This window comes from Ursus arctos, unplaced genomic scaffold, assembly GCF_023065955.2.
Source record: "Ursus arctos isolate Adak ecotype North America unplaced genomic scaffold, UrsArc2.0 scaffold_7, whole genome shotgun sequence".
Taxonomy (NCBI): Eukaryota; Metazoa; Chordata; class Mammalia; order Carnivora; family Ursidae; genus Ursus; species Ursus arctos.
Window position 1 is genome coordinate 30,581,639 of NW_026623089.1, and position 62,751 is coordinate 30,644,389.

The 62,751-nt window shown below is 45.2% G+C and overlaps 2 protein-coding genes and 1 non-coding gene across 4 annotated transcripts; 2 read left to right on the plus strand and 1 right to left on the minus strand.

Annotated features, from left to right (window-relative positions):
* Positions 1-4,720: 4,720 nt before the first annotated feature.
* OPALIN (oligodendrocytic myelin paranodal and inner loop protein) lies at positions 4,721-11,924 on the plus strand. Its single transcript, XM_026493765.4, has 5 exons — positions 4,721-4,777; positions 6,840-6,875; positions 8,136-8,255; positions 9,560-9,616; positions 11,696-11,924. The coding sequence occupies exons 1-5, from the start codon at positions 4,721-4,723 to the stop codon at positions 11,870-11,872; spliced, it is 447 nt and encodes a 148-aa protein (XP_026349550.2). The 3' UTR covers positions 11,873-11,924.
* Positions 11,925-13,982: 2,058 nt separating this feature from the next.
* On the minus strand, positions 13,983-42,042 carry DNTT (DNA nucleotidylexotransferase). Of its 2 annotated transcripts, none has more exons than XM_044382560.1 (11): positions 41,840-42,042; positions 31,429-31,606; positions 30,580-30,708; positions 29,251-29,421; positions 28,260-28,331; positions 26,921-27,044; positions 24,965-25,097; positions 23,817-23,925; positions 19,401-19,646; positions 15,992-16,072; positions 13,983-14,069 (listed from the first exon to the last, which is right to left on the minus strand). In XM_044382560.1, exons 1-11 carry the CDS (start codon positions 42,040-42,042, stop codon positions 13,983-13,985), a joined length of 1,533 nt encoding a protein of 510 aa, XP_044238495.1. The 2 variants fall into 2 exon arrangements, with proteins under 2 accessions (XP_044238495.1, XP_044238494.1); XM_044382559.1 differs by having other exon boundaries at positions 15,992-16,075.
* Positions 42,043-58,701: 16,659 nt separating this feature from the next.
* On the plus strand, positions 58,702-58,805 carry LOC113252575 (U6 spliceosomal RNA). The gene has a single exon (XR_003314928.1). It is a non-coding gene; the product is annotated as a U6 spliceosomal RNA (small nuclear RNA).
* The last annotated feature ends 3,946 nt before the right edge of the window (positions 58,806-62,751 follow it).

Here is a 62,751-nt window from a genome sequence, read left to right on the forward strand (position 1 = left end):
ACTTGGCCAGTGGACCACTGACTAGAAGCCTTAGCAATTCTCCTAAAGGAATAATCTGTCCATGGGAGGGAGAGGTGGTGGTCAGGGGTTGTAAAGTAAACAGAGTCAACAAGGACCTCACTGGCCATAGCCACCACAGACAGCCTAGCCAGAGGGGTGGGGTCCATGCCCTAGAGTCCCTCGGTGCAGCGCCCAGGGACAGGTGGGGTTCTATGCCCACACAGCAAAATTAGAGGCACACTCCGTACCAGCTGTGCTGATTTCACTAGTCATTATAAACTTTATTAGCCCCACTTTACAGATTGAGACCGAGACTGGAAGACGTTACTTTACTTGCCTAAGACCATGCGGCGTCCACAACTGCAGCTAAGGCGTTGAACACGGGCCTGTCTGAACTCTTGTCTCCATGACCTCCAGACAGCAGGACGTTGGCAGAAACATCACCATGGAGTCTTGGGAACCGGAAGCCCCGTGAAGCACAGAGCACAGGCCATGTGGCTCTTGCTTGGTACGGTATCCTCGGGCCTGGAGCCCAGCACCCCACATCCATTTTTCCAGTACCACCTGCCTGCACACACAGTGCCCCTGTGCCTTCCGTGATCCAAGCCCCAAACCCTGGAGTCAGCTTCCTTCTGCACATTTTACTCCACTGTCAGATCTCACCACCTCTACTGCACAGTAAGTCACAAACCCATTCACTGCTCTCCATTTCCCCTGCCCCTGTCCCGGGGCGGCCACCATCAGCGCTCACTCGCACGCTGCCGCCGGGCTCTGGGTTGACACCCTACCTACCCTTGTAAACCCGGCCTTCACAGGGAAGCCAGGCGATCCTCGTCAACATCACCTAGCGCCTGCTTGCACTTAGACTCGTGAAAGACGTCCCACTGCTGGACGATGGAGATCTCACCGTGCCCTGCCATGCTCGCCCCATCCGGCCCCTAGCTCACTCTGTCTGTTGTTGTTGTTAAGACATTCTGTTTGCTTATTTCCAGTGCAGTTAACATACCATGTTATAGCAGTTTGAGGAGTACGATAGAGCGATTCAACAATTCTGTACATCACTCAGTGCTCATCATGGTAAGTGTGCTCTTAATCCCCATCACCTGTTTCACCCATCCCCCACCCCCTGTCCCCCAGGAGCCACCAGTTTGTTCTTGATAGTGAAGACTCTGTTTTTTCATTTGTCTCTTTTTTTCTTTGTTCGTTTGTTTTCTTTCTGTAACTTACTCCTTTTGACGTCACTCTCCTGGTTTATGTTGCTTTAGGGACACACACATCCTTCCGGGCTGTGCCTGCTTCAGCCCTAGAGCTTTGCATACACTGTTCCCTCTGCCTGGGACCCTCTTCTCTTTCACACACATCTTAAGTGTCATCTCTCAGGGGCATCGAAAGCAACAGTTTCCCCATCATTCCGATCACTCCGTCTGCTCCTCTCCTAGAGGGTCTCATGTGTTCTGATTGGGGTCCACCTGCACTTGCTGGAACGTAATACACTCACCAAGAGCTGGGGCCTCGTTTGTCTTCATCGCCAAGGCCCAGAACCCTGCCCAGAAAACCACTTGACATATAGAAAGTGCCAGAAAGATTTGTTGAATCATGATGAATACATTCATTTAAGTGATCAGATTTATCAGTCATAATTCTGTTGTTTTGTTGACACAGGACTCCGGTTCCCTCACTGTTTTAAAGAAGGAAATTGCTAACAAAGACTTCATGAAAAACATAAAGCAGTCCCTGTCAGCGGCTTCCTCCAGCTCTACGAGGGTCCGCACTCAAAATGTGAGAACAGAAAGGGGGTGAGGCCAAACTCCCCGGCAGGCAGCTCATGGACCAGGGAGTGTGTTCACTGGGGCAGCTGCAGCCCTGCCTCAAGCGCAGAGCGGGCTCCAGCACCCATCACGCAGGCATCTTCTGTGTTGATGCCATTGGTGTGCTGACCCCGCGGCTGCAGGGACCACGGTCCACACGGAAGCCAGCCGTGGGGGAGGGTGCGGCCAGCCTCAGCCTGTGAAGCCCATTGTTTCTGAAGAGCTGCCGGCCACAGAAGCCACCAAGCTCTCGAGCCAGGCTTGGGCTCTTTGCTGAGATGGCGGTGTAGCTGAGGAAGGAGCCTGGAAAGTAAGAGGAGAAAAAGAAAACAAAGAGGATAGGTGATGGGGCCATCCGCAGTGGCCGTGAAGCGGGGCACCGTCTCCCTGCGGGGTGGGCAGACGACTCGGCTACTCCCCTGACCATAAATGGCTTGGCCAGAGCTCTCATGGAGCCACCCCTTGCCATGTCACCCTGGCTGTCCCAGCTGCATGCTCGTACAAATGTGAGACACAAGCCAACAACGCCTGCAAGAAAGGAGCTCACTGAGGGCGGTGTTTGGAGAAGGTTCTTGGGAGGCTGTCAGAAATGGTGAGTAGGCTAGTATCTTTTCTCACCCTAACCTTCCATTCTCGCTATAAAAAACAACTCCCCGGCATTTAAAGTTCACATCTCCTCACGCAAATGCGACTGTACTGTCGGGACTATGACTTCAAGGGGCTTGGTTTTTTATTATTATCCTATATGCAAAATGCTAATCATTAAAACAATTCTCATCTAATATTTGCTCATCTTATCTTTTATTTTAATATTAAGGTTTTGTTTTTAAAACCTCACATACAACAAGGGCGCAAAGTAGATGCTTCGGCTTATTCCATTTCCCCGTTGAGGCAGCGGGTGTGATCCACGCCTTTATCCTCATTTGCTCAGTCCGCCTTCCATTACGCGATCAGCAACCTAGATACTCAGAAGTTGCATTGGAAACTTTCCGATTTTTTCTACTGACTTGTGACACATATTTGGGTGTGAATCCAATGAAGTTTGCTAAGTTAGAAGAGGCTTCTGAGGTTCCTTTATTAAAGAGATTATGAGAAAGAGTTGAATTCCGGCTTTGGAGTTAGGAAGATCCGTGATCTAACCAGACCCAGACCACTTACTAGCAGCCTGTCTTGCTCTCAGTCCCCACACCCACGATGCAGGGATGATAGCAATCCCGATTGGGGCGGTCATGCATGCGGTGTCTGACACACGGCGTCCCCTCAGTCACAGTGAGTAATTATCCTCTCTCTTCTGCCTTCCCCTCGCATATGGCAAGCTCATAATGAGGGACACTTGGCCACTGAGATCCTCACGTGCCTTTAGAAGTGTTATGTAGATATGAGGTCGTGCTTAGACTAGCAAGCAGTGTATCGTAGCAAATCCCGTACTTGGAATGTTGCCAATCTATGCACGAAAATCCATCCATAAGAACCTCCCAAGTGGCTTCCTTGTGCCTTTGCTCCGTGCTGGCCGGGCCACGAAGAATATGACGTCGTGTGACTCCCTTCACACACCCCTGCACACCTAGAATAGTTTACAGTTCGGAAGGAGCTAGATGTTGTTCCCTTTGGGCTTCTGGGCAGGGCGGGTTAACATTATCCCTGTTTTGAGCCTGGGAAAACAGATTTGCTGCAAGGAAATGGGGACCAGAGACTCTGAGTCACTTTTCCAAGGCCACACAGCTCTTAAGTGACTGGGTCTGGACTGGAATCTGGAGCAGGTGACTCCAAGGCCAGGGCTGCCTCTCCACCCAGCTGCCTCTCTAAAGGACACCGCCTCCGATTCTCCCTGCCCAAATTGATGTGATGTTTTTCTCTCCACGAGAGCACTGGAGCGTTATTTCTACAAAATATGAATGTCTTTCTGAAATTGGCCAAAATCTTCGTCATCCAGATATTGATAAACAGCACATGCAATGGCCCACTTGTTGCCTCTCCCCCTCTTCTGCTGTCCCCCCAAAGGGAGCTTTGTCTCGGGCCTGCTGACATCAGTACCCAGTATTCACGGATGAGATAAGGCTCTGGGCAGCTGTGTTCCATACAGTGACCACCAAGTGTCCTTGCAGCATCTGTGGGCTTGGTTGGTGTTAGCACGAGGGACAGTGTTTGGGTCCCTTGAGCAAGAAGCCCCTGACCCAAGGTGGCCCAGATATTCCTCTTGCTCTAACATTATCCTAGAAGACTATCTATCTTGGTGTCAGTAAAGAGCAGCCTGGGAAGACTGGCCTCGGCTAGCCCAAAATGCAGTGACGGGAGATGGGGACAGGGAAGAGGAGGGAGGCCCCGGAGGCTCTGCGCAGGCTAATGATTTGGTGCCCCATGGAGCTCACGACCTTTCAATATTGACTCCGTATTTGGGGGAGAGGTGAGGCTGGGTGCGGAGTGAGCTCCAACAAGAACACCTGCTCCGAACCCCCTCCCAGGAGCGCGGGCCTGAGAAGGACAAGGCTTCTGTGCGTGCTGAGTCTGAGACACAGGCTCTGGGCTGGGGCAGAGCTGTCAGGACAACAGAGGAGAGGGTAACCCTCTACAGAGGACCCCTTGTGGCCCTTACTTCCTACCCCAAGCAGAAAGTACCAAATACTTCTAAACTCTCACCAGTCCCTCCGTCAAAGGAGTTCTGGGGAAAAACAACTTTCAGCCCTTTGCTGAATGTCTAATACAGTCTGGGTTGGGACCCGTCAGGCAATCACTGGCTGGCCCCTTCACCCGGCCCTGGCTGGGGATCTGAGGAGGGGAGAGGGGCCGAGACTGGGAGCAGAGGTTGGGGTTTGACTGAGCCTGTGGAATCAGTGAATTTTCCTATGAGCCTCCAGGGTGCGTGTCATTTGGGAGAGGGGTCAGGAGCCTGACTGACCATTCCCAGAGCGTTCATGTTTCCTTCTCTCCTCCAGAGTTTCTCCCTGAACTTCACACTGCCGGCCAACACGGTAAGTGCTGCAGGCCCCAGTCACGGGGCAAGTCGGCCACTTGCCTGGGGTGGGGGGTGAGGATGAGGCAGCAGAGCTCCTTCACTTGGACCTCATGCTGAGGGCTGAGTTGCAGGTTTTCAAAGGCACTTATGAACAGTTGTGGGGGGAAGGTGCTGAGACAAATGTTTTCAATTATAAAAATTATAAATAAACATTATGAAAGTAAAATAGAAAAAAAAATCAAAACACCTAAACGCCGATCAGCAGAAAACGCTGGTATCGCTCCTTCTAGTCTTGTTTCACTTTATGTGTATTTTGACTTCACATATATTTTGACATTTGTTGTCTCTGTACCATTGTGTTCTTATTCTACATATGATCTTATATAGATTTCATGATAAATATTTTCCATCAGCCCTTATAACCATACTGAGAATAGTCACATGGTATTCCTTCAAGTGAATTATTTCTTTAATCAATTAGCCACAATTAGAAATAACTTTGAGATAAAAATAATTATAGCTAAATCCTTGTCTGCATTTAAGGTGATTTCTTTAGTCCATGTTCTAGAAGGGGCGTTGTTGGGTCAACAAGAATGGACATACTAATGCCTTAAGTATGGCATTTAGTCCCAAGTCAGATGGAGACTGTCACTTGCGGAAGGCAGAGAGTTTCCGTCCATAGCTGATCTTCTGTTTTCTGCTCTCATGTTGTGTAGAGATAACACAGCCAGGTGGTTTCCTGACCCGTAGTGCTGCTATGATTGAGCTAGGCATTTTCCTGGCTCGGCTTTTTAGTGGGTTTGGCTGTGTTACATTGTTATTCAAAGACCATAGACTGAACCTACCTGGTAGGAGGCTGCCTAAGTCACTGATCACATTTTACTCGGGGGCAAAGTCCTGGAGAGAGCAGAAAGGGGCCACCTTATGACTCATTTCTGCCTCTGATGCCCACTGCTGGATGCCCGGGATCCCTGTCCCTCCACTCCCCTGGCATCCCCTCCACCCTCCAGGTAGAGCCCTGCCTTCGGAATCTCCCTGGCTTGCTCTCCTCCCTGCTTCAGCCTCCGACTATTGTCCTCACACCAACTCCCCTATCCTTCTCTGTACCTGTCAAAACCTTTTGCTATGGTCCCTGCTGGAACATTCCCCCTGACTGCTTGAACTCAGCAGGTCTGTAGAGACCCCAGGTTCTGTCTTATCCTGGCTTGGCCTATGCTATGACAGTAACTCAGAGAAGCTCAGGGCAGCAGAGGTGAGCGGGGATGAGAGGGAAGCCCCTATGATGCTAGTACATCACCTTCTGTAACGCCTTCTCCGTTAATAGCCCTTTTCTCTGTGCCCTCCTCCCTTTGGACCTGTGTAGGGCAAGCAACCATCCCGATTTGTCTGGGACTGTCTGGTTTTAGCAGCACACATCCTATATCTTGGGCAAGTTCTCTGGATGGTTGGTCATCCTATCTGGCAGTTACATTCTACTGCATAACCCTTCCCTTTTGGGGACAGTTACATTCTACTGCATAACCCTTCCCTTTTGGGGACAGCTGGGTGGCTCAGTCAGTGAAGCGGCCTGCCCTTGATTTCGGCTTCCGTCCTGAGATCGGGCCCTGGGTCAGACTCCACGCTCAGTGGGGATCCTGCTTCACAATTCTCTCTCTCCCTCTGCCCCTGCCCCTGCTCGCTCTCGTGTGCTTGCTCTCTCTCTGAAATAAATAAATGGAACTTAGAAAAAAAATAATAACCCTTCCCTTTTGGTACAGCTGAATGACCGGAATGCCGGTGCCCTGGGAAGTAGGAAAGAGTTGAATACCTGGCTCATCAGAGCCTGTCTGCAGGGGGGTTTGGAACCAGGGTACATATGCAAGTCGGTCTCTGCTGAGCCATACTGAACTGTCAAGTACAAAGACTGGGTTGGCATGCTGCATTTGGTAACAGAAGGTGGTATAGACCACTGGTGAAGAGCGTGGACCCTGGATCCACCACTTAGGGCATTTAGGCATTATAGCTTAACCTTGGACGGGCTGTTTGTATAATGTGCACTGTGTGATTTTGTTTTATTAAGATGTTCTTTTTCCAAACAGACTTCCTCCCCACCTGCTACAAGTGGGAAAGAAGCAGTAAGTATATCACCACATTATGAGCCTTGGTTTGGTCACTTATAAAACGGGAATAATAATGCGCTAGCCATTTCCTACCTTAGTTTTGAGGAGTTAAGTTCAATACGTGAATTGTCACCAAACACAGAATCTGGCTCAAAATTATTCTTACGACCAACTCAGCTCAAAAATGAGGGAGAGCGTGCAGAAATCACAGGCAATTTTCAGAGTCTTAAGCAGAGAAGGCTAGATATAAAAGAGTACATACTTTTCATGTCCATCAAGGTGATGCTGGAAAACAAAAACAAAACTAGTCTACGGTGACAGTTCAGGACAGTGGTTACATGTGCCGTTGCTGGAAGGGAGTGTGGGACAGCTTCTGGGGTCCCGGCCATGTTTTGTGTCTTCATCTGGTTAGCTACATGGGTTCCACATGTGAAAAGTCACCCAGCTATATATTTATAATTTATATACTTCTCTGTATGTATGTTATATATGAGAGTTGAGCGTTCGTAAGGATTCTGCAGATTATCTTTGATTTTTCCATGTAATCTACAAATCTGAAAATTTAGGTGGAGACAAGCATGGCTGTTTCCACTCAAATCAAAGCAAAATGGAAATTGGAAAATTAATTGCTTAATGCATATAGTGCAAATAAGTGTAAACATTCACATCAAAATGATGCGGGGTATAACTTTTTACTTTTTGCCAAACTGATAAGTTAAAATTGTATCTAATCATTGCAATGAATTGTTTCTTGGCTTTTGGTATGTTAATGAGACATCTGTATTTCTGTTCATAGGAATGGCCTGTGCATATCTTTTGCCCATTTTCCTACTGGATTATCACCCTTTTCCCATTGGTTTAAACTATGTAAATTAAGTCTTATGACATGAATCATTTGTCATGTATATTGCAGATATCTTTTCTTTTTTTTTTTTAAAGATTTTATTTATTTATTCGACAGAGATAGAGACAGCCAGTGAGAGAGGGAACACAAGCAGGGGGAGTGGGAAAGGAAGAAGCAGGCTCATAGCAGAGGAGCCTGATGCAGGGCGTGATCCCATAACGCCGGGATCACGCCCTGAGCCGAAGGCAGATGCTTAACCGCTGTGCCACCCAGGCGCCCCTGCAGATATCTTTTCAATAGTATTTTATTAATCCTTTGATTTTGTATATGACACTTAGAGGCTATGCAGTTTTTGTTTTGTTTTATTTTTAATCAACTGAACTTTCCCTTTATTCTTGGAGAACCTGACTCTGTCCTTCTCTCTGTGCCAGGACTGTGGGCCCTCTCTTGGATTAGCAGCAGGAATCCCGTCCCTGGTGGCCACAGCCCTGCTGGTGGCTTTACTATTTACACTGATCCGGCGAAGAAGAAGCATCAATGAGTCCACCGAGGTGATTAGCAAGCTCCATTGGGTCTGGCTGTGTTGGCAGGAATCAGTATTTCAGTGAACTGGCTTTGGGCTGAGTGTGTCAGGATCTGAATCTGTTTCCCGGGGACATGATAGTGGACGTTCCTACCCCTCAATTTCTATCTCAGACTCATGATACTATACTCCGGGCAGAGCTGATCTGTCACCCAGCCTTCACTTTAGGAGATCCCGTGGCCACAAGGATGGTATTTGGGGGTGGCAAAAAGTGGCCGTGGAGAGGAATGGATGTTACCATGGCAAATGCACGTCTGTAATGTGGGTGTGTTTTCTAAAGTCAAGGAGAAAAGGGCCCAAGCTTCCTAAAGAGAGTGGGGACAATCTCAGGAAAGGTAGGAGACAACCAGGTGCTGAGGGGTCTATGGTGGGGATAGGCCCACAAGTATGTGGCTCTGTTTATCTTAGCCCTTTCTCTACATAGGAACACAGATTGGTCACGAGGGAATCTACCATCCCCACCACTCCAAATGCTGGATTGCTCTGGAAACCAGGCTCAGAATTCAAAGGCCACCCAGACAATATCCAAGAGGTTTCTCTAGTTGGAATACAACTGTGTTGTGTGGACTCTGGGTTCTAATTCTATCCTCTATGAACGATCCTGGTTGTTCTCATAGTGATAAACATTAACAGGAAATAGACAACCTAGGCTTTACCCCTGGCTCTGCCACTTGATGATTTACATGATCCTGAGCAAGTGACTTCACATTTTCTGTGCCTTGGTTAGTTCTACTCCAGAATAGGAGTCATAAAAACTACCCTCCCTATTTTAGGAGGTAGGGAGGATGTACTGAGATCATGGTTGTAAAGACGTGTTGACAAGCTGTAAACTTTAAGCATATTAAGATGTACTGTGGTTGTTGTTGGTGTCATTTCTTTAAGTCATAGTTTCTTAACCTTTGGTGCACTTTAAAAATCATCTAGAAAGCTACCAAAAATACCAGTCACCAAAACCAGTTACATCAGTATCTCTGGACAAGAGATCTGTGGCATGGAGAATTCAATATGGCCAACCTCATTTGATCCCTACTCCTACCCACTTCTCCCCACTGTCAATCCTGGATTATTTTTGAAGTAACTTACAATGGTATTTCTCATTTATGAATTTTTGGGGGCGTAATTATTATCTGTTTGCTTGCTTTGTTTTGTTTTTAAAGCTTTCTAGTGATTCTTATGTGCATGCAGATTTAAGAACCACTGATTTTAATCATGGTCAAGGGCAAACGTTGTGACCCTTCATTTCTTCTTCATTTCTTATTTTTACCAACTTAGGAAAGTGAGAGGCCATGTGAAATTTCAGAAATCTATGACAATCCCAAGATCGCTGAGGTAAGAACTCTTGGTTAAAATCACTGTATATCAATAGGGCCCCTTGGTGGCTCAGTTGGCTTAGCATCTGACTCTTGGTTTTGGCTCAGATTCTGATCTCAGGGTCATTCGTGAGATCGAGCCCCACATCAGGCTCCATGCTCATCGGGGAGTTTGCTTGAGATTCTCTCTCTCCCTCTCCAACTCCCCCTCCTCACTGTGCTGTCTCTCTCTCAAATAAATAAATAAATCTTTTTTTTTTTAAAGATTTTATTTATTTATTCGACAGAGATAGAGACAGCCAGCGAGAGAGGGAACACAAGCAGGGGGAGTGGGAGAGGAAGAAGCAGGCTCATAGCGGAAGAGCCTGATATGGGGCTCGATCCCATAACGCCAGGATCACTCCCTGAGCTGAAAGCAGGCGCTTAACCGCTGTGCCACCCAGGCGCCCCTAAATAAATCTTTTTTAAAAATCACTGTATATCATTGATAAGTGAAAGCTAAGGGTTTTTAAGCCTTCTATGTACAGGAGAAGTACAGTGTGAACACCTGTGGGAAAGAGGCAACCCAATGAAGCTCAGGCACAAAGGAGGTTCTCACTATTTTTAATTGATTGGGTAGGAATCCAAGGTTGATTTAATATTAGAAAATCAATTTAATATTATTTATTTCATGGACAAATTAAAAGAGAAAAATTGTGTGACCATCTCAACAGGAGAAGACAGTCTAAAAAAGTTAAACAGTCACTTGTGATGTGAACTCTTAGCAAACTAAACATAGAATAGGAACTTCCTTAACCTGAAAGACGACATCTTTTTTAAAAAGTTACAGCAAACATCATACCAAAAGGTAAAATGTTAATGAATTCTCTTTAAAATCAGAAACAAAACAAGGATACTTTAGGTCCTAGTCAATGCAGTACGATAAGAAAAAGAAGTAGAAATTAACTCAATAGGGGAAATCCTTTCACACTGTATATGTATAATCAAATAATCACATCATATTCTTTGAGCATCTTATAATCTTATTTGTCAATTATACGTCAGTACAGATTAAAATAAGAAAAAGAAGAAGAAAGTATAAGATTGGGAAAGAAGAAATAAAACTGTAATTTTTTGCAGATGATATGCTTATCTACATAGAAAAGCCCATTATCTACAGATAAATTATTAGAATTAAGGAGAGATTTTAACAAGTTTCCTGCATATGATAAAGTAGTTTGCATTTCCAAAAATTAATAACAACCACTTAGAAAAAGTAATTTAAAAAAATACCACTTTGTAGTGGTAGTTAAAATATGTAGAATGCTAAGGAAAAGTCTAACAAAAACTGTAACCCCTTTGTAATGAATAATAAAACTTCAGTAAAAGATATTAAATAAGACCTAAATCATGGGAGTTACATGCCAAGCTCCTGGATAGGAAGACTCAAGGGCATAAAGATGTCAAACAACCTCACACCAATCTATAGGATAAATGCAATTCCAATATAAATCCCAACAGATTTTTTTCATGGAACTCAATAAGATGCTCCTAAAATCTATATGGAAGAAGGCAGAAAACTTTTTTTAAAGTAATAACAAACAGAACAAATAGAAAACAAATAGGAAGATGGTACATTTAAACTCAACCATATCAGCGACTTCATTAAATATAAATTGTCTAAATACCCCAATTAAGAGGCAGAGATATAAAAATCAAAAAAGTTTTTATCAGTTTGGATATAAAAACAAGATCCAAGTATATACTGCCTGCAAAAACTCACTTTAAATATAAAGACACTAATAGATTAAAGGTAAAAGGAATGAAAAAGGAACACCACGCTAACATTCAACAGAAAGAGTGGAGTGGCCAGAAAAAATCTGCCAAGGCATTAAACTTGGCAATTGTAGGCCTCTCCTCATTTGTTTTCTGTCTCTCAAGGATTACATCCTCCTTTGCGTGATGTCCAGTGTCTTGAAAACTATTGTTTTAAGTGGTTTTTTTTTTTCTGACTTTTGGTTGTTTCAGGTGGGAAGGTAAATCTGGTTGCTGTTGCTTCATTGTGGCCAGAAGCAGAAGTCTTTGCTTTAATTTTGAAAAACCTGTTTGTTTTCTCAAGAATCCTAGGAGGTCACCCACACATGAGAAGAATACGATGGGAGCAGAAGGAGCCCACGTGTATGTGAAGACTGTAGCCGGAAGCGAGGAGCCCATGCATGACACTTACCGTCCTACTGTCGAAATGGAGAGAAGGAGGGGATTGTGGTGGCTTATGCCCAGACTGAGCCTGGAATGATGCCGTTTGGTCAAGGAGCAGATCTAGAGCTGGAACAGAGCTGAAAACCCAGGGATCTGTGCTCGGAGTGAGGAGAGATGTCAAGCCACTTCTTAATCCAAATTTCCTTTGCAGATCTGGAAAACTTTTGGGTTTGTTTATCTCTGTAGATGACAGAGCTAAGGGTTCATTCCAACACTCAGATCTTGTTGTTTAATAAGCAGTGAAGCACCAAGTGAGGTCCAGAAGGAGCCCTTTGATCCTAGTCTTGACCTATACTTTTCTTTATGATTTTGGGAAAGGGGCTTGATTTCTGCGTGTCTTGCCTTATCATCTTTTTTCCGCATCTCTTTTCTCAAAAAAACCCCAAAACCCATCACACCTGGCTTCCATGGGAAGGCTGGCCAGGACTAGAATGGTGCAAGTTGGGATATAAATAAAACTTGGAGGGGATGTATGAGGGGAAGCAATTTCTTATTTCTGAACATCTCAAGGTAGAGATCATGGGGAGTCATATGTCCCCTGACCGCAGGGGTAGCACATAGCTGATCATTCAGGGCTCCCATTTGTGTCTGTGACCAGAGAGTACTCAAGGAAGGTGATTCTGCAACAGACTGTGTGTGTTGAGGGTGAATAGGGTGGAGCGAAGGCAAGGGTTGTTCCAAGAGATTATTAGAAACTAGGGCTATATCCACTTTGTGAGAGTGGAGAGAAAGGCCTCCAGTGCACTCTCCAGGAAGAAAGAGCAAGAAGACCCTCAGTGGCTGAACACAGGACCAGAGGGGTGGGCTAAGCCGCAATTCCTTGCCATCTGAGGAAAGTCTGTGGACAGCACCAGCTGGCTCAGGTCAGGCCTTCACGATTGCTTCTGTGAGGAGGCTTCGAGGAGTGCTGGTTCCCTCGTGCAGGGAGAGCCACTGCGAACAAGCAGGGTCTCCTAGTGGGAGAAGTGGATCCACAGCATCTCAGGAGCCACCCACCAACTCCACTTTCATACACCATGGAGGCATTTCTTTCTCACATCAGGGCTCTGATTGCTCAAAAACATGTCCCCTCTTCTTCAAATAACTAAGAACAAGTTCCACGAACCCAGTCAATTACTGCCACCTGCCCACATGTGCTCTCAAAGCTGCCTCCCTTACCTTGGGTGTCCTAAGATGAAAAGACCAAGAGAGAGCATCTCCCTGAGAGAGAAAGGGCCACTAAGATCCAGAAGGAGTCTGAGAGATAGCAAACAGGGGAGATATTCCTTTGGCATTTAGGAAATTGTACTTCTGAGTGAAGGCAGGGGGAATATACCCCATGTGTGGCCTTGTGCCAGGATGCCGAGGGAACAGCTCCATGGGGACAGGGAGAGGGGACTATGACCTGAGCAGAGTGGGTCAAGAGTTAGTACCCCATTCTCCAAAAGCTCCGGAAGGGACCCAGAACCCCCTCCAGAATCTCTGATCTTCTAGTTAAACCTGTTTCTGTCCTCGAGATAAATCTTCAACTCTTCATTTTTTCATTTTGTTACATTTTTGTTTAGAATATTTTATAGTATTTCAGTGAACAACAAGACTCCACCATCTTGTTTCCTCCTATTTTTATTGCAAATATACAGTATCTCAGCTACATTGTGGGCAAAGTGGGCTCTGATGAGCTTCCCTGGATACAAGCCACCAATTTCAACATCATTTCTATGGAAAAATGCATTGTGAATTCTAAGCAACAGTCATATAAATGGCCTACTCCTGGAGCATAACCCATTACCAGGTGCTGCCTTATCACGTTTCCGAAACTATTTCTTTTTTTTTTTTTTAAGATTTTATTTATTTATTCGACAGAGATAGAGACAGCCAGCGAGAGAGGGAACACAAGCAGGGGGAGTGGAAGAGGAAGAAGCAGGCTCATAGTGAAAGAGCCTGATGTGGGGCTTGATCCCATAAGGCTGGGATCACGCCCTGAGCCGAAGGCAGACGCTTAACTGCTGTGCCACCCAGGCGCCCCTCCAAAACTATTTCTAAAAGCAATCTGCATTTCAATAAGGCTTAAAGAATCTCATAGTTTCCTAAGGCATCTTTACTATAATATGAAGTATAATTTATTCAACCTGGAAAAAAAAGAGCTGAAAAAAAGTTGACAACTTTTTCTAGGCATTTCTTTCCCATGGTTCAAGGTAATCCAATCCCAGATGTGCAAAAATTTCTTCTTCACTTTCTGCTTTGAGGAATATTTTCTGAAAATATAAAAAGAAATATGTGCATTCAGATATTTTTAAACATCTCAATGCTGACATAGTGAAAGTTTTACTTATAAATTGTCTTGGCGAATGAATTACTACCAAAACATAATTCCCTGCTTCTGAGTATAAAAAGTCATCTTAATGACTTTTTTTTAATCTTAAATGACTTTTGTAATTTCTATATTTTCCCACCCAAAAATAGAATATTTCATAGACTAAGGTAAAATTATGACAACCTTACATATTTAGCTACAGGCATTTGGTATTTTCCCTATGAGTCTGTTGTTCTTAACCACAGTTGTTCATTAGAACCACCTGAAGGGACTTCTAAAATACACATTGAAGCCTAAGCTACACCCCAGTCCAGTGAAATGAGAATCTCAGGAGAGGTCCTATCACCAATCTATTTAAAGGCTCTGGGGAATTCTCCTGTGCAGCCAGAACGATGCACTGCTCTCCGGGTGATGAGGAGAGGCAATTATAGGGAATATGTTGGGTTCTCCTTCTGGCCTTCCTCACCTGCCCCCCAACCCCCCCACAGGCTCCCACCCCATGACCTCTTTTAGGCCAGGCACCACTTCTCCTTCATCCCTTCTTGCCTACCGCACAGTGTGGGGCATGTACAATATACTCCGTTATGTTAAACTATTTAGAATGTGTGCATTTTAAGTATTCCTGAATCGTATTATGTGAATCTGCCTCCACTCACATGCTTGGCATCTAAAGCTTTCCTGCCAATCTACAGTCCTCTCATCTGACAGCAGCACCTTGATTTTTCTTTGGAAAACCACCCTTCCCTCCTCTCAGTATATGTGGATCAGGTGGGGCTAATTCCATCTCCAAGGAGGGCCACATGATCCAAGTCTGACCAATCAGAGCCACAGTAAAGGGTTCAGGGATGGGCATACGGCCCAGGCCTGGCCAATGACTATCAACTAGGACTCTTGCCGGAACTATTAGGAAAGAGGTTCTTCTCTGTCAAGTGGGAAGGATGGGAATTGTGGCAAAACCATGCTTGAGAATGAAACCAACACTGAGGAAAACCTGCATTAGCTGCTGGATGCAGCCATACCTGCAGCCACACCTGAACACCCAGAAGCTGCAGTATATAAGCCAAGCACCGTTTTTTTTTTTTTGCTATGCCATCTTGGATTGGGCTTCTGACTTGTAACTGAGATAGCTCTAACTAAATACAGCTCATTTAGACTGTAAGCTCCTAGAGCATAAAGATCATTACTTCTAGTTATTTTGGTTCTTATTCCCGTCAGAGCTTAGTTTATTGTCCTTGATCACTGTAAGAACAGTAGACCTTGGCATGTAGATTTAACAGATGAATATTTAACTCTTCATAATTCATACAGTAATTTATCGTTTTGCTGAGGCATGAATTTGGATCATGACCTGTGTAAGGCTGGCATACCAAGTGAATTACATAGCTGGTGAGTGAGCCTCGCTGACTGCTCATCTACGCCTCAGGGCGGCTCTGTTGCTCTCTCTCTTGCAGTACACTCTCACTAATGACCTATGTGGTCACTTAAAATGCTACTGCTCATTGCATTTAAGGGGTACTTGAGTGTCTTTATGATTTGGGGGAATCCTTGGCTTCCTTTGGGATTATTCACTAAAAATACAAAAGATATACCAAACTCAATTAATGTCCACTGCCGGACTGGTTCTGAGGGCCCAACAAGCTCATCATCTTTGAGCCCAAAGCCCTTGAGGTACCTTCTGGGCCAGGTGGGGACCGTGCTCCCAAAAGGATCTTTCTAGCTGCCCTCAACTGTGATCTGTGGGAACAGGACGCTCAGGGCAAAGGAAACTGAACCTGGACAGTAAAATCAGTTCAGGAAAAATGCTCAGGGAGCTAGCCATGGGGATGAGGATCAAAGAAGCCCCTGCTGGGTAGACAACTCTACCTTGGTCTTGTCATATAACGCATGGTTATCCAGCATCATCTTCCGCTCATGCGTGGCATAGCGCCGGAGGTCTCTCTCAAACTGCTGGACAACATATAATTAAGATAAGTTACTAGCAAGTCTAGAATGTCTTCAGTATTATGTGTTTAGAGATATCATCCCTACGATGAAATATCTATTTATCTCCACTAAACATTCTCAAAGCAATTTTCTCCCCGAGGACGAAGGTCCTTGACGACAGAGCCCTATGCTTGCACCTGTGCACTAGAATGTACGTATGCTCCCTGAAAATAGGAGCCCGACTTGTTCAGGACTGTATTCCCTTCATTAGTGGTACCTGGCACGTAGAAGATGTGCAGCAAATGCTTGTTGAATGGATAAATAAATGTTGTGAGGATTGTGTCCAGGATAATACGTGGCCCCAAGTAAATGCTGGATAAATAGTAGGGTTTTTTGTTTTTTGTTTGTTTTATTTTGTGTTTTTTGTTTGTTTGTTTTTTGGAATATCACTACTGTAGGAGAGGATGAGGAGTCAGGAGACCCAAACTCCAGCCTGGATTTTGTCACCCAGCTTCTCTGAATCTCTACTGGTCAAACAGGAGGATGAGGGAAGTGCGTAAGTAAGGTTGCCTCTGGCTCTAACAGTCTCTCAGATGAGATTCTGTAAAACTGATGGTTTGAGCCACCTGTCCCAGAACAGCATGTCCTATGCTGAAGCCGCAGGGAGTGAAAGCTGAAGCCTAAGCTAGAGGACAGTTGCCCTTCACGTTGATTTTCCCCGAGAGAAGCACAGATTAGAAATGTTGATCCTCCCTTATGAGAGTAGGAGGAAAGCATGGGATAATGGCGCCCTCTAGTGGGAGGAGCCATCTCCTACTTTAGGAAAGCCGGTTGACGCTGGGACCTTCCCCAGCACCGCCCCCTGTCTAAGAAAACAAACTTTCCCAACAGAAGTCCTTTATGATGTGCCAGAGGGGAGCCAGGGTTGTGGACAAATCAGGGTGAAGCAGATTCTGGGTGCAGTAGCTGCTGGTCTGTGAAAATATAACGGTGTTGCTTGGCACTGTGCTTCCTCCCAGCCCTGGGACACTCTTCTCATGTCCGCCCCCCCCAGGATTTAGAGCAATGGCTGCTCACACTGTGTTGGGAAAGGCTGGGGAGGATGGGGATAACGGGGACAGTGAGAGACTGCCCTTGGCTCGCCAGTTCTGTGTGGTGATAGATATATTCCTAGACTCCTCTGCTAAAACCTCAGAACATTTTCCCATAGACTGCAAGAAATGAGAATGATATATTTTATTTGGAGAATAATAATTTTTACCGAACACGTATTTACTGAGCATCTGCTATGTGCCAGGTATGTTCTATGTGCTTGGACCATAACATGTCTACCCTGGTGGAGCGTGGATTCGAGCAGGGGACACAGAAAAGACACAATACTGGAATAAATAAATTATAGGATATGTTGAAAGGTAAGTACTGTGTACAGGGCAGGCCTCACTGAGAAGGTGGGGATTTGAGCAAGGAATTGAGGTAGGTGAAGGAGTTAGCCAAGTAGACCCTGGCGGTCGAGCTCTCCAGGCAGACGAACAGCTAGAACGCAACCTTAGCTTGAAGCGAGCTGGCCCGTTTAGGGAGAGAGCAGTAGGAGAGGAGTTCAGAGGCATAAGGGGATGAGAACATCATGCAGGGTCTCAGAGCCACTGTAGGGCCTTCCACATTTACTCTGAGTTAAACGCGAAGTCTCTGCAAGGTTGTGAGCCGGGGAGTGACCTGATCTGATTTATAACAGGATCACTCAGCTGTACTGGGTGAGGGCAGAAGCAGAGAGACCAGTCAGGAAGGCCACGGCTATAAGCCAGGAAATAATATCCTTCTCAATATTTACCAAGAGCTTACTCTGTGCCAGGCACTGGGCTGATTTCTTGCTCTGTGTTAATTTTCTGGTCTGTGCTATTACCACTAATATTTAACAACTTCCCTTGAAGGGAACAGTTTTAAGTACACTGTTGGACTCAGAATTGTGCTGAGATGAGGGCATTGTCTCATTTAATGCTTATTACAATCCTGTAAGGGTGGAGCTCTTATTAGCCCATTTTTCAGATGAAGAAAGGATGCCCAGAGAGCTTAAGTCATTTACCCAAGGCCACACAACCCATGACAGAGCTAGGACCTAGACTCCTGAATCCCAAAGCTCAGGCACTTTACCTGAGACAGTTGTGCCTTCTGCTTTAAAACCTCTTTAGTTTCTCACAACGGCCCTGTGAAATAGGCAGGGCAAAGACAATGTCTTATGTTTCAGATGAAGAAAGCTGAACAACAAGCAGGGGTGATGGTATCAGACTGGCTGCACTACTGGTCAAACACACTTCAGGGATTGGCCCACGGATGCTACATATGGTTGTGCAAGTTGTGCACTGCAAAACTCTTGAGGGCACCATTCACATTTGCAGGCCCCAAATTGAGGTGAGATTAAAAGATGAATTGTGTTGAGAATAATTCCCAGGCCCTGAAATCTTTGGGTAAAAAGGTGAAATTGAACTTCTCACCTACGGAATTTTAGACTAGAACTAATTCTGTTCACCCACCAATAGGTATCAACCTGGAGACAAAACACACCATATTCAGTGGCTACATAAGGAGGGCATAATGATAATAACACAAGTGGCTACCATTTGCTGAACACATGCCACGTTTAAACCCACGCAGCCTCTCATTTAACCCAAATGGTGACATTAGGAGATGGACACCACTGTTACCCACAACAGAGATGGCACAGTTGGGGCTCAAAGAGGTTAAATCATTTAAAGTCACCCAGCGGAAAGCTTAGTGTTCTATCAGCATGTGCAGAACCAATGGCAGTAATTTCCAAGAACTCTGAGAGAAGAGACTAGAATGTGCTGGAAACACACAAACAAAACAGACAAAAGGCAACCATTTCTGCCAGTGATTCCTAACTGGCCTGACCTTGTATAACCTTGGACTCTTCCTTTTGGAACTCTCCCCTTTCTCAACAGACTCTGCATTCCCAAAGATTCAGGTCTGTCAAACAAGCTGCATTTACCCATCAGTTTTTCCAGTTTTCATGAACAAAAAATGTCAGTCGATATCCAGATTCCTGGGCACCATCCCCAGAGTTTCTGATTCAGGAGGTCAGGCGGGGGGCTGAGGTGGTGCGATGGCGGGGGCGGGGGGGGGGGATTTGCATGTCTAATCTGCTCCCAGGTGAGCTCCTGCCAGCCCAGGACCACACTGTTCTAAACTAATCAGACTCACTTGACCGTGTGCAGGTAGAATACTCCGATTTGGGGGTTTCTGTGCACTCCACCCTGTCACCCTGCCTGGGCTGCCGTCTCTCTCCTGGGCCCCAGCAGACTGCCCACATCTTTTGAATCCACATAGCACTTACCCGAGAACCGGTCCAGCCCAGCAGGGCAAAGGCACGGCGCTCGTAGGGGCACATGACGAGGTCCACGCGGATGGCCTTCCAGGTCTTCCCATCCTGCTGGCTGCACTTGCCACTGTCCACTCTCTGATGATGCAACTTTAAAATCAGAAAGCATTTTTGAAAATGATCTAAAGCATCCACCTTCCTGCTAGGTATCTTTAACTTTTCGAATGTCGACTCCACAAAGTCACAGTATAAAAGTAATCCCTGGAAACAAACAGAAAGTCATCAGGAAGACTCCCCAGTGGGCAGGGTCTGCCATTTTATACTGGGCTCTTAACGAATGCTGTCAATAGAAACTTCACAGATTTGAGCATAACGTGGCAGTGTTTTGCCCCTGCTGTGTGAGCCCACCTGGCCACACTGGGAGAGGAAGCCGGGAAGTGGATGTATTAACCTCTCTCTGCTGCAGAGGAATTTGGCAATTAGAGAGGCCAAGCTGCCAGAGAATCCCTCTCATTACTTCCGAATTACAAGTCAGTGCTCAGAAACTTGCCTTACCCCTTGGAGGACAAAGACTGTCACTCTGTCCGCCTTGGAGAGCGGGATAATGTTACTGATGGTTGTCTCACTAATGTTGCTGAGTCAGAAAGATAAATGATTCTAAGATGTGCCCAGCGATCCTCCAATTTGTCTGCTCTGTGGGAATTCCTCACAGCACAGGGCAGATGTGGGGCAGGGAGAGGCGGTAAACAATGCTAACCCGAGCGTCCACTAAAAAAGCAAATAACCTCAAAAGAATTCAATCATAGCTATTAGGGTGTGTGATTTGTTGTCATGTGTTCCTTAGGTCAGATGTTCTCGAATTTTATCATCAGAAGCATTTGGAAAGTTGTCACAGCAGAGTTTGTACGGCCCTGTCCCCAGAGTGATTCAGTGTCGGTGTGTGTGTGAGACTCTGCGTCTCTAATAAATTCCCAGGTGATGCCGATGCTGCTGGTCCAGGGACCACACTTCGAGCACCACGGGTTCTGTTTGTTTTGTTCTAAGGAATGGTTTCTTCTGCAGCCCTCCAAGAGACATTGTTTCAGTGCAGCCAAACTTTGAGGGGATCCTTTCCCGACCTCAAAAGATGGGACTCTAGCCCTTCAGTGGCTCCCCCAGAAAAGCGCTTAGGAAGAACACAGCGTTCGAAGGGGCTGGGAGGGAAGCACCGATGTTCAGGAGATCCTCTCTGGGAGGCGGCAAATGTTGCTGTAGAGCATCTAATCACCAGCCCAGGAAAACACAATCCTGCTTTTTAATGAAACTTATAAAAATGAGTATAGTATAGCAGCCTTTCTTGTGAATTTGAATTAGGTACATTTGAAAAGTGAGCCGTTAAAATATTAAGAAGTCTTTCTTTGAGGTTATATTTGCAGTAACAGCCACCTCCCCACCAAATCTACAAAGCTGTTCTTCCTCATAATTGTAAGCTGTGTTTGCACTTCTGCCACATTGGCTGGGCACAGACAATGGGCCATTCCTGGGAGGGGTTTGCTTTGAATCTTGCAAGGTGTTGCGGGATGCATGCCTGGAATAATATGCTGCTGTCTGAGTATTCAGGCACTTCTGTCAGCTGCAGGGCACGGTTGTCAACACACACACACACACACACACACACACACACCCCACACAGCCCCTGATGTTGCTTCCTGCTATCTAGCCTGGGCTGTCTGGGGACATCTCTGTGTTCTACTGTTTCTTTCCTGTTGTTCCCCATTTCCCCTTGGGTAACTTCTTCCCTTCTTTGAACATTCCTTTTAAGTTTCGTGCTCTGGCTACCCATCAACAGCCACAAGGTGACTACATTTCCTACCAGCACGTTCTTTTCTTCCTAAGGGACTCCTGACAAGGAGGGAGTGGGAGGCCTTTCCCTGTTTCTCCCTCCCCCCGGGGGTACTGAGCAGTCCACTCTCAGGTGAATGATACGAGGCAGGAGAACTGTGCTCAGCTCTCAGTTTTGCTTCTCACAAAGAGGGAGTCTCTGTCGCCCAACGTTTAGTATCAGACTCCCCAGCGGAGCAGGGAGGGTTCCAAGGCTGCAGGGTGAGGCCCTCCCCTATTTGAAAGCCAGGATCCATCCTCCCCGCCCTTCTGTTTCAATGCCCTGCAACCCCTTCTCAGAAGACCCTGCATCTCCTATTCAAAGTCAAGTCTGTTTCTCAGCAGGAGTGAGTATGTTCTTTACTCTAAAGAGTGTAAATACTTTCAATCTCTCAGCCTTCCAGGGACCAGGGGTGTAGCCTGGCAGAAGAGTGAGTGGCCTTGACCAAGGTCCCAACCCCTTGGGCCGAAGCCCACCACCCTCCGTTAGCCACCCCGCCCCCCGCTTGAGCTGTCGTAGCCAGGGAGACTGCATGCTGAAGGAGCCTTGGGGACAGAGACCTCCCCCACAGAACAGTGCTCCAAGCTCCGGTTCCTCCCTTTCTGCTCCCTGACCAAGGCATCTCCTAGAAGGCTCACATTTAGATCCGTGGCTGGGCGGCTCAGCCCGGCCCCGCCCGGCTGCTCGTCACGCCCACGCCCACGTAAAGCGAGCGTGCAGCGTGGGGGGTGCGCATGCGTACGCCTGCCTGCGAGGTCATCGGCATTATCTGGAGAATGCGAATTTTGGTAAGAACGCAGGGCTGAGGAGTGAGGGAGAAGTGGAAGTTCACAGCCAAGATGGGAGGGGCGGGTCTAGGGCCGCAGGGGTGCAGGCAGAGCTGGGACACGCAACTGGCCCTCAGTGTCGCCTCGCTGAGGTCCTGTTTGTCCGCAAGTGAAGAGGAGCAGCTGTGCCTGCTCACGCCTGGGTCCCCTGACCTGGCGCCGGGCCTGGCCCTCCGGGGTCATTGTGCAGGTGCTCAAGCTGACAGCCAGTGTTTAGTAGGCATTTGCCGTTACCAGGCACCGTGTCAAGCGCTTTATCTAATTCCCCGTTGATCCTCCCCGTTAATGAAATGAGAGAGCCTTGCGATCCCTGTTTCATGGATGAAGAAGGATTAAGCAAAGCGTCCCAGGTCATACAGCCAGTAAACGGCAAGGCTGTTCATTTAACGTCCCAAATAAAACCCACGGGCTTAATATTGGCCTCCACCCGTGCCTGCCCATCTCTTTGCTTGGAGAGTGGAGGTATGACTGCCTCAAACGGAGGAAAGATGAAAAGAAGGAAGGCTCCTTGTCATCATGTCCCCACCCCACCATCCCTGTCTTAGTCCGGGACAGTCTCAGGGCCTGAGGAGCATGGTGCCTAAAAACCAAGGCTCAATAGGCCCATCCTCACAGGGACCCCCGGCCTTGCGGTTGCCACCGGGGCTTTAGTTAGTGGGTCCATGAATTGTGCTGTCTGTCCATGAGACATTCCCACCTTTCCTGCTGGAGCAGAGCAGAGGGGCCTGTGTAGGTGGGGCTAACTCTTCCTCGTCCTGCCTTCCCCTGGTTTGGCCTGTGAGATTCACTCTTGGGGTCCCTGGCCGCGGTGGGTCCACTCTCCTGAGAGGGACAGAGGGGGCTGGGGATGGCCTCACAGGTGAATTTGGATCTGGTTCCTACGTTGGGTCCTCCCTTCTGGTGCTCCTGGTTCCAGGGTGCTCCTGTGTTTCTGGCTCTTATTTTCACTTTATCTGAGGTTTCTCTCTCTCTGCCATATCAGGGAGCTTGGCCCCCACCCAGCAGAGGCCAGGTCATTCAGGAAGCATGAAGCTGTGCCAGAAAAACACCAGGCCCAGGCTGGTCAGCCTGCCAGGCCTGTAGGTCCTTGGGGTGGAGCCCTCTGGTCTCTTTGGGAAGTGGAGCTCTCACTGGAGTGGACGTGAGTCGGGGCCCTGCGGGCAGCTCTGGCTGCTGCTCCTCCTTCACCTCCTCTGCCGGGCAATAGGTAGCCTAGGGCAAGTCTCACCTCCTCAGTGGGTGGGGGCTTCTGAGCTCAGCTTGTCCTCATGAGTTTCCTTCTTCCCATCTCAGCACAAGGTCAAGGTGGTTGTGGACCGGCAGAAAGTTCCAAGCACCAGCAACACCACCTGGCTGATTCTACCCCAATCCTAGCGGTCCTGCCCCACCCGTAAGTCTGCTGCTGCCGCTCGTCTCACACCTCCCAAGTCTGCACGGCGCATGTTCTCCATTTCTGTAGGGGATGGATGCTCCTGAATTTTCAACACAGAGACATACCACCCTTGGCCCCTTTGGAAACAGCACAAGTGTGTATAAGCAAGGTAGATATTCACCACATGGACTCTAGAACCCCAGGCGGGTAAGTCTCATTGCCTGCCGTGTGGCATTGTGTGAGCTGTTGCAGATCATTGAGAATCAGTCAGATGGTCATTACACAATTATGAGGTAAATAGTGTGCAAAATTCAGTGGTATTAATGGAATGCTTGAGCGTCCAAACATCTACTTTTGATCCTTCTTCTTACCTTCCTTTCCCATAAGTTTATCACTTTAGGTAAAAGTTGTTCCTCGTCTTCGTCTGTTGACCCGGGGCTGGTAATTAAAAAATCTACATCATGCCCAATCTTCTTACCTCTGATCAAAAAAAAAGCATAAAATGGAAATGAATTAGATTTTTAGCTCACAATTTTTAAAAGTCACCTTTGTTTCTATGCCCTGTGCTTAAGGTTTGCAATACAACATGCTCATCATAAATTTTTTTAAAATATCCTTGGTTATAAAACTCTACTCTTTGCAGAAAAACTTTATGGCAGAAAAAAAATGACACGTAGTACTTATGTGATTATATACATGTGGGTAAAAAATAACAAAGGAAATTATTTCTTCTGCACTCACACGTGCACACTTACCCCACACGTCCATACAGAGACAAGCATGGTGACAAGCAAACCAAGAACTACATGCAAATGATACAAGGGAGGGCTCTCGGAATTATGACACTGACTGAGGGCATTTTCTTAGATTTGATCTTCCTCTCCCACTTGCTCCCTCAGTTTACACTTGGCTTGCCAGGATGGCCAATGGCAAGCAGTTTAGAGGGCCACAGGGAGAGCTGGAGGAGTGGAGGGGTGGGAGGGAAGGAATCTGTTTCTGGAAAGAAGGTCTCAACATCCAACAATGGCATACACCTCTGTGAAGAGTTCGTTCATTCTACTCATTGATTCGGCCAGTATTTCTAGAGTACCTGTTCTATGCCAGGCACCTGATTGTTACAGAGCACTAATGTCTACAAACTTCGTGGGGAAAAGGATGCATACAAACAAATTACTTGGCAGGTAGCACTGAGGAGGCTGCCTGGCCAAGCCTGGAGGTATCTGAACTGAATCTTAAAAGATGAGAAGTCAGCCAGGTGGCAATTTGAGGAAAGCCAGTCCAAGCAGAAGGGTCTGACTGTGCAAGTCACAGAGGCATGAAACAGCTCTGTGTGTGCAAAGACAAGCCATTTGGGGTTGCTGGGGTGGAAACACGAGGTACAGGAGACGAGGCCACAGAGACAGGCTGGTACCAGATCACCAAAGGCCTTTGTGCCAGGCCCAGAAGCCTGAACTTCTGAATATGGGGAGCCACTGAAGGTGTTAGAGCAGTAGAGGCAAGAGCAGCTGTCATTATCTACCTCCGGAATCCTCCTGTCATGGTGACGAAGGCATCAGGCAGAAATGCCCAGACGGCCTCTTTAACCAGCACGCCGACTGCCTCTGCTTCTGCCCTGGTCACACAGCTGACGAGGTCTTCATAATAGAGGAATCCTGAGGGGCCGTTGAACAGGTCAGTGGAGAGAGTGACACATGAAATGACCAGCCCTCTGTGGGAGGGGCTTCTGCCTCCAGATAGAGCAAACATGACCACAGGTATCACCAAACTGTTTCCCCAGAGATGAATGTATTCTCTATGCTCTTGGTTGTGAATTGTTCATGGTGACAATGACTTTTTGCTTTCTGACTTGTAAGAGACTTACAATTTCCTCACTAAGAAAGAGACTATATTTCATATCCCTCTGGAAAGCAAGCTGTTCAAATAGGACTTTTTATTGAAGAACCAGCCTTCTTGATCAATAAACTGTGCCCTATAATTCTTCAAAGATAATGTGTTAAGATTGAGAATGGGAAGATTCAGAGTTGGGAAGTGGTGGATGGAAGCTCAGACACAGTTGTGATAATGACTTGGTTATTCCTACAGACCCATGGAGGGAGCTTCCTCCAAAAATTAAAAATACAACAACTATGTGATCCAACAATCCTGCTTCTGGGAATATATCTGAAGGAAATGAAAATGCTAAGTCAAAGGGATTCACGCACCACCATGTTCGTAGCAGCATTATTCACATTAGCCGAGACATGGAAACAACCTAAATGTCCATCAGTGGATGGATAAAGAGGGTGTGTGTGTGTGTGTGTGTGTGTGTGTATGAATATTATTCAGCCACTAAAATGAGGAAATCCTGCCATTTGCAACAACACAGATGCACCTTGAGGCCATAATGTTAAGTGAAATAAGTCAAGAGAAAGACAAATACTCCGTGATCTCACTTATGTGTGAAATCTAAAACCAAAAACTCATGGAAGAGGAATCAGATTTGTGGTTATCAGAGGCGAGGGTGGGTGCAGGAGGAGTTGGAGAAAGGTGATCAATCAAGGACCAACTTCCAGTTACACGATAAATAAATACCAGGGATGTAATATGCAACAGGATGGCTGTAGTCAACACTGCTGGATGGGGTTTGCTCTTTCGAACTGCAATTTTATCATATTTCTACTGCATGTTAAAAGTAAATGTTTAAATTTTTGACCCTTTCTTTGCATTTCTTCATTGAAAAAAATTCACCAGAGCCCTCCATAAATGGAAGCGCCCAAGCTACCACCTTCAACCTGTGGGAGGTCCTGCAGGGCTGCAGCTGTCTCACCACAGTCTTCTCTTCTCAAGCTGCCGGGTCCTGAGTGGGTAGATCAACCCCTGTCTAGATTTGCGCACCTTCCCTTATATTTCCTGGTGTCTTGCAGTTTCTAAAGCAGATCCACATTTGTGCCAGCGTGACTCTGGTTTGCTCAAATATTTTTTACTCCTCAACCTTCATGTGACCATTTTCTGCCCTTGACTCCTCACCCATGCCTCTCCTGCTCGGGAGATGGCCAGGACCAAACATCTAGAGCCAGTTCAGTAAGAACCAGACCAACGTCACAACCGGTGTGACACCTGGATGCAAGAATGACAGCGGCCATCTTGCAGAGCGTCTTTGCTCTATGCTGGGCACGATGCTAAGGACTTTGCCTGCATGATCTGATTTATTCCCCATTAACTAGCAATGTTACCCCCCTTTTATAGATGAGGTAGCTTAGGCTCCAAGACTTGAACAAGCTTGCTCAAGATCATGTAGCCGCCAAGTGTTGGAGTCAGGATTTGGATCCAGGTCTGTCTGATTCCAGAAGCTTGTGCTTTTAACCATAGTACCAACAAAGAGCACAAAGGAGTGACCCAGCTGGCCACGGCTGGAGCTGAAATTCAGCTGACTCAGCTCTGCCACCACCTGGCCGGCCCTGGCAACAGCAGGAGATCTGTAGGAGAGACAATTTACCTGCTTTCTGCATTGGTGTGAATTTCAGGGTTTTGTCCGACTTTATTTTACTCAGGGTTCTGAAACCCATCCTGAACCATTTCTCAGATGTCTTCAATCCCACTCCAAACACAGAAGTAAAGAGCTGAAACAGGGAAAGCCATGCCTTTAGTTTCTAAAATGACCATTATGACAATGAATTGACACTTTTCAAGGTCAAGGGCTTAGGAAAACGCAGCAGGAAATTTCTGACCCAGTTTCTCATGAATATGACAAGCGGGTGGGTGATGGTAACTTTGGACAGAGCTTTTGGTTTCAGGAGGGTCCTCTCTTGACATGCGGTGTTACGAAATGGAACAAAGTGCGGAGGCGGGGCTGGCCCTCCGCTGAGGCTTCTATGTACTCTAATGGTCGTTGTCTGTGCCTTCCATGTGTGACAACAGCTTTCCCTGCTGGGCACTCCTCTTGTCCCAGGGTCCCTTACACGTGCTCATGCTCTGCATATCCTAAGAGGGATCCTCATGTAGGTTGCATGCATTCCCGACCATTGCCCAGCTGATAAGTGGCAGAACCCGAACTCGAATCCAGGCTGTCCATACTCCAAGCCTCGGCTCTTGCCCACAAGCACCTTTTAGGCCTGTGCATCACTTTGGAACTGAAGGGATGGGCCGAAATCCCTGCCATCTGCAATTCCAAGGTGGGGAACATTGGGAGGTAACAAGCCCTGTTTCGATGTAGAGCAGGAGGCAGTGGGGAGCCTCCAACACAGGTTTGCTCTTTAAGAGCAGGTTTGTTTTGTCCCATGGTCCCAGTGTCCCTGTGATATTTGCACCCATGAGTGACAGATGCTAGAAGATAATTTGTACCTCATCACAACATAGCAAGAAGCTCACGCGTTCGTCTTTATTTTGGTATCTGCTTTCTAGACCACAGTTTGGACTGATTGTGCCCCCTCCATCCATATGTTGAAGCCTTAACCGCCATGGTGATGGTATTTGAAGATGAGGCCTTAGGGAGGTGATTAAGTTTAGATGAGGTCATGACAGTGGGGGTCTCACGAGAGGATTAGTGCCTTAGTAAGAAGAGGCACCATGGGCTTCCTTTGTGTGTGTGTGTCATGTGAGGGCACTTGAGAACGTGGCCATCTGCAAGCCAGGAAGAGAGCCCTAACCCGAACCCAACCATGCTAGCACTGGATCTCAGGCTTCCAGGCTCCAGACTGTAAGAAAATAAATATTTGTTGTTTAATCCACCCAGCCTGTGGCATTTTGTTATGGTAGCCCAAGCTGATACGACCCTTAGAATAAATAATAGGATTACGTGGAAAACCATTTTCATTAAATACATGTAAAATACTTACTTTGAAAGACTGATATCGTTCATCATTTAACACAGCTTTAACTTCAGAACTTTCTCCATCTTCAATAATTTCCTGCATGGACAGTTGAAAAATATTTTCCTGTTGAACAATCACAGTCTGGGGCTCTCAAATTCCCAGATCTAGTAGCTTGATTGTTCAGGAAATGTACGCCTGTTGCCTGCAGGATGCTTTTCTAGCCAATCTGGACAAAACGAGACATTTCCTCTAATCTTAGAAATCCCAGCTCATTCTGAGTACTCCTTTACAGTCCTCAGGGACAAAGGCACAGAATGATCAGGGTCCGGCTCCACAGAACACCAAACCAAAATATACACCAACAATAGTATGTCTAAATATTTGTGATAATTTTCTTTTTGATGGATATGAACTAGCTGAGACAAAAGGACTTCTCATCTGAGCAGGTTAATTTTGGACCCATTGAAAAACCAATCCAAGCTCAAGCTCTTATGATGTCTAACTCTGAAGAGAGTTGAGATTATTTTCCTTGAATACTTTAGTTCGCACTTAACGTTGCTGAAACTTATTCTTGGATGACTAACTCACTTTGCTGGGGAATCCTTAAACATCATTATTACATGAATAATCCCCCATCCCTGGCTCTCTTGTTGGGACACACAGGTAGAGATGCAGAGTCAGGTTCACTGCCTGGTCACTCCCACCTCTATTCTGGAGGGCAACGTCCCCTGAGGGGAACTGAGGTCCTTCACACAGCCTGTGTTTGAAGTCGAACCATTCCCTGTTGTCAAGCTTTTAGACACTGTGATTAATAATAATACGGGAGAGTTCTATTTCCAGTAGCTTGCCCCATGTAGCCCCAGTTGTGGGAATACTGGGGTATAGATTCTATCCATCCATCCATCCATCCACCCATCCCACATCTACATAGTTGACAGGAAAATCTATTAACTGCATTTACTTCCCCCTCCTCCCTACATATTAGGAAGTAGGACAAATCACATTTTGCCCTTACCTCTATGACACACTTCACTTTGTCCCCCAGGCAGGGAATTCCTTCTGTGTCCTTCATACTGATGATTGTGAATGGCAGGGACTTAAGTACAGAAGCCGCTCTCATAAATGCCAGGCAGAAGACTTCATTTTCTCTAAACTCATAGTTTTCAGCCAGTACCTCAAAGGCATCCTGAAGAATGAAACCAGATAAGCAAACCGTGGTCTGTTCCCAGCCCCTGAGCTAGCAGTTGAAATACCTCCTGACAGGTGAGATTGGGTCTCCCATATCTTTGCACCCCTCCCTTGTTATGAGAGGAATTGAATTGAAAAGACACGTCACAGAGCGCGTCCTAAGGAAACTTTGAGTTCGATGCCATTCGGTATTCAGGAATGATTTAACCAAAGCCTGATCTCATGCTTATTGCATCTACTAGTCATCACCCAGCAAGACCCTGCCCTCTTTCCTTACAGACTTGCCCACCAGCCTGTGGCCAGGATTCTGCCTTGATCACCGGGTGCTTTCATCGCTTCACTTGGACGGAAAACTCAGCCCCTAACATAGGCTTACTGAATGAATGAGCGGATGTGATCGTAGTGACGCAGACCCAAGGCAGGTTGTTTAAGGTAGGGTGCATTTGCATTTCGGTACTGCAGCTGTGTGGTATCATGCCCCTGTGCCCAGTACTGCAGTCGCCTGGTCTTCCTTGCACATGTGGGGTGGAATTTTGTATTTGATACACTAACTGCATGTTTTAACCACCTGACTACTTTCTCTAGGCTGGAGGACTAGCAGCTTGGGGCTTGTTAGGGTCATTTGAAACATAATTGCCAAACTTCAGGGCTGGGTGGGGCTTCAGAGACAATCTAGCTAAGGATATTGGAGGCTCAGAGAGAGGAACTGACTTGTCCAAGCTGGTTAAGATCAGAAAGGTGATAATTCACATCTGCCGTCTCTCAATCATTTGGTTACCCAGGAAGGGCTGTTTACGCATTATTGTTGTTCCTTTGTAACTTGCTCTTACTATGTTTTGGACTGATTACAGTATTTGGTTTTTCTGAATACTTGCCTTTGACAACTGTTGTGCCCAAAAGTGTCAACTTTCAATAAATAGTAATTGACCATCTCTAAAGAATATACGTATATTTCCGAATGTATTTGTCCATTTCTATGACAGAAGTAGATCCATTCTTGACAAAAAGAAGAACCAGAGATCAGGCGAGGGGGGTGAGTGAGTGTGGGAAAATCGTTCCTAGATTTTTCAGAAAATTTCATAATTGGATTTGTAGATCCATGGAAAGAAGCTGCAAGCCCTTGGTTTGCTCTGCGTGTTGTTGTAAAGCCCCTTACCGTGAAGATGTGGTTACAGTTGTTTAAAGTGGTTCTTCTCTGACATGCGTATTGAGAGATCTTTTTTACAGCAAGTGGGGGAGTCTTCTGGAGCTCTGGGTTAGGGCTAGCTGAATAGTCTCTTCTCACCTAAACAAATGCATAAGCACCCACTTTTAGTAACAAGCGATAGTAATAATAACAGATATTATGAAGAAAAAATTGGCAGATTAATGGCAACTGTCTCTGGAGAGAGGATAAAATTATAGGAGAGTCAAAGTTTATGTTATATGCATCTCTAATATTCAGATTTGCTACAGTTAACATGTCATATTTTTGCATCAAGAAAAATAAGCCTGAAAAAGAACAACCAATTAAGTACCATTTTCCTTTTCCACGAACTTACGTAGGCATGGTCTGAACCTTCCTGACGGTTCTAGCATTAATGGCGAAGGACTTGGAATTAAGAGTCCAACTTCCCTTATTTTTCCTTGTGAATGAGCATAGTAAGAAAAAAAAAATAGGAGCCCTCTACTTTTCTGGCTACCAGAACATCAAGGCTTCCACATTTTTAAATATTTGTGTATAGTTTTGCTCATAAAACTAGCTACCATTTCTTAGGTGCTGTAGATCAGGTTCTGTGGTGAGCACGTTGCATTATGTCCCTCATTCTCACAACCGTCTTGTCAGGTGGGTACTATTGCTGTCTTACATTGTAGAGGAGGAAACGGAAGCTCAGAAAAGCTGAGTGACTTGCCCGAGGTCACACAGGGAGTAAGCAGGAAACCTGGGGTCCAACCCAGGTCTGTTGATTCCACAGCCCATGTTCCTAATCATCAAGCGAGGGGCAAAGAAAATCACAACCATAACACTTACAAGCTGGTGTTTCCCAGTCATCTCCACTGGTTTTCCTGCTCCCATGGATTCTATCAGCCAGGACACATCGAGGAGTTCTAGCTGTGAGCTGGCTTTTATATTCTGTACCTGCAGCCACTCCAGGACCTCTGAGCCAGAGTTGTTTTCTGCCACAATGTGGGTGATGGAATCACTGCAGAATGCAAGACAATGTCACCAGTTAAATTTCAAAGGAGAAGCGCTCCTCTTTCCTCAAGGTGTTCAGCACATTCTGTCTGACGAAGAAAAATGCATGCAAAAAGCATGCTAGACCTGATTGTAGGCACAGAGAATTTAGGCCTCCATGAAAAGGAATTCTGTATTAATTAGTGCAGCCACAGTGGTCCGTGTTACATGTCGGAAGCAAGAAAAATTAAGAAAACATTAATAAGATTGTGGTGTCAACGGGAAACCGAAGTCCAGAGAAGGTGGGAGATGAAACTGCTCATAACGCAGCACCAAGCCCACCACATGTGGCTTTGTGTGCTAGTTCGTTTTCACTTGCAGAGGGCTGCAGTCTGGTGCCTCTCCCACTGTCTAACTCTGCCGCACAGTGAGAAATACATTTTATATCGTGACTTAAAATAGAAAGAGATACATGTAGATATGCTTGTAACGCCCCATTAAATTGATCTCACAACCCGCTAACAGATGGTGACCCGCATTAAGGAAATACTGCTTTACATGGTTTTCAGAGCACAGCCTGGTGTTGGAAGGTAGGTGGGAAGATTTCCCCCGTAACCACTGAGCACATGCCATGTTTCAGCACTACCCCGCTATCCAGGTCCCTTACACCCATCAGCTCACTTAATACTCCCAAAGCTCCTCAAGGAGGTGTCGTGTAATTCACACTTCAAAAACGGCGACACTGAAAGCAGAGTTTACATGACACTCTGAAGGTCACACAGCTAGTAAATGATATTTATCCTTTTTGATTGTCTCTTTCTGGGTCAAGGATGTTATTTCTGATTTTAATAAGTCTTCACAGTTAGCATCATATCATTGAAAGCAATGTTTTTTAAGGCTCTTTCCATTCAAATAATCTATGAATCTGGGAGATAGTAAGATGCATATCTAGGCATCCAAGAGAAAAATAGAATTCTTTTCTCTTTCCCACTTCTCTTCCTTGACTTCCTCTTTCTCCTTCTCCTTTTTTGGATTGACTCTTGGATTCATTGGGTATTTTTGGTTCACTGTTACATTCACAGCCCTAGCTTCCTTGTGGTGGTGGTGGTGGTGGCGGCGGCAGCGGTGGTGGTGGGGGAGGTGGTAGGAAGTTGGGTACCGAAGAAGAAAAGGGAAGTTTCTGGACATTAGTGTCTTATGTGAAGAAGACAGTTAACGATATGTTATGACAAGACACGAGGCACGGACAAGATCTGTAAATGGTATGCGGAGAAGGAGAAGAGCTGGTATGAGCTGGGAGAGGCAGGATGGCTTTGTGGAAGGAGGGTTTGTGTCCAGTCTTGATGGATGGGGAGGAATGGGGACTTGGAAGGCAGAACTTTGGGCCTTCCTAGAAGAAGAGGTTCAGAGGCCAGAAGGAAAGTAGGAGAATGGCCTGGATCAGAGTGAAGAGTTTTGCTGGGAAGCAGTTGTAGATGTGGCTGAATTGGTTGGGGCAACCATGTTATAGAAGGTCTAAGAAGCCTGGTTGAGGAGGTTGGATCTTATTTTCTGGGGTTGTGGGATACCTTTTATGAGCAGAACCTGTGTAGCCTTACTGTGTCATTTAAAAAGGCTAATCTGGCCTACACAGTGATTTGGAGGGGAGAGTGATGGGTGGGGAGGGTTGGGAGCTACTTAGAATGAAACCATGACCACATGCAAGATGATTCTAACCCAGTCTGGCTCTTGTAGCACCAGGAAGGAAGGCAAAGGAGATGTAGGAGGGGCCTCTGGCATTAGTTCACCTGTAAAAGCTGAAGCAGAGAACAAATATTACTTTCCCATATCTATCACAGTAAAGTAAGAGCTCTTTTAGTAGAAATAGGGATTTAGGAAGTTGTCTCTTTGGGGTGGGGAGTGGAAATGAAATTTGTTTCAGGCATGCTGCATTTGAAGGGTGGCAAGAGGTCCACGTGAGAATGTCCGGTTGACAGTTGGGATGTGAGACTGGTGCTGGGAGAGAGCTGGGGCTGGAGGTCAGAGCTGAGACATCTGGATGGCAGGGCATGCAGCGGGCCAAAGCAGAAGTACTTCGTGGTGAAACCACATCTGACAAGAGTTGGGGGAAGACAGCTCCCTGTGTCCCTATTCTAAGTCCTCATCATGCCAAAAGTGATTTGTAATAAGTTTCTTGAAAGGTTCTTTATGTAAAGACTTTAGGAAGACAACAGAAGGATTAATAGAGCTACATAGGAAGTGTTATTCCCTCTAGACTTCTGCCCTTTGGAGGGAAAATTTATTATTATATTAGTTATGACATAATACTTGGTATTACAGTTAGTATTAAGGTTCTGTCTTAACTTCAGGGGAGAAGGGTGTACTGAGGGGGAGCTCTGGGGCTCAACTTCCAAATTCAAGCCCCTTCCTATCCACTCTCCTGCCATCCCCACCCCCACTGTGGCTTCCCCTGGGACAGCATGGCAATGTCTGAGCTCACACTATTGGATGAGAACCACATGCATTTTTCACAGAGTTCATTTAAGCACATTTGCAAATAAGCAGGCCATACATCCTGTGGAAGAAGACTCTGATTTGTACTTCTAGCCCCTGGTCATTAAGCAATTAGCAAACCAAACAACAAGAACGACAATAATAGAGCACACATACAAAATCAAACAGGACCTCTTCAGCCATCCACATGGTGCTACCCAGAGTTCAGTACTGCTTGTCCCTGGTTCCCACAAGGTAAGCACAGGAATTGAAAGTCAGCATTTAGACACTTTCATTGTAGCTTGACACCATCACAGTAGCTTCTTGTTTGTTGTTTTTTGATAAAAGCATTGATCCGTAATGAAGTTTTTGAAAACGGATCCTTCAGCACAAATCTTCAGAAACCTCGTCTTGAGAATAATCTCTGCTCTAGCCCAGTCTACATTGCCCATCTTCTTGCGTTGCCTGAGTTGGGCCAATGGGCTCCTGGTGGCCAGTTGCATCTGGACCACACTGTGCTTCCTGCATCGGGCTCACCACACGCCCTTTGCACACCATTCACCATCTCTGACTGTGCGTTTGCTCACTTTCAGCTCTGGGCCCTTAGCAATAGCACTACTAAGGAGAGCGGCTGCCTCCTGTGTGTTCTGCTGACAATTTCCTAGTGCCCTGTTGTGGCAACTCTTTGTCTTTTTGCTGCTAGAATAATTTTCTCTCTGCTCTAAGCACACCAATACTGGAAATATTAATAATATGGGAATATCACGATGTGCCAGACCCTACGGTAGGCACATTTCACGCATACCCTCATCTAAGTGTCAGTAATGCTGTGGAATAGGTATTATCACCCCCATCTAACAATGAGAAAAGAGACCTTGGAGACATCAAAAATTCACCCAGCTGATAATTGGTGGAGCAGGGATTCAATGCGGGTTCTATGTTAATCCAAACCCTGTGTGCTGGGCTAAACTGAGCCACCCCACTGTGACTCTGTGCTTCTTCCACAGTGGTGGAGAGTGTTGCTCCTTTCCACAGGAGGAAGAACATCTGGAAGGGTAGCGTCATGATAAAAACCCTGATTCCCTCCAAAGGGCAGAAACAGAGACCTGGTACCACTTCCTATTGGCCACACTGTCCCTGCTGCTGCCACGTGAAATTTGTGTTTGGTATTTATGTCCAATAGCATGTGGACATCATTAAGACTGCAAGACACAGACAGCTGTCCCAGGAAATCTGAAAGAACAGTTGCCATAGCCACACACCAAGATGGAGAAGCCATAGGGATGCTGTCAGGCTCTCTGAGCTCTGAATTTTACCTAAACCTTGCAGAGAGGCAAATGTGCTGAAGCTCTGGGGCTCATCTTCCCAATTCAGGCCCTTCGCCATCCACTCTTACCTCCCCTGCCCCGCCACCACTCTCTCTTCACTGGGGATGTCTCTGGACCCGGCCCTGCCTCTTACAGAGCAGCCAGAACGCCTGGGGACGAGGCGGGGGTGCTGTATAAGGCTCCACCAACAATATAATGTACCCAGAAGGCATACCCAAAAGAAAAGACCCGAGAAGAAAACTCCAGAAAGAGTCAAACTGCTAGAAAAAATACAGAAAAAGGCTCCACCAACAATATAATGTACCCAGAAGGCATACCCAAAAGAAAAGACCCGAGAAGAAAACTCCAGTTTGGAGTCAAACTGCTAGAAAAAATACACACACACACACACACACACACACACACGTGTGTGTGTATTCTTACTCAGTCCTCACAAGTCTAAGGGCGATATCATTTCAGATGAGAATACCAAGGCTCGTGGAGGCTCCGTGAAGCCAGGATTCAAACCCAGCTGTGCATGACTCAAGCAATCCCTTAACGTTCTACTAGACTGTGGTTAGACCCCTGAGTGAGGTGTTGTGTTTTTTTAAGTTTTTTTCTATGTTTTTCCATTTTTCGTCATGAACCATCTATCATCACTTTCTACTTAGTGGGGAAATACACATGAATGTCATTTTTAAGGGCAAAACCTGGGTCTGGGGCTGAGGTGGTACCTGCCTTGGCCCTGGAGTCCTGGGCTTTTTTCTTATACTAAGATCACAGAAGCCCCAGACAGCAGCCCTAAACCTCTCTCAAAGACCCCAAGGTGCTGCAGAGATGGCTGTTCCCAAAATATCAATGGATTCAATTCCTTAAGTGCACCTAGTTTCTTAGCAGGGCCAATTACTGATGTCTTGGACTAGGTTTGGGAGGGCTTGTAACAATTCCGAACTAGGATTTGTCTCTCAGCTTCTCACAGGGAAAAAGATTCCGGGCCTTCTCCTTCAACTAGTGCTCAACTGAAACGTGCTTGGTGTGGTCCTTGGCATCCCTGAGGGCAGGGACAGTGTTGTCATCTGTCTGGTTATCGTCTGGGTGATAATTATGCCTGGTGCTCAGCACATGGCCAGATTCATAGCAACAGTGAAAAGAGAGACCACTGGTGGAATGAATAAATGAATTGATCAATAGCTCTAAAGGAACTATACTCTAGTGTCTACCAGAGACACCCAAGAAGCTGGATTAAAATCCAGGTGCCTGGGCCCTGTCAGCAGAGATTCAGATTCAATAAGTCTTACCTAGAGCCCAGGAATATGCTCCCTTGTTAATTCTCACATAGTCCGTTCTAGTTATTCATTGGTGCATAACCAACTCTCCCAAAATGGCTTAAAAAGAGCAACAATTTTATTATACCTCACAATTTTGTGGGTCAAGAATCCAGGCTGCTGTTGGGTATGGTACCGATGGAGGTATGACACTCCATATGGCTCAGCATGTCTGGCACTTGGTGAGGATGGCAGGGAGGCTGGGTTCCCACATCTGTCAACCTAAGCACTTTCACGTGGCCTCTCTTCAGAGGGACTCAAACTTTTTATGGGAGGCTGTGAGAGCCAGGGAGCAGCAGAAGCCTCAGGGCCCTTTATGACCCAGCATCAAAAGTCACATAGTGTCAGTCTATTGGTTGAAGCAGTCACAAGCCCTCCCAGATACGAGGGAACAGGGAATAGTCCTTGCCTCTCCTTGGGAGCAACCATATTTCCAAACCACCCCACAGCCCAAGAACTATACTTGGAGAAATGCTGCTGTAGAGAAAAATCTCTCTTGAACTGCCCCCACACTGGACTTTCGGCTCAATGGCAGCCATGTTTCCAACATTGTACTCATTTCTCTGTAGGTACATGAGATCATTTTAGTGGGTACACAGCTGAACACTAAAAAGGCATATGTATTTATTTATATCTACATGTTAAAATTATGCATATCAGACCCATGGTTTTTATGGGTTTCACAGTTTTTATATTATTCCTTAGGACAAGACTAAATTATTTTTAACAATTCATCTTAGAGATAATTGAAGGAAACACAGTAAGTCTATAATAACACATCTGGTGAAAGATATTATAAGAATCATGAATGTGGCATTCACATGTCCAGAAAGCCCTGAGTTAAAGAATTAACTCACACATTTTGGTTCTGCTTTTTTTTTCTGATACCTGTATCTTCGCTGTTCCTGTCTTTCTTTACCTAGTTGGTCCTGCCTCACAGTACAATTAGAAAAATTCTTCATGAAGAAAGAGGCAGCAACCTCTTTGCCTGAAGACAGATCGACCCCCAATCTGACTTCCCCAGCCTTCCCGATGGTCACCTGCTTTTATCTTTGTCTTTAAAATGGTTTTCTTTCCCAAGAGAGATCATCCCCAATTCTTCCCCTCTGATGTAGGACTTACCCTGTAAATAATGACTTTAAATAGTAATTTACAGTTAAACCGAGCTGTTTACTGTTTAAGAACCCTCCTGCCAATTTCCCTTAGCAACTGATTTGTTTGCGAATCCCTGACATAGAAAAATCAAAGCAGTTTTATTAGGTTTTATCTCACGCTTTAACTAGCACCAATAGATAGGTTTCTATTTCCAACTCTGACATACCTAAGAATGAGAGGGTCTTGCCTTAATTTTTTTGTCCCACCTTAAATGAGATTATGAACATTAACTTAAAGTCCACAGATTTTGAAACATGAAGTAAGTTGGACCAGAGAAGGACTAGAGCTTACAATGCATGTTCTTGAATTTATAAAGTCTTTTATTATTTTGCTGATTACAAAAGTAATACTGGTATATCATAGAAAAAATTTAATTACAAAAATTAATCTTGGTAATCACAAGTTCCTTTGGCTGGTTTTAAATTCACCAGATAAATCATTCTTTGAGCAAATATTTCCTGAAGCCACTATGTATAACAAAAATGTCAAAGGTCTAAGGTTGAGGTCTACAGTATGGCCCCCATGATGCCCTTGCCCTTGGGGAGCCAGGGAGGAGTAACTGGATGAGGTTAGAAGTAAAACCAAGTGGCAGAGCTGGGGCAGCCCTATGCCATGGATTACATCCCTGTACTGGGGAGGAAGTTCCGTCCTCTAGGAGGGTTTCCGGGGTCTTAGGTCTTAGGCGCAGAGAGGTATAGGGAGAAGGGATTCAAGGTTGGGGTACATCTTGCTTTTATCAGACAATATGTTCCAAGGGTACTCTTGTGGACGAATTAAGGAGACAAATGTGTGACTAATGACACAGAAGTGTCGTCCGGTGGGTTTCTATTGCTCTAGCAGCGGACCTGAGTGAGTGTGAGGCTGCTGGGCGGTGCACCCTGGGTGCCACCCTTTCTAGCCACAGCTCTTTCTTCTTCGACATCAGTGGTTTAGGTCAAGACATAGTGGGTTTCACTACTGTGTTCATAGAGGAGGGTTGATGACAGAGCTTTAAAATAGCTCAAAGTGCTGAAACCAGGGATGAAATAAGAACATGGCAAGCACTAGATTCTCATCCTTCTCTGCCTTGACCTAGATAATTTGAGGATTATGAAGTTGCTCTAAAATTTAGAATGCTGGCCATGGAATAAAATTCAGTATCCTTTTCATGAATGTGCACGCCTCAAATGACTTGACATCTCCCCTGATTTCTGTTTTAAGACCCAGCTTCCTATGGGATATTGACTAGCATGTCTTCTGAAATATAACATTAATATAACATAATGTAAGTGAAACCAATTCTAAATATAAGATATAGTGTGCATATGCTGAGGAATGAAATAGCTCCAGATAGTTCAGTGGATTCAGGTGTACCATTTTAAGCTATGGGTTCAGGTCCAGGTAAAAGTAGGAGTTACATTTTTCCTCAAATGTAATGCTCCTGGCAGCCAAAGAATGTTCTGGAAACTATAGAGATTGCTGCCCATTTTCAGAGCACATATATATTTTTAGCTCCTCTTTCTCTGAATCTTATATACTAGAAAAGGAGGGTATAGTCTTCACTATTGAGAAGTATCCTTTCTTTTAGATATCAACTTCATTTTTATTTAAAATATACACTTATTGTAAAAAAAAAATTGGAAAACACAGAGAATAAAAGCGACCATAATCCCTTCCTCACAAAATAACCACTTACAACATTTTGATGGGTTTCCTTCCTGTCTTTGTTTTGTTTGTTTTTATCATCTAACCTAGTTCATATTGTGGAAACAGAATCCTCTCATTAGGGTTTTGCTGTAAAGGTGAATGGATCAAGCTCTTTAACAAGAAGACAATCACACTTTACATTGGTATAACTTTTTAATTTACCAGAGCACACTGACATCCATCATCACATTTGGTGATTACCTCAGATAGGACAAACTGTTTTTCAGAAAGCTAAGTTCAGAGAGTGGGGAGGGGGTCTGGCCCCACACTACATGCTGGGAAGGGTCAGAGCCAGAATTAGAGTTCTCTAGACTTCTTATCTAGAGATATTCCCCTACCACAATTTCTATTGCCCTTTCCAAGTAAAGTCTATGTATCTATGCACACAAATTCCGTTTGAGAGTTGGGACTTCTGCTTCCTGTGGTTTCTTTTTGAGTTGTCATACACGTTTGTATTTAATGTGTCTTCTGGGCTGTCAGCCCGGGAGCTCTGCCACCATCATACGCATGGCAGCCGTTTGCTCACCATGTATCACTTTCGTCTGTAGCCTGAGCAGCTGGGCTTGGTCCTTAGCAGTAGGCACCGGACAACCAGAACCGCCTCTCTGGCTCTGTGGCCAAAAGAAGAAATCTGCCTCCCGTGTGTCTACAAGTACCTGCCTCAGCCACCATGTCTGTATTTGTAGTGGTGCCTGTAACTATTCAGCCCTTGCTGGAAGTGTGGACGTTTCGACGAGAGCTTTCTATGTAAGTGGTACCTTGACCATCTGGCTGTGTCGCCTTCCTGCCTGGTGCTTGTCAAATTTCTTTACCACAAAAAGCAGTTCCATATTTGCTGAGCCTTTTCATTTCTTCTTTTTTAATTTCCTTTTTTAAAAATATCTGGGTTTGGCCCTCTTTACCTATGTCATCTTTTCTTCCCCTAATTCCATCATTTTACGTAAGTCCGTGAGATGAGTTAGATTTAACAGATGAAATCTACAATTGCATGGAAGGGAGGTTGAGATTTGGGGCTTAACGTCCCAAGTGAGATAAGGGGTTAAAATGAAAACAAGAGGCAGAGAGGGGGAAAGGAGAACACACCAAGAAAAATCAGATGGGGGAGAGACCCCTGGAGACTTGGGAATTTCTGAATAGGGCATTTTAGTAAAAAAATAAAATGTTTCTGTGACCTTGACTCTTCATATGAATTATGAATATTTTGAAAATCATAATATCTTATTATTGACTTTTGACCCATGTTTCTCTAGCAATTTGAAGCTGGCATTTCTTCAGCAGGAAATGCTTGTCAATTTTATTTTTAAATATCAAAGACTATTTTTAAAATAAAAAAATTTATTTTCACATAGAATTCTCACAGTTTTTCCTGAGAAAGTTGTGGTCAGTCTATTCCTTGGACAATCAAACCCAGCCACTTACACTGACCATCCTTTATCTGCTGCAAGCCCCCTGGCCATTCTGTTTGGAACTACTTAGGTCAAGGTTTTAATAGCATTTGTTTCTGGATTTTGTTTTGCCTTCTCTTCCATCCAGTGGAGACCAGTGAAGAGCTAATGTAGCAGTCAGAAAAACAACCAGGCTAATTGCTGGGATGAGTGCGGTTGCGAGTGAACGAGTCTAAGTGGCCCAAGATGTGGCTTCAGTTGCATTTTTGTCTGGGCTCTGACCTCATCACTCTCAGCACCATGTCTACCAGCCCTGCACAGAGCCATCCCTGAATCTTTAACCAGCACTCCTTGCTCTGAGAACCCCACAGGACTGTTCTTCAGAAAAGCATGATCAAGGCCACATTTGGGTGCCTATGGAGACCCAGCCACCGTCTCTCATCCTAGCCCATCACAGACACTGGTCACCTCAGCACAGCCAGGGATTTAGTTTAATTGCCAAGAAACCAAACCATTCTTTCTGCCTCAGAGTAGCTGAAAATTTTTGATTGAACTCAGTGGGGTTTTGTCCAATTTAGTCAGGAACAAAATTAAGTGGTTTCAGCATTAAATTTTCCAATTTAGCTTCTGTTATCATCTCTGAATACCTCATCTCATAATGGTGAACAGCAAAACAACAACAACAACATCAAAACAAACCCCCAAACCTTATCTTTTGGTGCCAACTAGTTTTAGCATAATTATATTAGTCCCCACTCATCTTATTTCCCTTAATTAGTTGGCTCGAATGTGTTCTTTGATTTCAAACCCATTTTCCCAGTGGGAATATCACGTCTTCTATATATGGAAGAAAACATAGGTTCCTTGGGTTCCGAAGAAGTTGTTCACAAAAGCCCTGCTTTTTCACAAAGTGAAATCAGTGGTGTCCTACCTGAGTTCATTTTCAACCCTGAATCCTTTCCTTCGTGCCAGCTCCATGAGGAAGGCTCTGCGGGTGGTTCCCATTTTCTTCTCCAAAATATAGAGGACCAAATCCTGAAATTTGATGTCATGGGGAGGAGAGACCATTGAGGTGCCCATTTGCCTGGGCCTCTTCTTCCGAGGGCCCGAGTGGACCATTTGCAAAGGATCCATGGGAAGAGGCATCTGATGCTTCTATCTGTGCCATCAAGCGGCGTCTCCAGAAGTGAGGGAGAGCCTGCCCTCCGTCATGAAGAGTTCTGATGTCATCTTATAGCCATCTTAAGATCAGGGCCAGGTTTCCTGGGCTCTGCCCTGCTGGCAGCTTTCTGCTGAAGAGCAATGGGGAATTTTTATCTCCATTCAGCTCATTTGTTCAATGTGGAAAGCATAATGGAAACAGTAAATTAACTTTGCTTTCCTGTGCATAATCTTACCAGATCCTCAGAATAACCTCTTGAGGAAGGTAAGGCAGCATCGTTACTCCCATGTTAGCATCTGTCTATCCATTTATTATTCATTCATTCATTTATTTATTAAGGCCCCTTTTATCTTTTTTTGATTCCTTTTTGAGTTCTTTCTTGCATTCTCTTCCAACTTGCTTGTATTCTCTTCCTCTCTTAGGCAATCATTATAATACACTGGATTTCTATCGTTTCCATGGGTGTTATATGTTGTGTGTAGTTGTTTTGATTTTACATAAATGGCATTGTTAAATTTCTCATTCTGCTAATCACTTTTTTATTGAAAAAAGTGGATCAGATCCCTCCACATTATTTTATGTTCTAATCTGTCACCTCTAATTGATCCACAGTAGTTCATGATGGACATTTTAGCTATGTTAGTGCATTTTTGTTAAGTGAGGAAACCAAGGCTCAGACAATTTACTCAAGATCACAGAGTAAGAGTCTGGACCAGGTCTTAAACTCAGGTCTTCAGACTCCAAATGTTACATATCTCAGTTTTCTCAGTGGACTAAGGTTGCCTGGAGAATAGTCTATTATGTAACTCTAAAATTGATCTTTTGGGATGGAATAGGATGATCTTTAGATAAGAATTACTGCCATAAAAAGACATTTTCACAACTTATATGCAAAATAAAACTAGTGCCTCTCATCAATATACTTTATAGATCTCATTTATTGAACATCTACTATGTGGTTGAGGCAAGCACCTACAAGCCTTAGCTGACTGAATCCTCGTAATGTCACTTTCTGGTAGGTACTAGCATCCCCACTAAGGTAAACACTTTGTGCAAGGCTGCAGAGCTAGTAAATGGTTATAGGTAGAAAATGATCAAGCTAGGACTGGAACTCAGATCTGTCTGCTTTTAAAACCTGTGCTCTTAACTGCCAAGAAGCCTTCCTCTGTGCATGTCTACTCCAATAAAAATCAAAGTTCTGCTCACCCGTTTGCTATATTATTTGAGAATTTTGCTACCCCCAAAGTCACATGAGCTCCTCACCACACTAGGGAAGAGCGATGTGACGGTTGCCTTCAAGCATTTGTAAAGTTGGGTTGTCCAAAAGAGCAAGATCAGAAATCTTGGGTGGAACTTATAGAGTGGTAGATTTTAACTCTCTGCAAATAAGAACTTTTTATTAACTAGAGCTGTCTGAAGATACAGGGAGACTGCATTATACAGTGGGATAGTACAAGTCATGACAAGTGTTCAAATGCGATCCAACCAATTGTTCATTGAGATGTTACAGAGGGACTCAGACATCTGGTAAGGATCTTTCATGCCATTCCAGTATTCTGTGATTGTTTGCTAAAGACAAAAATCTGGGGGCCTAGAGCCCATTTTGGACCTCACTGTTAGGAGTCTGGTTACTGACGTGCTGAGCGCTCCGCGTGGGAACATAGTCTTTAACTGTCAAGTGGCCCCACAGCATGGAGAAGCAAAAGACTCTTGCAAGAGCCTGGGGCTGTTATGTTTATCCCGATGGCATGGCCAGAGGAACAACAGGTGTGTCACCTAAATGGCAAAGGAGATGGGGAACCAGCACAGAGACATGGCTGAGAGCTCAGGCTCTGATGGCAGTCTGCTTGCCCAAATCTCACGTCCATTTTTTTGAGCTGTGACCTTGACCACCGTGCTTCCTTCCCCAAGCCTCAGGTTTCCCCTCTGTAAAATGAGGGCTAACCGAGATAACCCACACAGCCTGCTGAGCAGAGTGCTTGACACAGAGGAAGCGCTTCAAATAACTGTCGGCTGTAATTTGGTGTTTTGTTTTTAGAGAAGAGCCAGTTGGATCTGAAATCAGATCTTTATGTTTTATAAAACTACTGAATCATCAAAAGATGTTAACCAATGTCTTACTTAGTCTGCTTTGAATCACTGGTTTTGAAAAGATGACCAACAAAAATTTAAAATGTGATGATGGCTGTCTGATTATCAGGCTATTGTCTCTCAGCCCTAAATCTACCTTTCTACCGTGGGCTCTCTGAGGTTGGGGCTGGGACTGTGCAAACGCCATTTCTCCTCGTCAGCTGGCTCCATGCCAGGCTCTACCAGTAGGGGGCACTAGAGGGACACTGCAAAGCTGGACAGAGGCCAAGGTCACGATCCTTTGGGTTTGCTTGCTGATACACTCACAGTCTTCTCAGTGATGGTTTTTCACTCTGGCTGCAGCAGGTGGTTCCATTATGCAGCATTTTTTAAAAAGATTTTATTTATTTATTTTGAGAGAGAGAAAGCACACACACGCAAGCAGGGGGAGGGTCAGAGGGAGAAACAGACTCCCCACTGAACAAGGAGTCTGACACGGGGCTTGATCCCACAACCCATGAGATCATGACCTGAGCTGAAATTGAATCCGTCACTTAACTGACTGAGTCACTCAGAACTTTTTTTTTTTTTTTTTTTTTTGTGGCAGAAGCAGTCATAGCTTCATCATGCCCTTCAGAGATACCAACACCAGCCAGGCACATGTCCTTTTCAGGGGTTAGAGTCTTCCTATGAAGTACAGCACAGCGCCCCCTCCTCAGAGATCTGTGTTGCAGCTCCATGGAGACTCCCTGCTCCACATGCGAGGTTCCAGCAATCCCAGCTTGGGCCCCTTTGTCCCCATAGCCCTAGGGGTGAGCCATGCTTTCTGTAGTTACTCTCTGACTTATCTCAGTGTTTTTTTGCTTTTCAGTCTTCCCATGCCTGTCAGACCAATCCCTTATATCAAATTCTTTCTGTTGAAATACCTGGCTTGTTTTCCTTTCTTCTAACTGGACCCTGACTGATACACTGTCCAGTGAAAGTGAGGCATAGGAAATGATGGCTCACCTACACTTCTGGAGCATACTCTTTCTAAAAGGAGCTCTGACAAAAAAATCTTTAAGACATCCAAATCCCTGAACCAGCGTTTCCATTTTTTTTAGGAAAGAGAGACAGATAAATATGAATGCACTAAGATGTTCATTGCAGCCTTTTGCAGAGAAAACTTAAAACAACATGAATGTCCAATCACAGTGGGGGGGGGGTTGATAAAGTATGATAGAACACCATGCAACCACTAAAATCACATCATGAGAAAATACTTTATTTTTTTCTTTTTTTCATAAGAAAATACTTTAAAACATGAGTAAATGTTCGCCATCTAATAATTATAAAATCAGTGTACAAAATAGTAGTCACCGTACGGCATCAATTTTGACAGAGTAGACTAGAAAAATATATGGCAAGCCTGATATAATAGTAGATATCGCTGGTTGTCAATTTATGCATAATTTCTATTTTTGTCTTTGTGCTTTTCTGTATTTTACAAATTTTCCATAATAAACATGAATCATATTTTCCACCACAAAAACAAAGGACTTACAAAAGTTACCTTGAGGTGACCCATGTGGCTTTAGTGAAAGCTGTGATTCCAAGGTAGCGAGGTTGCTCAGAGTAAGCTGGGTAGCAATGAGCATGTTTTCTGATAATTACAACACAGGTCTGAGCGACAAACACTTTCATATTTTGTGTGAAAGTCCTATCTCACCGAGGAATGGAAGGGGCTGTGTAATTCTGCCTGGTTTATATAACTTACTGAAGTTGACTCTGGGGAGGGAATCTATGGCTTCTAGGTCCTCTTTCCGGCCTCTGAGGGTCATTTTTAGTGGTATCATGTTACCTGTGCTAGGATGATAATTATGAGAGCTGAAGCCATTGTCATAGCTTGGGGAAGGGAAGTGTGAAACCCCTAAGCTTCACCTTGAAATGGATCTGAGTATACCAAAGTCTTATTGTTATTTCAGGGATTAAACTGAATCATCCTTGTAAAAGTGCCTGGAAAATCATGAACCACTGTACAAAGGTCAATTGTTCTTGTTACTCTCATTGGCACTGCTGCTAATGGCAGGAATTAATTAATTTCCTCTTACTGAACCACCATTTTCTGGAGCTATTTGCACCAGGTGTTGAGCACACCCTTGGTCCTGTATATGGGTCAATCAGCCCCAAATCTTGGTGGTTTAGCACAACAGAAGTTTATTTTCTCTTGTGCTACTTTTTGGTAGAGGGCTCTTCTTCACTCAAGACTCAGGCTGATGGAGGCTTCACAGTTTTGTACCTGCCTGGATAATGAGGTTGTCTTGATCACTGTGGCAGAGAAGAGGGCACTGGGGGGATCTCGCATCAGCAATTAAATGCTTTGTCTCAAAAATGATACACATGACTGCTGGTCATAACCCATTGGTCAGAACTAGTCACATGGTTCCCCCTAAATACATCAGGGCTTGGAAACGCAGGGGAGCACTGGGAATGTGGATTTGGGGGGAACATTCCTGTTCCTGCCATGCCCAGGATCAAGCTAAGTGCTCATTGATGGTTCTGGAGACGCCTAGTCAACGGGATATTACTGCATCTACACTAAAGCCATGACAGAAATTAGGGAGGACCAGAACCCTGCACTTCCTGGAGGAGAAGCTCAAGAGAAGGACCACACTGTCCAGTAGTCAGGCCATTCTAGGACCTTCCTAGAATTCCAAGCTGTTGGTGTGGTCCTGGGGACAAGAAGATCTGATCTCTCCAAAATACCTCCATACCAACTGTTCCTCCTTTCAAGCAGTATATAGAGGGGGAAGTCCTTTATCAAGTGTCAAAGTCTATCGTAAATTTGGGTCAGGTGCCCTCCCTGCTTGCACAGTCTTCCATGCCTCCTTCCCACGAGAGCATGTGTCAGTCTGTATGGCACTGCTCTAATCCCCTGCGTGTACCTCCTACTGGACCGTAAATCCTGTTGGTGCAGGACTCATGTAGGTTGTATTCACACCGGAATCCCCAGCATGTAACACAGTAACTTGTATAGTAGACACCAGTTAAAGTAGAAGGTAGAAACCAAACATAAGTTGATATTATTATTAAACTTCTATGCTGTTTGGGTAACTATGATATGACTCTTCTGCCATGACCACCCTTCTCTACTCTACCCATTCCCAGCTAAATGTCTCTTTAGTATGAACAAGTATAATACAGTTGTAAAGGAGCCAGACTACCTGAATTCAACACCCAGACATTTATGAGCTGTGTGACCTTGGGCAAGTTACCAAACCTCTTTGTGCCTCAATTCCCTCATCTGTGCAATGGAGGATTATAATGATTTCTACCTTACAGGTGGTTAGGAGGACTAAATAAGCACTTCAAAGAGTACTGGCATGCGAAAAGTCCTCAGAAGTATTCACTGTTCCTATAACAGCCTAGCCTTCTTGTTCCCCTTCCCTCCTCTGTCCCTCCCTGTCCTTCTCCTCAGTCCCCATACACTTGAGAGGTATTTTCTCAGAATACTTCCCACTGGCCTTTTGATGTCCCTAGACTCTTCCACTAGTGGTGTCAGGCCCACTCAAAAACAGACTCAGATCTCAAAGAGACTAAAGGAGTGCCTGCCATAATTCCCAACATGGGTTCCGAGGAACACTAGTCTTGTGAAGTGTTCCAGGCAAAACAAAAAGTTCGGTAGTGACTTAAGTTTAGGAAAGCCAGACAAATTTTATACAATTTGTTTTAGAACGTTAAAGTTTTTGAGAAAAACTTGCAGTCAAGAAACCTTTTAAATTTTGTTTGGCCCATTGTATTCCCAATTCGCTTGTATTTTTGTTTGTCTGTTCTCTAGAACACTTGCAGCATCTTGTTGAATACAACAAGTGTTGACAACCGCATACGCATGAAGCCTGGGGTCCTGGTAACCACCTGCCACTCACCAGGTATGTGATGTGGAACAAGTCACGTAACCCATGGGATTCTCAGCCTCTGATTTGTAAAATGGCAATTGTGGTGCCAACTTCATCGCACCGTAAGTGAGGAATAAGAGAACATAAACATACCCGCCTGGCCCACTGGGAGGCTTGTCCCTATTCTACTCTTGCCTTCACCCTGCCTCTCCCAGGTGCAGGCGGACATGGCCAGTGCACATGGCTCGGGCAAGCAGTGTCAGGCTGCCCGAAGGAAACACACCTGTTCGTTGACTGCCATTGTCACACCCCTGTGCAATCGCTGCCGTTCTTAGCTTACCGTTGACTTGTTCTTCCATTTTGGATAATACTTGGTGTCCTTATGATCATTCTAGACACCTTTATGAGTGTGAGCATATGAGGCAGGAAAGAAGGGAAAGGGTGGCAGGTTTACCCTGGTTTGGCAGAGAAGTGGGCCTCTTCTCATCAACAACATTATTTTTATCCCTAGCAGTCCCGTTGCTCTGTTTTTGTGCTTTAGAAGAAGTCAGTTTGCGAGAGAAAACTTCTGCTTCCGGTAGTTTGATTCTCTTTTATATATCAAATATCTTGTATCATCTACTCATTTCAGCTGTAGATCTGGGAACTCTGCCATCCCCAAATGGGCGGCAGCCTTTTGTTTTGGTTTGGTTTTTTACCGAGCACCAGTTTCCTCTGCTCCCTCAACGGCTGCGCTTGGTTCTTGGCAGCAAATGTTTTCTGGAGCTTCGAAGTGCCTCCTTGGGAAAACTTGTTTTGAGTTTCTTGAATGACAAAAATCTTAGAAAATGTGCTTCTTGCCACTGAGGAGCAATCCGTAGCTATGGGTCCTTCATGCTAATAAATACAAGAAAACTCTGTATTTCAGTGATGACTTGGGGCTTCACCTTTGTCCACATGGTGAGAAAGGATGGAAAGAACAAGGAAGTTGATGGAAATGGCAGCGTATTTGTTCTAGTATTTACTCAGAGATATTAATTAAATCCCAGCTGTGCACAAGGTGGTGGCTGAAAGCATGGGTATCTGGCGTGGAGGGAAGAAAGTACGAGTACTTGCCTCAATGGAGAGTTTGAAAAGAGAGTTGGGATTTTATTGGCAAAGAATTGGCAGCTGTTTGACCAAAGGCAGAATGTGACAAAATGGTGCCTTAGGAAAAGGAATCAGGCAGTAATGAATGGATGAATGGAAGGGAAGAAATTTGTAGACATGGGGATAATCTAGGCACAAGGCAATGGACGACTGAACTGGGGTAGCCGAAGGAAGCCTGAACCGAGCCTGAAAGGAGAGCCACAGGAGCCGATGGCTGCGCCGTTGGCCACTGGACGGGGTAACCGGGGTCGGTAATGGCCCCTGGACACCTGGCGAGAAGTCCACCAGTACTGCCAGTCCCCGGATGATTTCCAGGCCTTTATCTCCAGCCCATTCCTCTCTCTTGAGTGCCAGGCCCATTTAGGTTCTTCTTACGGGTCTTACTCAAAATGCCTAAAGTAGAACTATAAGCCCACACTCCCCAGACTGCTCCTTCACCTCTTCCCCAGATCCTTTGAGTTGTCTCCTTGTCACTTGATGGTGTTTCTGAGGTAACTGATAACATCTCTGTCCCCTCTGCATGACACACCAGCAATAAGCACCGGGGAGGGGGAGGCAGGGCGCAGATAGGCGGCCAGGATGAATGTTAGCCAGCCGCAAAGTTCCAGAACATTTAGCCTTTGGCTTTTGTCAGCGGGCGCTGGCTCCACCATGCCAAGTGACCTGAGTCACTAGATGAGCTTTGATTCTTTAGCTCCTACCTTCGGGACACCTCTAATGTCATTGAGAGGTTTCATGCTATCATCACATTATGATCATGGGGTAGCAATCACCGTTGTCTGTGTCAGGCTTCATGAAGGGCTTCAACAGCCATCCTCATGCTCGCTCTTTAGAGTACCTGGAGGACATTCAAGCTGCCCCTCTTACAATCCCCCCACTGGCAGAATTTGAGGAAGAGGGGAAGGGGAGGCGCAGGAATGATGCATACAGAGGACGGAGCCCACCGTTCCCGGGTTGGAGGGATGTGCCAGGTCTCTGAGAGCGCTGAACGCCTGACTTGGCACCAGGAAGCTGGGAGGGCTTCTGAGCAGGACAGTGGCAGGAGCAAGTCAGGCCAGCAGGGAGTTGTAGAGCACCCGAGAGGGGCTCCTCAGGCATGTGGGACCCAGAGCTCTGACTCCAGCAGGTAGAGAGCTGATGAAAGTCGAAACTGGGGCCACTCATTCATTCATTCATTCACCAGTATTTATTGTCTGGCTACTCTGTTCCAGGAACTCTTCTACTCAATAAGAAAACAGAATGAATAAACCAGACTATCCCTGCTTTCATGGAATTTACTTCTATTAAAGAGAAACAGACAGTACATACAATTAACAATGAACTAGAGTAGGCTAGATGGTGGTAAGCGCTATGGAAAAAATGAATGGATGGGGAAGGAGGGGTTGGGATGGCAATTTTACCTAGGAGCATCAGAAGGCCTCACTGAGGAGGTGATATTTGGGCAAAGGCCTGAAAGAAACTAATAGCAATGGGGCTAGAGACGGGGTAAATGGGACAGGAGGAGGCAAAACAGGAAGGAACAACTTTGAAAACAAAGGATCCGGAGTAATTTAGACAGTGAATTGGAGGACAATAGGATCACAACCAAAACTGTAAATGGGTAGAATTAAACCAAATTTGAAATGTGTTTGGACTTTATGTTTGAAAAGAGTCAGTTGAAGAGTTCAGTTATTCTTTACCAGAATTTATGGGGCCAATTCTATGCTGTAGCAGTGTTTGTAACTCTAGGGGTTTGAGATGGTCTTACGTCAGAGGAGAGGAGAAGCGGAGGCTGATGTTAGTAATATGCTTCAAATTCCTGGATGCTCCTTGTCCCTTAGGAATGGACTGTTGCATCCTCCTGCTGTAAACATTACCATGGTCACTCGCAGATGTCCCTGCCCTGGCTGCTTGCTGTGCTGCCTACAGCCCCCTTTCAGGATTGAGTCACATGTTTCCTCCCCTGCAGGGAGTGCTTCGAGCTGATGGCTCACTGCCAAAGGGAGCCACCTGGCCTAAGGGCAGAACCCTCCCCTCCCTGGGGAGACAGCCACATCCAGTTACTGGTGGCTGGGCGGGGGCGAGGGGGGGTGGGTTATGAAGGCCAGATCATCTTGTTTCAAGGTGTGACAACTCTGAAGTCGCCCCCCCTGCCCCAACCCCAGCTCCAGAGCATTCTGTGGGATCAGCTGAGGCCTGGGTTGTGTCTACACTGTGGAACAACTCTTCCCTCTACTTGGGTCTCTTCCTTTACCCCCAACAGACATTGATCCCACAGGCACCCCCGACAGGCTTCCTGCACACAAATCCTATTTCAGGATCAGCTTCCCACAAACTCGTCCTAAGAACGCACCTTTGACACCTAACCTATTTTGATTGTCTTCTACCTACCTTTCTTCAAGACAAGCTGTGCTTGTCTTCCTACTGAGGTTGTAACCTTCTTGAAGATCAGGAGACCACCCTTGACCTCTTTGTATACCCTAGGGAGCGTAGAACTCGTCCTTGTATAAAGGTGACCCTCCCTAATGATAGGCTTAGGAAGCTCTCTGCTTCCATCCAGAGAGGCCAGTGAGAACTGGTACACAGAGGAGAACAACTCCGGCCCACATGTGTTTGTGCCAAACCAATTCTCTAAAGCTGGTTTTGCTGGGGGTGCAGCTAAAACCCTTTTATTCCCTGCCAGGAAGTGAAAGTCTTTTATCACCACCTGGGAGGAAAAAGGGGTTCAACCGCTCAGGCTCAGTAGAAACAATCTCACATTGGTGAATAGGGTATGAAACTCAGTTCTGGATGCAACAACTTTGAGAAATTTATACCGAATGTGGGTTTCTCAAAGAGAATAATTTAGGGGGAGGGGAGCAGGCACTCACTTCTGCCGTGTTAATCTTTTTTCATGAAGGTTTGTGAGCAATTGTTTACTTTCTAAAAATAGCGAAATTTTATATTCAATGTTTTGATATTACGGAGACTACAGTTTAGCTTCTAGTTATTTGCTCAATGACGTGATTATATTTGACCAAAGTGTTTTAACTTGTATAAACTTGATGCTATTGTGTTGTAAAAGAACCCGGTTCCTTTCAAAAGTTTTCTCAAGTGGCAGGTTACTTAGTCTCAGAGGAAATAAACCTCTGTCTGAGCTCCATTTAAAAAGGCAGAAGAGGCGGGGCGCCTGGGTAGCGCAGTCGTTAAGCGTCTGCCTTCGGCTCAGGGTGTGATCCCGGCGTTCCCTGATGGAGCCCCACATCGGGCTCCTCCGCTGGGAGCCTGCTTCTTCCTCTCCCACTCCCCCTGCTGTGTTCCCCCTCTCACTGGCTGTCTCTCTGTCACATAAATAAAATCTTAAAAAAAAAAAAAAAAAAGGCAGAAGAGGGTCCAGCCCAGAGAACCACAGTTGGAGTTTGCTTCAGACAGTTTGGGAGGAGGACATGGGGAGAGAACAGGGAGAGTTTCAGAAAAAATCCAAGAAAAGCCCTGCAGCTCTGAGAGGAAAACTCACTAAATTCTAGATGTTAGAGTCTCCTCGGATACGGGGGCGCGGTGAGTGTCTTAGTGAGTTTGGGCTGCTTATAGTAAAAATACCATAGGCTGGGCAGCTTAAAAAACAGAAATTAGTTTCTCACAGTTCTGGAGGCTAGCTAGAAAGTCCGAGATCAAGGTGCTGGCCAGTACAGTTCCTGGTGAAAACCCACATCCTGGGTTGCAGATGGCCACCTTCTCACATGGCAGAGAGATCTCATCTCTCTCTTTTTAAAAAAAAATTTTTATCATGTTATGTTAGTCACCATACAGTACATCATTAGTTTGTGATGTAGTGTTCCATGACTCATTGTTTGCGTATAACACCCAGTGCTCCATGCAATACGTGCCCTCCTTAATACCCATCACGGGGCTAACCCATCCCCCACTGAAACCCTCAGTTTGTTTCCCGGAGTCCATAGTCTCTCATGGTTCATCTCCCCCTCTGATTTCCCCCCTTCATGTTTCCTTCCCTTCTCTTAATGTCCACATATAAGTGAAACCATATGGTAATTGTCTTGCGATCTTGTCTCTAGTGTCTTCTTATAAGGGCACCAATCCCCTTCATGAGGGCTCCATCTACATGACCTAATGGCCTTCTAAAGGCCTAACCTCCAAATACCACCACAGTGGGGATTAGGGCTTCAGCATGTGAATTTTGGGGAGACACAAACATTCAGTCCACAACAGTGGGTAAAAACCAGAAGTAAAACCCAAAAAAAAACACCGTTTACTTGTTACATGCAAACATTGCTACATATTTGTTCTCTACTGAGAACTTTGGTTCACATCCCTGGCTACAGGGTAGAACTACCTGAGGTTTTATTGCTTTTCTTTTTTTAAAGATTTACTTATTAATTTAGAGGGGGGGGGTGCAGAAGGAGGCAGAGTCGGCACTGAGTGCAGAGCCCAAGGCAGAGCTCGACCTCACAACCCTGAGATCATGACCTGAACCAAAACCAAGAGTCCAACACTTGACCGACTGCGCTACCCAGGCGCCCCGACCTATCTGAGTTTTTAAGTTATCAGGGACCTGGCTCCATCCCAGGCACATGGAGGCTGAATCTCAGAAGGTGGTGGTGAGGCTGAGCATCTGTGGTTTTTACCAAGCGCCACAGTGAGCCTCCTGTGCCGCCAAGGCTGGCGCAGCTGCTGGTTTAGAACTTCATTGCGGATGGCTGCCGTCGCTAACTCTACTTTGCCCTCCTTCGTAGGAACCTAAAATGATATGGAGACACAGACTCCTTTCTTACTCCCCTTTGATATTAGGATTTGCTAAATGAAATCACTACCTTTTGTTTTTCTTTTTTTTAATTAACATATAATGGTTTCAAAGGTACAGGTCTGTGATTCATCTGTTGCATAGAACACCCAGTGCTCATTCCATCAAGTGCCCTCCCCAATGTCCATCACCCAGTTACCGCATCCCTCCACCTCCCCTCCCCTCCAGCAACCCTGTTTGTTTCCTATGATTAAGAGTCTCTTATGGTTTGTCTCCCTCTCTGATTTCATCTGTTTTACTTTTTCCTCTCTTTCCCTATGATCCTCTGTTTTGTTTCTTAAATCCCACATATCACTGAGAGCATATGATAATTTTCTTTCTCTGACTGACTTATTCCACTTAGCATAATATCCTCTAGTTCCATCCATGTCGTTGCAAATGGCAAGATTTCATTTTTTAATGGCTGAGTAGTATTGCATTGTATATATATATACCACATCTTCTTTATCCATTCATCTGTCGATGGACATCTGGGCTCTTTCCATAGTTTGGTTATTGTGGACATTGCTGCTATAGGGTGGACATTGCACCAACGGGTGCAGGTGCCCCTTGGAATCACTATGTTTGTATCCTTTGGATAAACACCTAGTAGTACAATTGCTAGGTCATAAGGTAGTTCTATTTTTAACTTTTTGAGGAACCTCCATACTGTTTCTCCAGAGTGGCTGTACCAGCTTGCATTCCCACCAACAGTGTAAGAGGATTCCCTTTTCTCTGCATCCTCACCAACAATATCTATTGTGAAGTCATTACTTTTAATGTTTTCCTCAAATTCCTTACAACTCAAACTTGCTCCATCCAGCACTTACCAGGCGGCATCAAGCAGGACTTTGGGAGAAAGCATTGTCATCCTTTGAGTCATAGCTCCATTTTGTCAGCATCACGTGAGATAGTGCTCCCTGATGCCACAAGGGCACATGGCCACATGCTTCTCCCATATACCCAGGCGCCATCTTGGGAGTAGTACATTTTCTAGAGTTATCCAAGTGAAAAGAGAGTTACTTAATGGGACAATTTAAATTGGACTGAAATGGCCAGATGGGACTAAATTTTAGTTCTTTTCACACATTCCGGCAAGAAGAAAGAAAATCAGCTCTTCTATAGACAAAGTAACAAAGCTCACATTTTCTCTGTACACACAAGGTAAGTGATATTGCGTCCTGACACATGGGCTTATAAACCCTCTTGCATGTGCCCCTGTGTAGATACACATCCGCACACTATAAGACAAGCTAAGGCAAGGCAGGGTGAACAAGATCCTACGAGACCAGGCCAGCAATGGGCAGCCCCTGGCTTGGTCTGGCGTTCTGGCGTCAGGGAAGGTAGTCTAGCTTCTTGGAGGCAAATCCTGACACACGTATGTGAAATGCTGCAAAATGAAACCTGTCCTTGGTGCTGTGCGCAAGCCAATTTGCTGGGAGCTCCCCCAGCTGTTCAGTGAGCTGACCAGACACCTCCGGGCTTCATTTCCCAGGCCCATGCCTGGAAGTTCTAGTTGTTTCCACTTGGTGTCAGTATTTTCTATCTTAGCAGGTCTCTGGGTAAAAATTAAGCAAAGTTCCTGTTGAAGAAAGTCTGGAGCATTTGGTTGTGAATAAATTACTTTACTTAAAAAAATGTTTCGTATGCGTCCCTGGTTTCGCAACTTTGGCAGTGCAGGAGGGTAACCGTGGTGCTTGGGAAAACCAAGGCTGCTCAGCCCTACCACCAGCCTCTGAGATTCCGCCGCCCTTTGCCTGCGATGGAGCCTGGTCCCTGATGTTTTAAAAACTCAGGTACTTGCTCTGCGTAGCCAGGGATCTGAACCAAAGTTCTCAGCAGAGAACAAATAGTTATGTAGCAGTGCACGCATGTAGCAAGCAAGCAAGTAGGGTTTTGGTTTTGCTTTTGTTTGTTGCCTATTGTTATGGACTGAATATTTGTATTTTCCTGAAACACACTCCTTCATTTCCTGCTTTGTAATTCTTTTCCTCTGTGCAGAGAAAGGGCAGCATCTTCTTTATCTGCCAAGGCCAGCGCAGGATTACCCCATTCATTCATTGGATCAACAAATTTTAAGGATCAGCATCACGTCACATGGGTCACTCCTTTTACGGAGCTTTTGGGATTGTGGATGGCATCATAAAGGCACAGAGGAAGGTGCTGGAGACAGTGGTTCTGTAGGGAAAGAGGGGGCTGCTGGCTTTGAGCCTGGCTTTGCCACTTAGCAGCTGTGTGGCCTTGGGCAAAAAACTTAACTTCGCTGAGCCACAGTCTCCTCATACATAAAACATGCATATTATACAATGTCTTCCAGTTTCCCATGAAAGTTAAGTGTTGCTTGTACTCACAGGTACTCACTGAATTTCTGTTTAGCACATAGGCAGGGGCGGCTCTGGCCTTGGACTCCTCCAGCTCTGGTGCTGAGAGACAGCAGGGGTTTGGAGCCAAGTCGAGGTTCACCATCCACCCTTGGTGACAGGTAATTGGCTGAAATCCTCCATATGTGCATTTACATTTTTATAGATCTTGCCCATCTGCAAATTGCTCTCCCTTGAGGATGTACTAATTTACACTTAGATTATACAACAGAGAGGTGGGAATGGACCCATTTCCTCATCCTCTTAACACCCAGTGTATTATCAGACTTTGGGATCTTTGCCATCGGACTTGCGGAAAAAGGTATTTTAGTGGAGTTTTTATTTGCATTGCCTTAATATGAGTGAGCTCGTGAAATTTTCCATCTCTTTAAGGTCTCTGTCTAATTCTGCCAACCATCCGTTTATATCTGGTGGCCATTTTTCCACTGGGTGTGTTGTGTTTTTCTTATGGATTTCTGGGGTTCAGTTATGTATTACAAAATTAGCCTTTTCCTGCATGTAGGTTGCAAATACTTGCCCATATTTGTCCTCTGACTTTTTATTTGGTTAATGGTGGTGCTTTTTAAACATACGGATTTTTTTTATGTAGCCAATATATTGATCTTCTCTGTCATAGCTTCTACATTTTGTGTTAGACTTGGAAGGCCCTTCATGTTCTCCTTTGGGGTTTTTTTTTTATGGTTTTATTTTCATGGTTACATCTTTAATCTGCTTGGAATTTATTTTTGTGTACAAAGTGGAGTATTGGATCTAAGTTTCTTTCCCCCAAGTAGCTTCCTAGTTGTCCTAGATTCTTTTATTAAATAATCCATATTTTCTCCACTGATTTGAAATCTACTTAAGTTTTGAAAGAAGGTCAGAGACTTCTAAATTTGGCAGCAGGAGGATATCCAAGCTGCAAGACTTTAGACTAGGCTTGTACTCTTTCTGAATTGTGACTCTCGTCATTTGGAAAAATAAAGAAATACAAGTGCATTGTTCTGAAAATGTAGTTCAACAATCAGCTGTGTGGGAGAGTAGAAAGAACACAGACTCCCAGGTCAGAAAACCTGACTTCACTTCTCCTGTTGAGTAATTGTGGGCCAGTCACTTAACTGCTCTGTGCCTCAGTTTTCTCCTCGTAAAATGGGTCTAGTAATAACATCCATGTCATACTATATTGTGAATTCAAGTGCATTAATATATGTGAAAGAGCTTTACAAACTACAATGGTCTGCGGGCACATTTGTTATTTGAAGTTTTACAAGTTGGTACAGCATTGCCGGTTAATTTAGGCAACACAATTCTAGATTTTTAAATTTATTAACTTTCTGGAAATCCTTCCAACTTCTTTGGAGATGGTTAGCTTCTTTCTCCTTGCTGGTGAGTGCTGTGGGTCTGTCACTTTTGTGCTTATTAGTCTGTTTTCTGACAGCATCTGAGTAGAGGAAGGAAGAGAAGACTAGGAAGTTAGATCATCCATTGGTTTTTGAAGGAGAAGGAGGTGAATCAGCCTGGGAGCTGGTGGGGGGGGGACTTGGTGGAGGGAGGGAAAACCAGAGGGAGAGTGAAGGAGTTTATTTGCAATCTTGTAAATATAATTATTCCCTAGAAAATGTTAAAACTTGCTGCTTTATCATTTAATTTGCAGCAAAGTTTTGTGGGTGGTACAGAATAAAGGCTGAGTGTCAGGTAGTACAGGGTTGGGTCAGAGTCCCTTGTCTTCCTAGTGTCCCCAACTTCCTCATCTCTGGAGCAGCGACACTCATAAATGCAAGCCTCATGCTCACGTGAGACTAGGTTGAAGATTGGAGTAGGCAATTGAGGAAAAAGTGTAAATATATGATGGTGGCTGTGTTTGCCCCCAGAGAATGCAATCTGCATTGTCTGCAACCAGTCCTGCTGGAGACAGGTGTGCCTGGAGTCCCAGCAATGACCCTTCCCTGCTCCTGGGGACAAATGCCCCTCCCCACTTTGAAGCCAGCAGAAGTCTGGGCAGAGGAAGATGCCACTGCTACCCTGACAAGTTTGCAAGAAAGGACATGGGACAGTGACTCCATTATCACAAGGGGAAGAGAGATTGCCCAGGAGGACAGGGGGTGGGAACACTGGATGGGGACTGGGTAGGGGTTGGGGGGGGTTGTAGTCCATGAGACCAGGAGCAGAAGAGCCAGGATAGGATGAAACTACCATTTGGGTAGCAGGTGTAGGGCACTTAATGAAGAAAAATGTGACTGTGATTGAAGTTGTTGCAACCAGAGAAACCTGTTCTTCAGAATGCACTCAGCTGTAAGCCTGGCTTCACCCGCCCTTGTGTTGATCAGTTACGGTGACGCGGTGGCAAAGGCGGACCCGTGGTTCCCAGCCCACAGAGCTCTTCCACATACCTTATTACAGATGCTTCCAGCCCCGGGGGAAGGGTGACTTCAACGTTCCTTCCATGCGCTCGCTTAGGCAGCACATATACTGAGACCGAACGATACAGAGAAGAGTAGCATGGCCCCTGCACAAGGATGACTCGCAGATTCGTAGTGTTCCATATTTTTGAGAACACAAATGCTGCAAGTCCCCAAGGACAAAATTCCTTCCGTGTTTAGCACATTTTAAGTGTATTTTGTTACGTTCTATAAATGTGAGAACAGATCACCCAGAATACCTCACTCATCCGTTGGCCCAGGTGCTGTAACGAATCACAGTATTTTCTCTGTGTCAGTCATTGTAAATAAGTGAATTCTCTGGAGTGGACTGGAAACCACCACAGCATGTCTGCACTTTTTTGTGAGGTCACACGATTACATTTTCCCTGTGGATTTCTGGCTAATTCTGTACCAGCCTAGGGAACCGTGCCCATGTCTGTGCATGTGCACACTCATTCATGAAAACCCTCCAGCAGGGCCAGCGCCACAGGCATGTGTGTGGCTGTGTAGTCACCTAGAGCCCCACCCTCAGAAGAGCCCTCTGCTTGGCTCAATGTTCTGCTGTCACTATCTTGAAATTCGGAATAATTTTTGAACAAGGAGGCTCACATTTTCATTTTGCACTGGATCCCACAAAATATATAGTCAGTCCTGCTCACTAGGAAGTACTGGACTTTGTTCAGAAGGGCAAGTAAGTTTTTTTTTTTAATTTTTAATTTGGTAATTACCAGTATTTTTTTTTTAAATGCCTACCATTCAGAGAAAGGGGAACCTTCTTACACTGTTGGTGGGAATGCAAAATGGTGAAGCCACTCTGGAAAACAGTATGGAGTTTCTTCAAAAAGTTAAAAAATATGACTACCTTATGACCAGCAATTGCACTACTAGATATATAACCAAAGGATACAAACATAGTGATTCCAAGGGACACATGCATCCCAAAGTTTATGGCAGCAATGCCCACAATAGTCAGACTATAGAAAGAGCCCAGATGTCCATCGACAGATGAATGAATAAAGAAAATGTGGTATATATATATACAATGGAATATTACTCAACCATCAAAAAGAATGAAATCTTGCTATTTGCAACGATGTGGATCGACTAGAGGGTATTATGCTTAGCAAAATAAGTCAGTCAGAGAAAGACAAATACCGTAAGATTTCACTCATATGTGGAATTTAAGAAACAAAGCAGATGAACATAGGGGAAGGGAAGGAAGAATAAAATAAAATAAAAACAGAGAGGGAGGCAAATCATTAAAGACTCTTAAGTATAGGGAACAAGCTGAGGGTTGCTGGAGGAGAGGTGGGTGGGGGATGGGGTAACTTGGTGATGGGCATTAAGGAGGACACTTGATGGTATGAGCACTGGGTGTTATATACAACTGATGAATCACTAAATTCTGCCTCTGAAACTAATAACACAGCATATGTTAATTTTTTTAAAAATGCCTACCATTCAGGGATATAGAAATTTACACGGCAATGTTTATAGGGAGAAAATGCTTCATCATGCCGGTGTATAGACAAAGGTATGACTCTTGAATAAACAGCAGTAAATAAATGGTTGTGAAAGAAAAAAAAAAGACATGGTTGGAATAACGTCTTCAGTTCAGGAGCATTAATTTCAACCACATCATCCCCTCTACTTAGAGGAAGTGAGAGAAAAATAAAGAGGCTGAACAGAGAAGGTCAAGGGTGTAGCAAAGAGCGGAAGCAAGGGTGGGAGAGTGAAATGAATCAAGTATTGAGCCCAAGAGTCTTCTTTCAATGCAAAAAAGCAATTTGCGTGGTCCCCCCTCTCTGATGCATGCATTATCTGATGCTTTTGACTTCTCAGGGAGACAGACTGTGTGCTCTCTTCACTGTGTGGTTTAGAAATTTTGGTGTGTCTGGACTTGCTTTGCAGTGGGCTAGCAACCTCATCTTGGCGATCTCTAGACTCAAAGTAAAACAGCTGTTCGTGGCTTTGACACCTCTCTCTCCATGTTTGCAGATGCCTTGCTGTTTTGCCTGAACCTGTAATAATAAAGTTAAAAAATAAGTTAGTCTTTTTTCTTATACTCTGCAAACACATACCTCTCTTCCTAAATTCTCAGCATTGCTATATTATATTTTTGGTCCCAGCCATTTCTTTCACCAAGTTTTCCCTTAAATGGATATGTGTTAGCCCAAGAGATGATTCTGTTGCTTTAAGAGGGAAAAAATGTCACACTTGGTTGGTCTGAAAATGTAGCACCTGGCCCCCATATTTAGAAATGTTCAGACACACACACACTTACCAGCCTTTCGCACTGAAGTGTGCAAAACATCACAGGAAGCTCATTGAGTTCAATCATTTATTGTAAGTTGGTTGTTTGGAACTTGAAAGCACTTTTTCCCATAGAAGCAAAGCTATTAATGGGGCTTTGGTCCCCAGGCTCGAAAGACTGTTGCAGAAATGTCTGCTGTGGAGATACAGTAGTTGAGCCAAAGAGAAAAGCTAAAGAAGTAAAGCTTGTTTCCTTTGTGCTTCCCTGGAAGAGGAACGGGTTTCCTGTAAGGAGGTGGTAGAGGCAGCTGGAGGCTTCCGAGGAGCCTGGAGGGCAAGTCAGTGGCCCAGACTCTTTGTAGATCCACTTTAAAGCCCGGGTGCTCTTCCTCCCCCGTGCAAGGGTGTCACTCCCATATGTGAGCTCTACTTTTGGCTCAGAACAGAAAGGAGAGCAAGAGAGAAGGGGAAATTTTCTTGAGGTATCTGGAGTTTTGGGAAAAGGGCAAATGAAGCTGGGTGACCTTGTGGTGCCAGAGCTCATGTTGTTCCCTTGGAAGAGAAAGTCCCTCTGTGCTCCTCTTCACAAGCTTCCTATTTGTATGGAAGGCTCCAGCCCACAGGTCCTCTTCTCTGGGGAGCTGTCCCCATTTTCCTAACTCCACACTAGCTCTCAGTGCAGTGTGGATAGATAGATAGATAGATAGATAGATAGATAGATAGATAGATAGATATCTGTGAAAGCACACTTCACATCATTCATAATTATTTGTCTGTATGTCTCCCCCATTTGATTAGGAACCCTTTAAAGAAAAAATAATTTAAATTCATTTTTAAAAATCTCAGGAACCTACACAAGAATGTATGTCTCCTTTGTCTATATTGGAAGCAAACCATGAACAGTAAAAAATGAGACTGGGGAAGTTAGTGGGGACATCATCCACCACAGGGGAAGATTGGAGACTCTGGGGAAGAGGTCTCAGATCAGAACCTACTCATCTCTCCCCACTTACCAAGAGCTTCATTAGTCCAGAACCACTTGTCTCTTGTCCATGATGAATGGAAGAAGAAGACCTTGAGGTGGGTTGGGGACAGAGATACTAAGTGTAAGCTACTGCTTTACAAGCTATGGTGGCTATATTTGGAGGGTTCACTGGTAGCCCTTCTCCCTTCTTCCGACGACAGCCCCTGACTTTCATGTGGGGGTCATGGGTGGACCTCTGACCCAGCTCCAAGATGGAGAATGGGTACCACTTTCTCCCTGGTGTTGGCTCTAAGAATGCAGATGTAGCCAAAATATTCCACTTGGAGTGGACCTTGCACTTTTGAGGGTGGTGTCACCATCCCATTGTACTTGAACCTGAGGCTCGAGCAGCCAAAGTGATGATGTGTTGGTGAATGTTTAATAATTAGCTTTCAAACAAAAGCCCAAATAGCCCTGATTTGTAGCGTCTGCCAACTCCTGTGGTGTAAATACTTTGGCCATGGCTGCTTTCAAGCCCCAACAGTGTCACTGAACATGGAGTTAGGAAGAGATGTACGGTGGCAGACTGCTGTGTTGTCTTCTCGCCTTAGAGATAGATATCGCAGGGGTGCGCAATCTCAAGGGCATAGCTATCAGCAAAATGTATTAAAATAGCCAGAAAGAGATGAGTTTTGAATATCTATTACCTCTGTTTTAAATATAACTTATTTAATTTATTTTTCAAATAATGGCTATATAAACAACAGGTTCACAACATTTCTGAGAATTTAATTGTCTTCCAAGAGCTGGTGTGACCTAGATCCTGCAACCCACTGAGCCAGAGCCACCTGGCCACCC

Bases quoted from the DNA above. Each gene is read 5' to 3' on its own strand.
- OPALIN (XM_026493765.4), top strand. From the start codon at position 4,721: ATGTTTCCTTCTCTCCTCCAGAGTTTCTCCCTGAACTTCACACTGCCG. The intron at 6,876-8,135 runs GTAAGTATATCA...TCTCTGTGCCAG, and splicing joins CTACAAGTGGGAAAGAAGCA to GACTGTGGGCCCTCTCTTGG. The intron at 9,617-11,695 runs GTAAGAACTCTT...TGTTTTCTCAAG, and splicing joins ACAATCCCAAGATCGCTGAG to AATCCTAGGAGGTCACCCAC.
- DNTT (XM_044382559.1), bottom strand. From the start codon at position 42,042: ATGGATCCTTTGCAAATGGTCCACTCGGGCCCTCGGAAGAAGAGGCCC. The intron at 28,332-29,250 runs GTAAGGGCAAAA...CTGTCCATGCAG, and splicing joins AAGTGAAGTGTGTCATAGAG to GAAATTATTGAAGATGGAGA. The intron at 25,098-26,920 runs GTAAATTGTCTC...ACGGCCCCTCAG, and splicing joins CACACCAATGCAGAAAGCAG to GATTCCTCTATTATGAAGAC.